This window comes from Pecten maximus, chromosome 16, assembly GCF_902652985.1.
Source record: "Pecten maximus chromosome 16, xPecMax1.1, whole genome shotgun sequence".
Lineage (NCBI taxonomy): Eukaryota > Metazoa > Mollusca > Bivalvia > Pectinida > Pectinidae > Pecten > Pecten maximus.
In genome coordinates this window covers 11,044,784-11,114,156 of record NC_047030.1, presented here as the reverse complement: position 1 = coordinate 11,114,156, position 69,373 = coordinate 11,044,784, and the positions used below count along the sequence as shown (strand labels likewise).

The 69,373-nt window shown below is 37.1% G+C and overlaps 3 protein-coding genes across 3 annotated transcripts in view; 2 read left to right on the top strand and 1 right to left on the bottom strand.

Moving 5' to 3' along the window:
- LOC117345004 (26S proteasome regulatory subunit 7) overlaps positions 1 to 15,296 on the top strand; it is a 16,436-nt gene extending 1,140 nt beyond the window's left edge. Inside the window, exons 2-11 of the mRNA XM_033907924.1 lie at positions 1,884 to 1,921; positions 2,640 to 2,721; positions 3,811 to 3,885; positions 5,469 to 5,625; positions 7,169 to 7,337; positions 8,938 to 9,102; positions 10,659 to 10,746; positions 12,089 to 12,291; positions 12,557 to 12,653; positions 14,457 to 15,296. Coding sequence (XP_033763815.1) covers positions 1,884 to 1,921; positions 2,640 to 2,721; positions 3,811 to 3,885; positions 5,469 to 5,625; positions 7,169 to 7,337; positions 8,938 to 9,102; positions 10,659 to 10,746; positions 12,089 to 12,291; positions 12,557 to 12,653; positions 14,457 to 14,614 — 1,232 coding nt within the window. The 3' untranslated portion in view covers positions 14,615 to 15,296. The remainder of the gene's footprint in view (positions 1 to 1,883; positions 1,922 to 2,639; positions 2,722 to 3,810; positions 3,886 to 5,468; positions 5,626 to 7,168; positions 7,338 to 8,937; positions 9,103 to 10,658; positions 10,747 to 12,088; positions 12,292 to 12,556; positions 12,654 to 14,456) is intronic.
- A 22,995-nt stretch (positions 15,297 to 38,291) lies between these two features.
- Positions 38,292 to 49,118, top strand: LOC117345309 (mucin-5AC-like). The gene is made up of 4 exons (XM_033908378.1): positions 38,292 to 38,711; positions 46,471 to 46,745; positions 47,102 to 47,202; positions 47,553 to 49,118. The coding sequence occupies exons 1-4, from the start codon at positions 38,541 to 38,543 to the stop codon at positions 48,149 to 48,151; spliced, it is 1,146 nt and encodes a 381-aa protein (XP_033764269.1). The 5' UTR covers positions 38,292 to 38,540; the 3' UTR covers positions 48,152 to 49,118.
- A 102-nt stretch (positions 49,119 to 49,220) lies between these two features.
- LOC117344641 (potassium voltage-gated channel protein Shaw-like) lies at positions 49,221 to 59,431 on the bottom strand. Its single transcript, XM_033907468.1, has 2 exons — positions 58,946 to 59,431; positions 49,221 to 51,800 (listed from the first exon to the last, which is right to left on the bottom strand). Exons 1-2 carry the CDS (start codon positions 59,429 to 59,431, stop codon positions 50,706 to 50,708), a joined length of 1,581 nt encoding a protein of 526 aa, XP_033763359.1. The 3' UTR covers positions 49,221 to 50,705.
- Between the last annotated feature and the right edge of the window lie 9,942 nt (positions 59,432 to 69,373).

The window sequence follows — 69,373 nt, the reverse complement described above, 5'->3', positions numbered from 1 at the left end:
GTATGTGCTGTTGTGGTTATGTCCTTGAGCAAAACATGTATATATTGCTCTGGATGGCATGTGACAGGCCTTCCACATGTTGATCAGTGAAGTAGGTAGTCAACAACTACTACAAAGAGACCCCACATCAAAGTGGACCTGGCTGTTCATGGGGTTATAAACCCAGCAAGCAAACAAACCATGGCAACAATTATAAGTCCTGATGATCGTGGCTGTTGGTGTTGTATAAGTCACAAATTTTGTACCTATTTTTAGGTCACCTGAGACAAAGTCTCAAGTGACCTATTCTAATCCCCATTTGTCCGTCGTCGTCCGTCGTCCGTCGTGCGTCCGTAAACAATTTACATTTTCGACTTCTTCTCCAAAACCCACAAACCAAATTCTATGAAATTTAGCAGGAAGCTTCTATGGCTAAAGGTCAACCAAAATTGTAAATTATATGGTCCCCACCCCCCAGGGGCCTGAGGGGCGGGGCCAAAAAGGGTCAAATTGACTAAAACTTCAAAAATCTTCTTCTCTACTCTCAGATATGCTGGAATCAAACACTCTTCATAGATGGAAGGGCCTTAAGGTGCTTTACCAAAATTGTAAATTTCATGACCCAGGGGTTTCACGTTTGCCTCTGGGGAGGGGCTATACTTTACTATAGTTTATATAGGGAAATCACATTTTTGACTTTAATTTATTTTATTTCTATTGGAATTCATTCTAATTTTGTAAACATTGTCAGCATGGGATGACACTTTGATGACATGCACATGTTGGCCATGACTGACCCCCAGGGGCTGATGGGCGGGGCTAAAAAGGGCCAAATTGACTGAAATTTCAAAAATCTTCTTCTCTACTCTTAGATATGCTGGAATCAAACACTCTTCATAGATGGAAGGGTCTTAAGGTGCTTTACCAAAATTGTAAATTTCATGACCCAGGGGTTTCACATTTGCCCCTGGGGAGGGGCTAAACTTTACTATAGTTTATATAGGGAAATCACATTTTTGACTTTAATTTATTTTATTTCTATTGGAATTCATTCTAATTTTTGTAAACATTGTCAGCATGGGATGACAGTTTGATGGCATGCACATGTTGGCCCTGACTGACCCCCAGGGGCTGATGGGCGGGGCTAAAAAGGGCCAAATTGACTGAAATTTCACAAATCTTCTTCTCTACTCTCAGATATCATAGAATCAAATACACTTCATAGATGGCTCGGTTTGAAGGTTCTTTACCAAAATTGTGAATTTCATGACCCTGGGGTCTCAAGTTTGCCCCTGGGGCGGGGCTAAACTTTACTATAGTTTATATAGGGAAATAACATTTTTGACTTTTATTTGTTTTATTTCTATTGGAATTCATTCTAATTTTGTAAACATTGTCAGCATGGGATGACAGTTTGATGGCATGCACATGTTGGCCCTGACTGACCCCCAGGGGCTGATGGACGGGGGCTAAAACGGGTCAAATTGACTGAAATTTCAAAAATCTTCTTCTCAAGACTGAAATAAGGTGGAATCAAATACTCTTTATAGTTTGAAGGGTCTTATGGTGCTTTATTGAAATTTTAAATTTCATGACCCGGGGGTCACAAGTTTGCCCCTGGGGAGGGGGTAAATTTTACTATAGTTTATATATGGAAATCACATTTTTGACTGATTTGTTTTGATTTCTATTGGAATTCATTCTGGTTAACATTTTCAGCATGGAATGAAAGTTTGATAATATGCATATGTTGGCCCTGACTGACCCTAGGGGCTGATAGGTGGGGGGGGGGGGGGGGGGGGGGGGGGGGGGCAAAAGCAAAAAGGGTCAATTAAATAAACTGAAATATTTCAAATCTCAGGTGACCGTTAAGGCCCATGGGCCTCTTGTTTATTTCATTACAGCTTTGGATGAAGGTGATATAGCTCTCCTGAAGACCTATGTAAGTAAATTTAGGTAGTAATGGTAATTCTTTAGGAATTTACATTGTGGTAATCATAGGTTTTAAAGAAAAACTTGAAATGTATTTCCCTGCCAGAAATGCTAGATCTCTTTTATTCTTTTTGGAAAAATTTTCAAGTTTGAGTTTTTAGACAAGATCCTTAAAAAGCATATATATGGTTCAGTCGAAAAATATATTAAAATGTCATTTTTGCATGAAATGTTGTAATGTTTTATGAAGATAGTCCTTAAGTTTTAGAAAATTATTTTGAACTTTTTTTGGAAATGTTTTACATATTTGCATAATTGCATCTTCACTTTCTTTAGCGAAATGTTTAAGTTGGAATTGAATTTTATATTTTTCAAATTTTCACTATATATTAACTAACTAATAAGGATACCCATTGTCTTAAGTATCGGAGAGGCCCCAAAAGACATTTAATGGTTATGTTAATCTGTTGGGTTTGACTTGTACTGGAATTTATTTTTCTTGAATTGATAATGTTTTTTTCCAAGGTTAGTTGAATTCTAACCAAAACATCTTCAAAATAGTTTGTTCACAATATTATTGAATGCTCAAAATCTTTTCCAGTTTATAAAGAAAGAATGTCTTTTATTTCATGCATGATTGATTATTATAATTTTCACAGTTACTTCCTACACTGACTATTGGTTTCAGCTTTTCACAATCACAAGATTTGTACCATTTTGTTTGATAGGGTGTGGGGCAGTACAGTAAATCCATCAAGTCATGTGAGGAAGACATTCAAAACATTATGAAGAGGGTCAACGAGCTGTCAGGTATGTAATCAGGGTATCAGGTTCTTGGTATGTAACCATGGTAACAAGCTTTTTGGTATGTAAACAGGGTAACAATCGCTTGGGTATGTAACCAAGGTAACACGATCTTGGGTATGTAACATGTGTAACAAGCTCTTATGTACATAACCAGGGAAACAAGTTCTTTGGTGTGTAACCAGGGTCACGTGATAAGTTCTTGGTTGTGTAACTAGGGTATAGTAACTAGCTCTTGTGTATACATGTAATCATGGTAACATGCTCTTGGGTATGTATTCATGGTAACAACTGCTTGGGTATGTAACCAATGTAACAATCTGCTGGGTATCTAACCAGTGTAACAAGCTCTCATGTATGTAACTAGGGTAACAAGTTCTTGGGTGTGTAACCAACCAGGGTAACATACTATTAGATACGTAACCAGGGTAACAAGCTCAGGTACCAAACAAAGTGATGTTGTAAGCAAAGCATGTTGTCACCAAGATCAGAGGTGTTCTTGTCACTGTTTAGTGTGATTTTATATAGTGACAAAAGTTAAAAGTGAGCCTCCCGCGAGGCGTCCCACCCCTCTTCAAAGTTTTTGGGATCAGTTTTTGGAAAGCTTCTAAGTCCAAAAGTATACACCTCACACCCTTTTAATTTGGTTTATACATTCATTAGAGGTCTAGGATTAATGTTATGGCAAAATTATGCAAAAACAAAGTGATTTTTTTGGCATTTTACCATTTAGTGATGGACTTAATTTTGTGGGCACAAAAACCCTCTTTAAAGATTTTTGGGGTAAGTTTTGGAAAGCTTGTAAGTCTACACCCTTCTTATTTGGTTTATACATCCCTTAGAGGTCTAGGAGCGATATTATGTGATGTAAAATTTCAAAATGACATGCTTATACATACATAAAAAATGAATGCATAGTGTGATTGCTGCTGCCGGAGAGCTTTCGCAATCATTGATTGCACTTGTTATAATAGTCTACATATATAAGTTATAAAGAACAGTGGAAATATGTAATAATCGAAGTGGATGAATTTATCCCAAAATACTAAATTTGTCTTCAAATTTTATCATAAGATTGATATAATACTTTACCAGGTATCAAGGAGTCTGACACAGGATTAGCCCCTCCAGCACTGTGGGATCTGGCAGCTGACAAACAGACATTACAGAGTAGGTACAGCAGGATTACAGGATGCACCACCTATCTAATAAGATACGATTAAATGCTATGATATAATGGTCTGTATGTTCGGGCTTTTCTCCACTGGATTTCAATCTTTGGGTTGTAAATTGTTTTGGGGATTTCTGAGATCCCAAGTAACCATATACTGTTTGTGTCCTAGGCTCGGTTATAACCGGAACAAGGACGTTAAGCCCCATCAATCAATCAATCAACCATATACTGTGAAACCCCTCTATTAAGACCATGTGGGGGTCCCAGTAAAAGTGGTCTGAATAGCTGTATGATCTTAATACTGAAGTGGACCACATTAATATTTGACCACCAAGAACCTTAACTCTGTATGATACAAGTAGAGTAAACATGTGTTCTTCATATGTACCTTGACCATGGCTTTTATATATGGCTAAATTCAATAAAAATAAAACTCCATTTTATATTGAATAGATATTTTGGAATGCAATGCATGTATTTTTGTAATAATGTTCTAAATACATAGTAAATTATTTTATTTTAATATTGTCATTAAATAGCCGTCAAATGTCAAACATAATTCATAATGTATTCATATATCTATATGGCTTCTGGCAGTATGGTCATGAGAAAAAGCTTTGATAAACAAATAATATGCCTGAGAAAAAATATTGCTGTTATCACCTAAAAAAATAAGTTAACAGTGTTTTAACCTATTATCAATATGAAATTCCTGTTTTCTCTTCGTAAATCATGTTTAAATATCCCGCCTCAAGCAATGAATGGTCACATAACAATCCTTACAATCTTAGTCAGTAACATGTTTGAATAAGGTGACACTGCCTCACTGGTATCGAGGCACATTCTCAATACTGAATATATTAGACAAATTTTCAGTGACGTTAGATAGCGGCAAAAGAATGAGTCAGATTCTGAGTCTGGGCTACCGAAAGAAAGAAAATTTACAGGGTTTCAAAGTGATCATTAGGCAGAATTCTGACCAATCATTACCCTAATAAGTAAACAAAAGATCAATAATAACACCCTCCTTGCCAAGGTAGATAATCTGATAATTTGTTTGCTTGTCACCTGGGGGAAAGGGTTGCCATTGAGATGAACTAAAGATCAAACACTTGACATGAGCAGGCTGTTCATAGCTCGCTGCACTCGAAGTAAGTTTGACCGAAGCTGGTTGGTCGCAACCATGGGGTAAATTTACGTTAATTAGTGGTCTTTGGGACTGTCAAAACTGATTGTAATACAGAAAAGCGGGATGTTCATATTACTGAAGCAACCAATACTTTTTAAGACGTAAAGAGAAAAATAATGGGACTGAAGAATGTGCCCATAATAGTGGGGTGGTCGTAATTTTAAAGTGATCATTTAGTGAGGTTTCTCTGTATATGTCAACTACATTTTCTATGAAATATCCTGGATTGTTGAGACTGGGGAATTGTATTAAGAGGGCTTTCATTAACCTGAGACCATGGGTCAAATGTCTTTAGTATGCTACGGTTGTTAAACTTTCTTGTTGGTGTCCATGCTATATTTTGACAATCTTCAAACATTTGTGATAGATGCGACATATTTTGAATTATAGGTGAGCAGCCTTTACAGGTGGCTAGGTGTACCAAAATCATCAATGCAGACTCTGACGATCCAAAATACATAATAAACGTCAAACAGTTCGCTAAATTTGTTGTGGACTTGGGCGACCAGGTGGCACCTACAGATATTGAGGAGGGCATGAGAGTTGGGCAAGTATCTCTGAACATTGTCAGTTTTTCTGGTCACATATGGGGAAATATCCTGAATTTTAGTAGAGCTAAATCACTGTTGAGTGTGTCTATAGATGTGTAATTGCTGATAACATGTATAATAGTGTATTCTTTATGTGAAATCTTACAGTATACATATACAGTCAAACTTGTAATAGCGGACACCCTTATATAGCGGACACCTGTCCATAACGGACATTTCCAGGAATCCCCAATGAAAATCACTATATAAATATCATGTATATAGCGGACACCTTCCTAATGCGGACAGCGGACACTTATTTTTGTCCGTAAAGTTGTTAAAAAATCTGTATAACGGACACGTGAAACCATAGCCGTGTTGATATTTGTGTGTAAAACGTTTCTAAATAACAAGCAAAGCCTTAATTACTCAACTCCCCTGGCAGCAATGCTAACTTAGGAAGCCACTTCATCAGTCACTAATTGTCCTGTTACCTGTAAGTTGCTGTAACAATGGGCAGTAATTACAAGAGAGTGACCGATCGCCATCGGCAGAGGTGTTTGTTTACTCAACCCCACCGGTGACAGCGAAGCTTATAGCCTAGACAACAAGAATGGTCAGGGGGTAATTAAATCATTATCAAGACCAACAAAAGAGGGACAAAGCAATAGTGATGTCTGTCATAATTGTTTTACTTACAAAATCAACCGTATGCAAATCTGACAAGGCAGGCACATGGTTGTCAGCCGCCATTTTCTCACACTCGGAACTCCTCTGAATATGACTACGTAACATATTAAGAACAGCTGAAGAGTTCCGAGTGTCTTTGTATACACTATACTGTCTAATTGACTGAACCAGAAAACGGTATTTATTAAATTAAATCCCTACATGGATTTCAGAAAATATGTCTCAAAATAAATGCTTAGGGATTATAATCATCAGAGGAAAATGCACTTTCATTTATAAAGAGTTAATGTTGTAATAGAAAAGATATTTCAAACATATTTATTTTCCAAAATATTGAGGATTAACAAAAATTGTTTTACACTGATAAGAATTACCTTTACACTTTTGACTATGTTGAGTATTTGTCTGAATAGATATTCAGTATAGTATGATATTGTGAAGATTTGTTTTGAAACTATAGGCTTAATATAAATTATTAGAAATATCAACTTCAATTTTTGTGTCAGATGAATGATTGAAAATTAAGCATTTATCTTTAATTTTTTGTCTTTTATTCATTTGTTTAAGTGTTTAAATATAATAAATCAGGAGACATATAGTGTACTATAAACAGACTTTAGTTTGTTTCTTCGTTTATAAGGGACATAACTCGTTGAACCTCTATATAAAGGACACCTCTCTATAAAGGACACTTTTGTCTTGTCCCTTAGGTGTCCTTTATAGACAGGTTCGACTGTATAGGGTCATTCAAAGTGATATTGTGAAAACAACAGTGAACACACAGAGCAAAGAATTTTATAAAAGATCAAAAATGTGTGTTTGATAATATGTTTTTGTGTACCTACATACAACAATACATTTGTGTTACAGTGTCGACAGGAATAAGTACCAGATACACATACCACTGCCACCGAAGATCGATCCATCAGTGACCATGATGCAGGTCGAGGAGAAACCAGATGTTACATACAGTGACGTTGGAGGCTGTAAGGAACAGATAGACAAACTTCGCGAGGTTGTGGAAACTCCTCTTCTACATGTGAGTATAATTACTTATCTATGTTAGTTTAAGTGCATAACGGCCCATCAACACTATAAAGGTCATAAGGGCCACAAAAGTGATAAAAAATACGAGCAAAATTGGCAAGAGACGAAAGGACAACTTAGGCCAAATAAAATTAATTTCTTGTTTCTCAGGCCCGCCCGCATCCAATATGAACCCCCCGCACCACTCACTTTTTATTGAAATCAAAAAAATAAAAACGTCCGCGCCGAAAAATAAATTCCGGAAAAAAATCCGACGTTGGTTGCCGCAATATCCGGAACTTGCCCGATCCATGTTTTAGAATCTCCCAAATCAGATCATTGAAACGTTTGTTTATCTTTTAGAAGCTTGATTTTTCGATTGCACATGGTAGCAATGATTTCCATTCAAATATCTTTTTCTGGCAGTGTTATTTTACCCTGGACAATCATATCGAATTATAGCGACACTTGTTCGCTTGGCGAACTTTACAAGGGTCTGCGCGATGGATCGCTTGGTCCCGACGACTGGTCGTTTCCGCCAAAATTCACGGATCATGATGTGTCGGCCGCGATCGGCAAACGGAAAGCTGATGTTTTTGATAAAGTAATGATCGATGTCTTTGAAGGTAAACGAAGCAACAAAACTGTTTGGACATTATGTAAGAACCAAATCTTAAAACATAGGGAGTTCCTGATCACTTGTGTACATCTGGTGAACATTGAACATAAAATTGTATTTCAATTGTTTTTCAATTTAAATTGCAAGTTTAATACCAGAAAATAAAGACAAAAGTTTAAAATTAAGATTTCTTTATTCATTTTATGCATTTAACAATTGACACAATTTCAAATCACATGATTCATGTATATGTATCATTATGTGACTGAGAGAAAAAAATAAAAAAGTCCCTCCCTCGTCACATTTTTAGGTAGTAAAAAAAAAAAAAAAAGCCTCCCTCCCTCATCCTTTTTTGGAAAAATGTGCCTGAGAAACAAGACATTAATTTTGTTTGGCCTTATCCATGTTGACAAAATAAGGAGAAATAAATGATAGTTCAATTTTCAGACATAGATGAAATTAAAAACTGATAAGATAGAATTTCTTTAGCATTAATATTCTATTTGGTAAATAGTGGTTTTGGATGCTAAGTTATGATTCAAAAGATTTTTATGTTATTTCCATACTCCATTGAAACATATATGAATTATTTACTATGTCATGGGTATTATGATACTTTGACATTTGTATTACTGTCTGTTCAATATTTACTTTTTTTTTTCTCTCATAATGGCGTTCAAATAATATATTAGATACTGAACATCAAAATTCATGCTTTAAGGATAGGGCAATCTTAGAGAAAGCTGTCAATGTAGTTTTTGTTGTGCAAGGGAGATAACTCTTCAAAGCTAACTGCCGTTTTCAGTTGTTGTTTCATTTGCATTGTTATAGATGCAATTACCCAACAGGGTAGGATTTAATAAGCTTGATGTTCTTAAATTCTTTAAAACAAGACTTTCCATATAAAAACACAAACAACTGGAAAATAGTACATTTATACTTCTTGTTTTGATAAAAACTGAAACTGAAGTTACACACAAATCTGTCTTTTCAGCCTGAGAAGTTTGTGAACCTTGGTATTGAGCCCCCAAAAGGAGTGTTGCTATTTGGACCTCCTGGAACAGGAAAGACACTTTGTGCCCGAGCAGTTGCCAACAGGACAGATGCCTGTTTCATTAGGGTCATAGGATCAGAACTGGTTCAGAAATATGTTGGAGAAGTAAGTACACATTTATCTAGCATTACCCAGGCAGGCAATTCATTATGTATAGAATGTGATGCCTTGTTCTGCATAGCCGTCTAATTTTCTTTTGGCCCCGGATATGACGCGACAGGTGGCGTTCTGGTCAAGATGAAGTATGTGATTGGTCAATGTAGCGGTCAATGCAAAATGCAGCTATACAGTTAAAAACGAAACAAAGTTAAAGGGACCTCACGGTAAACCAATATTTCTTTTGTATTTTTTATCATATTATTGGGTATATCTTTAAAAAAAATAACCTTCTGAACAATGACCATTCAAATTTGATGATGTATGTACATAAAAACATCAATTATCAATTATTAAAATGTTATCACTCTGAATATGCAAATTTTGTGACATACAAATGTATACGATAAACGCATGCGCACAACAAACTAAAACACATGGAAACAAAAATGGCTTCCAATGTGAATCGACTGGGGTTGAAAACGATAACAGCTTCCGCAATGAAGAGAATAATAGGAAAATGGGTCAAACACAATCCTAGAATTAAACTGGGGAATCAATACAATAGATTGTAACAGTTAAAACATGAAAACAACAGTAATACGGACACCGCTCGTATTCTGCTTGATTGTTTGATAGTAGGTCATGATAAGCTCGGTAATATTTACACAAACTCGGTATTTACACATAAATATGTGTGCCGTAATATATACAGAACGTGTTGTTTAACATTTAAACCACTGTGTATAATATCGTTATCCAACTAACCCAGATGGAATATAGATATCGCCTTGTAAACTATCGTGTGTTTGTGTTGCCACGATTTCAAAACAGTCACGTAATGATCATAAAATAATTTCCGCGCTAAATTTAGACGGGGATTCCCAACTAAATCGAGTGGTCAAGCTGGACATAGGGATTGACTGTGAACATTGGAACAGCACAGAAACATAACTGGAAAGGAACAAAACGCGTACATTCAGTGAAAATTGCAACGTTTTTACCGTGATGTCCCTTTTAAATTGAATGCAAGCTGAATAAGTGGATGCGATGCATCTATTCAAATGACACATTTGTAGTCTTATTATCACCAAAATGATTTAAACTGATATAATTTGTTATCCGTGCTGAAACTGCGCATTTATTAATTACATCGTAGTTCGTTAATTTATTTCACCAGTAGTTTTACATTATAACCACTAGCATTAAAACTATGCCATTTATCTTTTTTAAAGATATTTCTTGTTTTTGTACTCCCTTGAGATGCTGAAACTATTTTACAGATTTTTATGTGTACACACAATATAAATATTATTGATGCAATTTACGAAACCATACCAATTAATATATTTAATTATTTATTGACAAACATTTGCGAGACAAGCTATGCTGTTCTTCAACATCTCTTGTATTATATTCTGATAATAATTATAGAAACAAGTGAGTATGTAAGAGTTGAAACTATTGCAGCGAAAGGTGGACAATGTCTCTACAGGCAAATATAGTGATAAAGGGAGTGTAGAAACTTCATTTCATTTAAATTCATACATTTCTTTTATCAACAGGGGGCAAGAATGGTTCGTGAATTATTTGAGATGGCCAGATCTAAGAAAGCATGCATCATCTTTTTTGATGAAATTGATGCCATTGGAGGTAAGTGATAATGTTACCATAATATGTATATGTGGAAATTGAAATGATATAAATATGAGACTTTTCCTTTACCAAACTTGATAACTTAGTTACTGGTTTACGGCCTACACGGTGCAAGGGGGTTAGTTTTGTAAGACAGCTTATGTCCTAATATTATCTCATTCTACTTAAATTGGTACAAGTTTACTTGCCTTATTGTTTCATGGTGATCCAACCAATTCAGCTCTGACAATTGAATTTGGTTAAATAAAGAATTTTTGGATGTCCAGTCGAAAATTTCCTAATGAATAGATTCTTAGTGTAGCCTTTTCATCTGGGCCAGAGGTTATCACGCCAGCTCTTGACCGAAAAAAAAAACACTGAGGGGTGGGGTCTTTTTTGAGCAAGGGGGAGAAGTCTCATAGGGCCACCACTTTAAATCCCCTCTGATGGACTGAGTGTTAGCTATTATTGTTAGTTAAAATCATTCAGGTGTAATAACTTTATAAACTTATTAACAGTTCGGTACTTATTAACAGTTTGGTATTCCTACAGTGTACTGTCCTCCTCTCCCCATTAGTTTAATTGTATAGATTTGTGTATTACTAGTAACAAATCTTGTTTTTCCTCGTGGTATCAAGTTTATCACAGACCCCCATAATGGGAAAGGATACCTTTCTTATTTTGAGGTCTGCCCTTCCCATTAGTTCTCAGAGAGTTGTAAACGGATCAGCTGTTACATCTGTTGGTATACATGAATTCATTATCATATATATATATCTCCAAGTTTTAGTGCAGTTGATGACATTTTCATTATACAGTTCATTTGGAGTTTAACTTTTTTGTCTTTTTGTCGAAAAGTCAATTTAACATGAATTTATTTGCCTATATCAAGTTAGCCCTAGTGCAGTTGATATTATTTCCATTATACAGTTCATTTGGAGTTTAACTTCTTTGTCATAAAATCAATTTAACAAAGCTGGACATTAAATACAAATAAGTGATATATCAGGTCGCAGATTAAAAATAATTTAACAAAGCTGGACGTTAAATACAAATCAGTGATATATGAGGTCGCAGATTAAAATCAATTTAACAAAGCTGGACGTTAAATACAAATCGGTGATATATGAGGTCGCAGATTAAAATCAATTTAACAAAGCTGGACGTTAAATACAAATCGGTGATATATGAGGTCGCAGATTAAAATCAATTTAACAAAGCTGGACGTTAAATACAAATCGGTGATATATGAGGTCGCAGATTAAAATCAATTTAACAAAGCTGGACGTTAAATACAAATCGGAGATATATGAGGTAGCAGATTCTGTGAGGCTTCACAAACTTACTGCTGTATTGACAGGGGCCCGGTTTGACGATGGTGCTGGTGGAGACAATGAGGTACAGAGGACCATGTTGGAACTGATCAACCAGCTTGATGGGTTTGACCCACGTGGAAACATTAAAGTTCTTATGGCAACAAACAGACCTGACACACTTGATCCCGCCCTGATGAGACCTGGTCGTCTCGACCGTAAAATTGAGTTTGGCCTTCCAGATCTTGAGGTAGGTGTATTGATATTTGGCATCAAAGTGACTGATTTTTATGTTTATTTATCTTGCACACTTTAAATTGTTAAGGAAAAAAACAGCAAGTTTTTTTAAGCTAAAAATATTGAGAATTACACAAACAGATGCAGTATTGATTTCCATTTAGCATCCATAACATTCATACATATCAAGTTATTTGCATTGCTGTCGCAGATTATTGAAGAATTTTTTATATAGGTTTTCTACATTCCTACTATAAAAGTGTCTTTTTCTGTTTCAGGGAAGGTCACATATCTTCAAAATCCATGCCCGATCTATGAGTGTAGAAAAAGATATACGATATGAGCTTTTAGCAAGACTTTGTCCAAACAGCACAGGTGAGGAAAAAGTTACATATATGTCTAATCCAGGTTTATTTAAAGATGTTAAATCCATATGGTTTAAGAGATTGGTGATCATATCACTAATATGAGTGCATTACAGTTAATTTAGTTTATCACGGGTCCGCCATGATTCTGTTTTAAGTAACATATGCTTACAGGTCCATGTTGTAATACAGTTGATCCTGTCTCTGATGGAGCAATTCATACTTTATTGGTATCTTAGAGATTTTTTCCACCTAGAGATTACATGGGAGATTGTATGGGAGAGCTTGTAATATCTCAAGACTGGGAGATTTGTATGAGAGAGCTTGTAATATCTCAAGACTGGGAGATTTATATGGGAGAGCTTGTAATATCTCAGGACTGGGAGATCGATGGGAGAGCTTGTAATATCTCAAGACTGGGAGATCGATGGGAGAGCTTGTAATATCTCAAGACTGGGAGATCGATGGGAGAGCTTGTAATATCTCAAGACTGGGAGATTGAAGGGAGAGCTTGTAATATCTCAAGACTGGGAGATTGATGGGAGAGCTTGTAATATCCCAAGACTGGGAGATTTGTATGAGAGAGCTTGTAATATCTCAAGACTGGGAGATCGATGGGAGAGCTTGTAATATCTCAAGACTGGGAGATTGAAGGGAGAGCTTGTAATATCTCAAGACTGGGAGATTGATGGGAGAGCTTGTAATATCCCAAGACTGGGAGATTTGTATGAGAGAGATTGTAACATCTCAAGACTGGGAGATTTGTATGGGAGAGCTTGTAATATCTCAAGACTGGGAGATTTGTATGGGATAGCTTGTAATATCTCAAGACTGGGAGATTTGTATGGGAGAGCTTGTAATATCTCAAGACTGGGAGATTTGTATGAGAGAGCTTGTAATATCTCAAGACTGGGAGATCGATGGGAGAGCTTGTAATATCTCAAGACTGGGAGATTTGTATGGGAGAGCTTGTAATATCTCAAGACTGGGAGATTTGTATGAGAGAGCTTGTAATATCTCAAGACTGGGAGATCGATGGGAGAGCTTGTAATATCTCAAGACTGGGAGATTTGTATGAGAGAGCTTGTAATATCTCAAGACTGGGAGATTGAAGGGAGAGCTTATAATTTTTCAAGACTATGAGATTCGTATGGGAGAGCTTGTAATATCTCAAGACTGGGAGATTGAAGGGAGAGCTTGTAATATCTCAAGACTGGGAGATTGAAGGGAGAGCTTGTAATATCTCAAGACTGGGAGATTTGTATGAGAGAGCTTGTAATATCTCAAGACTGGGAGATCGATGGGAGAGCTTGTAATATCTCAAGACTGGGAGATTTGTATGAGAGAGCTTGTAATATCTCAAGACTGGGAGAACGATGGGAGAGCTTGTAATATCTCAAGACTGGGAGATTTGTATGGGAGAGCTTGTAATATCTCAAGACTGGGCGATTGAAGGGAGAGCTTGTAATATCTCAAGACTGGGAGATTGAAGGGAGAGCTTGTAATATCTCAAGACTGTGAGATTGAAGGGAGAGCTTGTAATATCTCAAGACTGTGAGATTTGTATGGGAGAGCTTGTAATATCTCAAGACTGGGAGATAAGTATGGGAGAGCTTGTAATATCTCAAGACTGGGAGATTTGTATGGGAGAGCTTGTAATATCTCAAGACTGGGAGATTTGTATGAGAGAGCTGAAGATTTCCATATTCAATAGTGCTTTGTGTGTATAAATTAGATGTTAGCACAATGTGTGAAATTTATCATGTTATCAGAGACAAGAAAAATTATAAATACTTTTTCTCATTATGTACAGGAGCTGAGATTCGCAGTGTTTGCACAGAAGCTGGTATGTTTGCCATCAGAGCACGAAGAAAAATGGCGACGGAAAAAGATTTCTTGGAAGCTGTAAACAAAGTAATCAAAGCATACGCCAAGTTCAGTGCCACACCAAGGTACATGACATACAATTAGACACAGAATTCAGTGTCAGCTTGAGAAACAGGATGGTCAAGGCATAGATTTACAGCTGAGAATCCTTCTCAAAAAGCTGTTTGATCTGTGATGGAATCTCCTTCAAATCTTCATGGGTCATTTGGAAGTACCTAGAACGACAATTTTCTTATTGTCAAGGAATAGTGCTGGAACATTTGTTGTATAAGACTAACTTTAAGAAAATTATTATTAAAAAATTTCATAATAGGGATATGAAATCATCAGAAATGTCTCCCTTGTGGGTCAAACAAAATGTGAACAACAGATCAATCATACCTATGTATTGAGAGCATGCCTTGTGTTATAGATGAGATCAGGGATGTATATTGTATGTTTTGATTCTAATCTGTGTCTATTGTTTAAAGGATACTACAAATTGCGACCCAAAGAAACTTCTGGTGTTAATTTAATGTGTAACAACCTACATTGAAGAGATTACATTAAGATAGGAATGACAAGATGAGAGATGCACAATTTGATGTAGATCATTTCCAGATTATTTACATTTATGTGAGATGCAGACTGAGTGTGACTGTGAGGCAGGATTGAACTTATTTAGATATTTTGTGATTTCATTGAATAAGTTATTCATGACAGATGTGTGAAAGAATTGCTACGTGTTCAACTAGTACATGTAATAAATAATGTTTTGCAAAACAAATCATAGATTTTGTTTTCTAAATTGAATTACTTCCCTTGAGATAATTTGGGAATGTCTGTAAATCACATGAATTGCCTTCACGTCCCTGTGTCATTGGATCATAACAACCTTGACCTTGAGGATATCCTGATATAAATTATGATTGCATTATTTAAAGCTGATATGCACTGCGATGTGCACTGCACTACCATATGGTCACTTTGACCTTATTCTCAAGGTCATTTAAGCCTTTAAGATATCCTAATGAAAGTTGCTGTATACCATCATCACCCCACTGATGAAATGCAGTACTCTGTCATTGGATCATTGCAATCATGACCTCAAAGGTCAATTGAGTGCAAAATAATCAAAGCTTAGGAAAGGAGAAGGGGAGACATGTATTTTTGTTCTAGTTGAGAACTGTATAATATACCTTATTTTTAGCTCACCTGGACCGAAGGTCCGGTGAGCTTATGCCATGGTGCAGCGTCCGTCGTCCGTCGTCCGTCCGTCAACATTTGCTTCAAATCGCTACTAGTCAAAAAGTTCTTATTGGATTTTGACCAAATTTGGTCAGAAACATCCTTGGCAGAAGGGGATCAGATTTTGCATAAATGGTGACTCTGACCCCCAAGGGGCCTGAGGGGCGGGGCCCAATATGGAAAATTGAGGCAATTCCTTTAAATCGCTACTTGTCATAAAGTTATGAATGGATTTGAACCCAATTTGGTCAGAAACATCCTTTGTGGAAGGGGAACAGATTTTGCATAAATGGTGACTCTGACCCCCAAGGGGCCAAAGGGGCTGGGCCTAATGGGGAAATAGAGGTAATTCCTTTAAATCGCTACTAGTCATAAAGTTATGAATGGATTTGAACCCAATTTGGTCAGAAACATCCTTCGGGGAAGGGGATCAGATTTTGCATAAATGGTGACTCTGACCCCCAAGGGGCCTGAGGGGCAGGGCCCAATAGGGGAAATTAAGGCAATTCCTTTAAATCGCTACTAGTCATAAAGGTATGATTGGATTTGAACCCAATTTGGTCAGAAACATCCTTTGGGGAAGGGGAACAGATTTTGCATAAATGGTGGCTCTGACCCCCAAGGGGCCAAAGGGGCGGGGCCTAATGGGGAAATAGAGGTAATTCCTTCAAATCGCTACTAGTCATAAAGTTATGAATGGATTTGAACCCAATTTGGTCAGAAACATCCTTCAGGGAAGGGGAACAGATTTTGCATAAATGGTTACTCTGACCCCCAAAGGGCCAAAGGGGCGGGGCCTAATGGGGGAATAAGGGAATTCCTTCAAATCGCTACTAGTCATAAAGTTATGAATGGATTTGAACCCAATTTGGTAAGAAACATTCTTGGGGGAAGGGGAACAGATTTTGCATAAATGGTGACTCTGACCCCCAAGGGGCCTGAAGGGCGGGGCCCAATAATGGAAATTGAGGCAATTCCTTTAAATCGCTACTAGTCATAAAGTTATGAATGGATTTGAACCCAATTTGGTCAGAAACATCCTTTGGGGATCGGGAATAGATTTTGCATAAATGGTGACTCTGACCCCCAAGGGGCCAAAGGGGCGGGGCCTAATGGGGAAATAGAGATAATTCCTTCAAATCACTACTTGTCATAAAGTTATGAATGGATTTGAACCCAATTTAGTCAGAAGCATTCTTGGGGGAAGGGGAACAGATTTTGCATAAATGGTGACTTTGACCCCCAAGGGGCCAAAGGGGCGGGGCCCCATATGGGAAATAGAGGTAATTCCTTTAAATCGCTACTTGTCATAAAGTTATGAATGGATTTGAACCCAATTTAGTAAGAAACATCCTTTGGGGAAGGGGAACAGATTTTGCATAAATGGTGACTCTGACCCCTAAGGGGCCAAAGGGGCGGGGCCTAATGGGGAAATAGAGGTAATTCCTTCAAATCGCTACTAGTCATAAAGGTATGAATGGATTTGAACCCAATTTGGTCAGAAACATTCTTATGTGAAGGGGAACAGATTTTGCTTAAATGGTTACTCTGACCCCCAAGGGACCAAAGGGGCGGGGCCTAATGGGGAAACAGAGGTAATATCTTTAAATCGCTACTAGTCATAAAGTTATGAAAGGATTTGAACCGAATTTGGTCAAAAACATCATTGGGGGAAGGGGAACAGATTTTGCATAAATGGTGACTCTGACCTGAGGGGCCAAAGGGGCGGGGCCTAATGGGGAAATAGAGGTAATTCCTTCAAATCGCTACTAGTCATAAAGTTATGAATGGATTTATACCCAAATTGGTCAGAAACATTCTTATGTGAAGGGGAACAGATTTTGCATAAATGGTGACTCTGACCCCGAGGGGCCAAAGGGGCGGGGCCCCATATGGGAAATAGAGGTAATTCCTTTAAATCACTACTAGTCATAAATTTATGAATGGATTTGAACCCAATTTAGTAAGAAACATTCTTTGGGGAAGGGGAACAGATTTTGCATAAATGGTGACTCTGACCCCCAAGGGGCCAAAGGGCGGGGCCTAATGGGGAAATAAAGGTAATTCCTTAAAATCGCTACTAGTCATAAAGTTATGAATGGATTTGAACCCAATTTGGTAAGAAACATTCTTGCGGGAAGGGGAACAGATTTTGCATAAATGGTGACTCTGACCCCCGAGGGGCAAAAGGGTCCCATATGGGAAATAGAGGTAATTCCTTTAAATCACTACTAGTCATAAAGTTATAAATGCATGTTGTAAACTCAGAGAGTCTGGACTTCATTATTTCTTTAAAGCAGTTGGGATCCCCACGCTATAACCATAAATAGCATTGTTTGAGGTTAACAAACAAAAGGAATTGAACATGAACATTATTTTGACATTTGGTCAAATCCAACCAGGTGAGCGATACAGGCCCCATGGGCCTCTTGTTATATTTATTCATAGTGGGTGGGACTGTAACAGGCTTGAAGGGAAAATGTGCTTCCACATACCTGTAGCCATGGCACTGTTTCAGTCATACCCTTACTCAACTTTAAGGCTGTTAGGGTCAAACGTCAAAATTTTGAATCTGAAATCTTGCAAGTATGCTGTCGGGGTCAAACGTCAAAATTTTGAATCTGAAATCTTGCCAGTATGCTGTCAGGGTCAAACGTCAAAATTTTGAATCTGAAATCTTACCAGTATGCGCAAAATAAAAAAAATAAAAAAATGCGCTTTGATAACTCATTAATACAGGAGGGCAGTACTCTCGCCCTAATAAACATTTGATTGTTAAAACGGGAATGGGGTGGAAGTGACCTGCTTTTGGTACATGACAATTCCTCATTAAGTTGACCCATCCCCCAATTATAAAGTAGTTGAGACACAGAGTCCACACATTGTTTAGGTCAAAGGGACTCACTTTTGTTATATATGAGTTGGGTCGTAAATATATGTATATGTATCCTTACTCCATCTTTTATACGATATCATTTGTAAAGAACCCATGTGAATGACTAGTAATGTAAGTATTTGAGTCTGGATAAAAAATGTAGGTCAAAGTCTTTGATACAGGCCACACCGGCATACCTAGATGAACTCGTATCCCAAGTATGAAGGACCAATGACAAGCAGTGTAGGAGAGAGAACCTGGAAAGAATACCTATAGCACCCCCTTTCCTGGTGAGGGACCTATAGTGCCCCCTTTCCCGCTGAGGGACCTAAAGCACCCCTTTCCCGATGAGGGACCTTTAGTGCCCCCTTTCCTGGTGAGGGACCTATAGCACCCCCTTTCCTTGTGATGGACCTATAACGCCCCCTTTCCCGCTGAGGGACCTATAGCGCCCCCTTTCCCGATGAGGGACCTTTAGTGCCCCCTTTCCTGGTGATGGACCTATAGCACCCCTTTCCCGATGAGGGACCTTTAGTGCCCCCTGTCCCGGTGAGGGACCTATAGCACCCCCTTTCCTGGTGAGGGACCTATATTACCCCCTTTCCTGGTGAGGGACCTATAGCGCCCTCTTTCCTGGTGAGGGACCTATAGCACCCCCTTTCCTGGTGAGGGACCTAAAGCACCCCCATTCCTGGTGAGGGACCTATAGCACCCCCTTTCCTGGTGATGGACATATAGTGCCCCCTTTCCCGGTGAGGGACCTATAGCGCCCCCTGTCCCGGTGAGAGAACTATAGCGCCCCCTTTCCTGGTGAGGGACCTATAGCGCCCCCTGTCCCGGTGAGGGACCTATAGTGCCCCCTTTCCCGCTGAGGGACCTATAACACCCCTTTCCCGCTGAGGGACCTATAGCGCCCCCTTTCCCGCTGAGGGACCTATAGCGCCCCTTTCCTGGTGAGGGACCTTTAGCGCCCCCTTTCCTGGTGATGGACCTATAGCACCCCCTTTCCTGGTGAGGGAGCTATATCACCCCCTTTCCTGGTGATGGACCTATAGTGCCCCCTTTCCTGGTGAGGGACCTATAGCGCCCTCTTTCCTGGTGAGGGACCTATAGCACCCCCTTTCCTGGTGAGGGACCTAAAGCACCCCCATTCCTGGTGAGGGACCTATAGCACCCCCTTTCCTGGTGATGGACATATAGTGCCCCCTTTCCCGGTGAGGGACCTATAGCGCCCCCTGTCCCGGTGAGAGAACTATAGCGCCCCCTTTCCTGGTGAGGGACCTATAGCGCCCCCTGTCCCGGTGAGGGACCTATAACACCCCTTTCCCGCTGAGGGACCTATAGCGCCCCCTTTCCCGCTGAGGGACCTATAGCGCCCCTTTCCTGGTGAGGGACCTTTAGCGCCCCCTTTCCTGGTGATGGACCTATAGCAACCCCTTTCCTGGTGAGGGAGCTATATCACCCCCTTTCCTGGTGATGGACCTATAGTGCCCCCTTTCCCGGTGAGGGACCTATAGCGCCCCCTTTCCCGATGAGGGACCTTTAGTGCCCCCTTTCCCGGTGAGGGACCTATAGCACCCCCTTTCCCGGTGAGGGACCTATAGCGCCCCCTTTCCCGCTGAGGGACCTATAGCGCCCCCTTCCCGGTGTGGGACCTATAGCGCCCCCTTTCCCGCTGAGGGACCTATAGCGCCCCTTTCCCGCTGAGGGACCTATATCACCCACTTTCCCGGTGAGGGACCTATAGCGCCCCCTTTCCCGGTGAGGGACCTATAGTGCCCCCTTTCCTGGTGAGGGACCTATAGTGTCCCCTTTCCTGGTGAGGGACCTATAGCTTCCCCTTCCCCGGTGAGGGACCTATAGCTTCCCTTTCCCCGGTGTGGGACCTATAGCTCCCCCTTCCCCGGTGAGGGACCTATAGTGCCCCCTTCCCGGTGAGGGACCTATAGCGCCCCCTTTCCTGGTGAGGGACCTATAGCGCCCCTTTCCCGGTGAGGGACCTATAGCTCCCCCTTCCCCGGTGAGGGACATATAGTGCCCCCTTTCCCTGTGATGGACCTATAGCACCCCCTTTCCCGGTGAGAGAACTATAGCGCCCCCTTTCCTGGTGAGGGACCTATAGCACCCCCGTTCCCGGTGAGGGACCTATAGTGCCCCCTTTCCTGGTGAGGGACCTATATTACCCCCTTTCCTGGTGAGGGACCTATAGCGCCCTCTTTCCTGGTGAGGGACCTATAGCACCCCCTTTCCTGGTGAGGGACCTAAAGCACCCCCATTCCTGGTGAGGGACCTATAGCACCCCCTTTCCTGGTGATGGACATATAGTGCCCCCTTTCCCGGTGAGGGACCTATAGCGCCCCCTGTCCCGGTGAGAGAACTATAGCGCCCCCTTTCCTGGTGAGGGACCTATAGCGCCCCCTGTCCCGGTGAGGGACCTATAGTGCCCCCTTTCCCGCTGAGGGACCTATAACACCCCTTTCCCGCTGAGGGACCTATAGCGCCCCCTTTCCCGCTGAGGGACCTATAGCGCCCCTTTCCTGGTGAGGGACCTTTAGCGCCCCCTTTCCTGGTGATGGACCTATAGCACCCCCTTTCCTGGTGAGGGAGCTATATCACCCCCTTTCCTGGTGATGGACCTATAGTGCCCCCTTTCCTGGTGAGGGACCTATAGCGCCCCCTTTCCTGGTGAGGGACCTATAGCACCCCCTTTCCTGGTGAGGGACCTAAAGCACCCCCATTCCTGGTGAGGGACCTATAGCACCCCCTTTCCTGGTGATGGACATATAGTGCCCCCTTTCCCGGTGAGGGACCTATAGCGCCCCCTGTCCCGGTGAGAGAACTATAGCGCCCCCTTTCCTGGTGAGGGACCTATAGCGCCCCCTGTCCCGGTGAGGGACCTATAACACCCCTTTCCCGCTGAGGGACCTATAGCGCCCCCTTTCCCGCTGAGGGACCTATAGCGCCCCTTTCCTGGTGAGGGACCTTTAGCGCCCCCTTTCCTGGTGATGGACCTATAGCACCCCCTTTCCTGGTGAGGGAGCTATATCACCCCCTTTCCTGGTGATGGACCTATAGTGCCCCCTTTCCCGGTGAGGGACCTATAGCGCCCCCTTTCCCGATGAGGGACCTTTAGTGCCCCCTTTCCCGGTGAGGGACCTATAGCACCCCCTTTCCCGGTGAGGGACCTATAGCGCCCCCTTTCCCGCTGAGGGACCTATAGCGCCCCCTTCCCGGTGTGGGACCTATAGCGCCCCCTTTCCCGCTGAGGGACCTATAGCGCCCCTTTCCCGCTGAGGGACCTATATCACCCACTTTCCCGGTGAGGGACCTATAGCGCCCCCTTTCCCGGTGAGGGACCTATAGTGCCCCCTTTCCTGGTGAGGGACCTATAGTGTCCCCTTTCCTGGTGAGGGACCTATAGCTTCCCCTTCCCCGGTGAGGGACCTATAGCTTCCCTTTCCCCGGTGTGGGACCTATAGCTCCCCCTTCCCCGGTGAGGGACCTATAGTGCCCCCTTCCCGGTGAGGGACCTATAGCGCCCCCTTTCCTGGTGAGGGACCTATAGCGCCCCTTTCCCGGTGAGGGACCTATAGCTCCCCCTTCCCCGGTGAGGGACATATAGTGCCCCCTTTCCCTGTGATGGACCTATAGCACCCCCTTTCCCGGTGAGAGAACTATAGCGCCCCCTTTCCTGGTGAGGGACCTATAGCACCCCCGTTCCCGGTGAGGGACCTATAGTGCCCCCTTTCCTGGTGAGGGACCTATAGTGCCCCCTGTCCCTGTGAGGGACCTATAGCACACCCTTTCCATGTGAGGGACCTATAGCACCCCCTTTCCTGGTGAGGGACCTAAAGTGCCCCCTTTCCCGCTGAGGGACCTATAGCACCCCTTTCCCGCTGAGGGACCTATAGCACCCCCTTCCCGGTGTGGGACCTATAGCGCCCCCTTTCCCGGTGAGGGACCTATAGCACCCCCTTTCCTGGTGATGGACCTATAGCACCCCCTTTCCTGGTGAGGGACCTATAGTGCCCCCTTTCCCGGTGAGGGACCTATAGCGCCCCCTGTCCCGGTGAGGGACATATAGTGCCCCCTTTCCCTGTGAGGGACCTATAGCACCCCCTGTCCCAGTGAGGGACATATAGTGCCCCCCTTTCCATGTGAGGGACCTATCGCACCCCCTTTCCTGGTGAGGGACCTATAGTGCCCCCTTTCCCGTTGAGGGACCTATAGCACCCCTTTCCCGCTAAGGGACCTATAGCGCCCCCTTCCGGGTGTGGGACATATAGCGCCCCCTTTCCCGCTGAGGGACCTATAGCGCCCCCTTTTCCGGTGAGGGACCTATAGCGCCCCCTTTCCCGATGAGGGACCTTTAGTGCCCCCTTTCCCGGTGAGGGACCTATAGCACCCCCTTTCCCGGTGAGGGACCTATAGCGCCCCCTTTCCCGCTGAGGGACCTATAGCGCCCCCTTCCCGGTGTGGGACCTATAGCGCCCCCTTTCCCGCTGAGGGACCTATAGCGCCCCTTTCCCGCTGAGGGACCTATAGCACCCCCTTTCCGGTGAGGGACCTATAGCGCCCCCTTTCCCGGTGAGGGACCTATAGCTTCCCCTTCCCCGGTGAGGGACCTATAGCTTCCCTTTCCCCGGTGTGGGACCTATAGCTCCCCCTTCCCCGGTGAGGGACCTATAGTGCCCCCTTCCCGGTGAGGGACCTATAGCGGCCCCTTTCCTGGTGAGGGACCTATAGCGCCCCTTTCCCGGTGAGGGACCTATAGCTCCCCCTTCCCCGGTGAGGGACATATAGTGCCCCCTTTCCCTGTGATGGACCTATAGCACCCCCTTTCCCGGTGAGAGAACTATAGTGTCCCCTTTCCTGGTGAGGGACCTATAGCTTCCCCTTCCCCGGTGAGGGACCTATAGCTTCCCTTTCCCCGGTGTGGGACCTATAGCTCCCCCTTCCCCGGTGAGGGACCTATAGTGCCCCCTTCCCGGTGAGGGACCTATAGCGGCCCCTTTCCTGGTGAGGGACCTATAGCGCCCCTTTCCCGGTGAGGGACCTATAGCTCCCCCTTCCCCGGTGAGGGACATATAGTGCCCCCTTTCCCTGTGATGGACCTATAGCACCCCCTTTCCCGGTGAGAGAACTATAGCGCCCCCTTTCCTGGTGAGGGACCTATAGCACCCCCGTTCCCGGTGAGGGACCTATAGTGCCCCCTTTCCTGGTGAGGGACCTATAGTGCCCCCTGTCCCTGTGAGGGACCTATAGCACACCCTTTCCATGTGAGGGACCTATAGCACCCCCTTTCCTGGTGAGGGACCTATAGTGCCCCCTTTCCCGCTGAGGGACCTATAGCACCCCTTTCCCGCTGAGGGACCTATAGCACCCCCTTCCCGGTGTGGGACCTATAGCGCCCCCTTTCCCGGTGAGGGACCTATAGCACCCCCTTTCCTGGTGATGGACCTATAGCACCCCCTTTCCTGGTGAGGGACCTATAGTGCCCCCTTTCCCGGTGAGGGACCTATAGCGCCCCCTGTCCCAGTGAGGGACCTATAGTGCCCCCTTTCCTGGTGAGGGACCTATAGTGTCCCCTTTCCTGGTGAGGGACCTATAGCTTCCCCTTCCCCGGTGAGGGACCTATAGCTTCCCCTTTCCCTGGTGAGGGACCTATAGTTCCCCCTTCCCCGGTGAGGGACCTATAGTGCCCCCTTCCCGGTGTGGGACCTATAGCGCCCCCTTTCCCGCTGAGGGACCTATAGCGCCCCTTTCCCGCTGAGGGACCTATAGCGCCCCCTTCCCTGTGCGGGACCTATAGCGCCCCCTTTCCCGGTGCAGACCTATAGCGCCCCCTTTCTCGGTTAGGGACCTATAGCGCCCCCTTTTCTGGCGAGGGGCCTATAGCGCCCCCTTTCCCGGTAAGGGACCTATAGCTCCCCCTTCCCCGGTGAGGGACCTATAGTGCCCCCTTCCCGGTGTGGGACCTATAGCGCCCCCTTTCCCGCTGAGGGACCTATAGCCCCCCTTTCCCGCTGAGGGACCTATAGCGCCCCCTTCCCGGTGCGGGACCTATATCGCCCCCTTTCCTGGTGAGGGACCTATAGCGCCCCCTTCCCCGGTGCGGGACCTATAGCGCCCCCTTTCCCGGTGCAGGACCTATAGCACCCCCTTTCCTGGTGAGGGACCTTTAGCGCCCCCTTTCCCGGTGAGGGACCTATAGCTTCCCCTTCCCCGGTGAGGTACCTATAGCTTCCCCTTCCCCGGTGCGGAACCTATAGCGCCCCCTTTTCCGGTGCATGACCTATAGCGCCCCCTTTCCTGGTGAGGGACATATAGCGCCCCTTTTCCTTTTGTGGGACCTATAGCGCCCCCTTTTCCGGTGAGGGACCTATAGTGTCCCCTTTCCTGGTGAGGGACCTATAGCTTCCCCTTCCCCGATGAGGGACCTATAGCTTCCCCTTCCCCGGTGAGGGACCTATAGCGCCCCCTTTCCCGGTGAGGGACCTATAGCCTAATTAATAGTTTTTGAGAAATCAAGCAAGAAAGGCTAATGATTATCAAACGTATAAAGAGCGCAATGAAAATTTTGCATGGCTTTTTTTTTTTTTTTTTTAAAGTCATACTTCAGTGCATGGAAGGGAAGACTATCAATACTAATTCGATAGGGGTTAAGTGCTTAATTACAGGGTTGGGGATTAAGTAATCAAAATGTAAATACTGGCATTGAAGGTAGGCGGTTTGCGTTAGGAAAACAATGTCAAACTTATTTGAATCATATTGGCATATATGATAGCCCTTTATACATGTATAGGTAGCACACCACAGTAAGACAGCCTGGCCATTTTTTTGTTAAGCAAATAACTCCTGTATTATGATATGCATAAAAAATGAAAAAATAAATGTACACTATAATTGGTATATTCAGTATGGAGTAGTACATACAGGCTTCACATTTATTAAAACAAAAATCAATAAATTGGTTCCGGATTTTAAATATCCGGATTTTCCGAACATGTGTTTACACAGGAAATTTAGTTTTGCCTACAGCGCAAAATGGAAGCCCACAGAAAAGGTAAGATAGCGGAAAAACTTAATTTACAACATATGTCCAAACAAGATTAATTCTGTCTTTGGGATAGAGATATTTAATTTTAAATAGGTTTCAGAAAAAAATGTGTAGAGAATTGTGCCATTTTGGGTCAAATATCATAATATTTTGCAATTTTTGAGAATTTTTTAAGCTGTTACCATGGTATTCACAGCTCTAAAAATCACAGAAAATATCAATTTACTTATCCTTCAGAGCTCTATTAAAATTGCAAATGTTGTATAGATTTCAAATATATATACTTTATCAGAGGTTATATGTAAGGTTAACTGGCAATGTTTACATATCTAAAACATGTGCCATATTTTCCAGAATTTGGCATTTTTACTGTACACTGCTACCATATATAAAAGTACTGATAAAACATCACCATAAGTGCTTTCATGAAATTCACAATTTAAGTAAAGCACCATAAGACCCTTCCATCTATGAAAAGTATTTGATTCTATCTTATATGGGTATTGAGAAGAAGAGTTTTTTGAAATTTCACTCAATTTGACCCTTTTTAGCCCCGCCCATCAGCCCCTGGAGGTCAGTCAGGGCCAACATGTGCCTACCATCAAACTGTTATCCCATGCTTAAAATGTTAACCAGGTTAGAATGAATTCAAATACAAATCCAACAAATGATGGTCAAAAATGTGATTTTCCTATATAAACTATAGTAAAGTTTACCTCCTCCCATGGGCAAATCCAGGGTCATGAAATTCACAATTTTGGTAAAGCAACATAAGACCCTTCCATCTATGAAGATTGTTCGAGTCTACCACATCTGGGAGTAGAGAAGAAGATTTTTGAAATTTCAGTCAATTTGACACTTTTTAGCCCCACCCCTCAGGCCCCTGGGGGGTGGGGACCATATAATTCACAATTTTGGTTGACCTTCAGCCATAGAAGGTTTCTGCTAAATTTCATGGAGAAGAAGTCGAAAATGTAAATTGTTTACGGACGGACGACAGACGAAGGACGACGAACAACGACGGACAAAAGGCGATTAGAATAGGTCAACTGATTATCATTTATCATATAAGATATTTTATTTCTTTATAAAATATCTTTTATGTTTATAAAATATATCATTTAAAGTTTATGTGATATCTTACATCTTTTAAAAAATATCTCGTAAACTCTTCTTTATATCTTATTTATCATATAAGTTATCCCATTTAATTTTCTTTATAATGTATCATATATATTTATGAGATATATCTTACATAATATACAATATATCTTATAATGAAAGTGTAAATAAGATATCGTATAAAGTATCTAAGATATTGAATTCAAATCAATTATATGGCATAAACAATACACAAATGATTGGACGCAAGTTATCACAATTAATCAATGTCCTCTGCATAATACAATTATACACATGCAAAACTTAATTATTATCTCTCATGTATTATATAACATATCTTATATCGTTTATAAAATTAATTATAAAGTATATAAGATATCTCATAAAGTAAAAATGTTATCTCATGAAGTATGTAAGGTATCTCGTAAAGTATATAAGATATCTCATGAAGTAAAAAGTTTATCTCAGGAAGTATATTAGATATATCTTAAAGTATATCAGATATTTCATAAAGTATATAAGATATCTAACAAAATATATAAGATATAAAGTTTATAAGGTATATCATAAAGTATACAAAATATCTCATTAAGAATACAAGATGTCTCATGAAGTATATAAGATATATTTTAAAATATATAAGATATATTTTAAAATATATAAGATATGAAGTATATAAAATATCTCATAAAGTTTAACAGATATCATAAAGTATATAAAATATCTCATAAAGTATATAAGATATCTCATAAAGTATATAAAATATCTCATAAAGTATATAATATATCTCATAAAGTATATAAAATATCTCATAAATTATATAAGATATGAAGTATATAAAATATCTCATAAAGTTTAACAGATATCATAAAGTATATAAAATATCTCATAAAGTATATAAGAAATCTCATAAAGTAAAAAATGTTATCTCATAAAGTATATAAAATATCTCATAAAGTATATAAGAAATCTCATAAAGTATATAAAATATCTCATAAATTATATAAGATATAAAGTATATAAAATATCTCATAAAGTATATAAAATATCTCAAAGTAAAAATGTTATCTCATAAAGTATATAAGAAATCTCATAAAGTATATAAAATATCTCATAAATTATATAAGATATAAAGTATATAAGATATCTCATAAAGAATATAAAATATCTCATAAAGTATATAATATATCTCATAAAGTATATAAAATATCTCATAAATTATATAAGATATAAAGTATATAAAATATCTCATAAAGTATATAAAATATCTCATAAAGTATATAAGATATCTCATAAAGTATATAAAATATCTCATAAATTATATAAGATATAAAGTATATAAAATATCTCATAAAGTATATAAAATATCTCATAAAGTAAAAATGTTATCTCATAAAGTATATAAGATATATTTTAAAGTATATAAAATATCTCATAAATTATATAAGATATCTCATAAAGTATATAAAATATCTCATAAATTATATAAGATATAAAGTAGATAAGATATCTTATTAAGTTTTAAAAAATATCTCAAAAAGCATCTCATAATGTTTATAAGATATCTCATGAAATTTGTAAGTTTGGTTGATTATTGGATCAACATTGCCACATGAATGAATGATAACTTGGCTTGCCATAGTCGTCACATAAATAACTATTTGATACTCAATAGTAGGGCGGATGTCAAAGTTGTCATAAAAAATACTGTCTAATTATGAATACTAGGGCCGATGCCGAATTCGCTACCACGGATATCATTTTGAAAGCCTGACATTACTGATATTTGATTTGGACTTTCATAGCGTTGTCATTGATAAAGTAGGACTAGGGAACACTGATCATTTTGGAAAATAGTCGATGTATTTTTAGAGGTCTCCATAAAAATCTTTTATCGATAATGAGTTATAATTATTCATGGGTGTTTTACATCGCGGCATTACCCGTTCGTGTTTTGTGATTAATTACATATTTTAGTTTGAACAGTTGCGTTCTGTTTTTTCAGTTACATTTGCATGCTGAGAAGAAGAATTTGTTTTTCATCTAACATCATGACTTTAATGGATGACGGTTATCGAAAAATTGATGATTCTCAGCTTGTGTTTTTCATATTGATCTGCTGCTCCTTATTCAACATATGGGGTTCCTGTTCTTTGTTCCCCGGCGTTTCTTTGCAACTTGTCTGTTTTCAGAATATTTTGACCGGGCGGAGTCTCATTCTACGCTGCTGGGTCAAATGACTTTACGCATAATCTAATTCTGCTATATAATCTTACCATTTAAACGTGTTTTTTTTTTCTTTCAAAGAATTTCCCTGAATTTGTTGATTGTCCGATTTTAAGAAGTTGGCTTCAAGTTCATTTTCATCATAATTCTATTTATTTCCGTTGCCGTTTACATGAAAATTTAAAAGTTATTTACAACATGAATTTTCGCAACATCATTTTGATGATATTTTGGTAAGTGTATAAATGACGACGATGCAACGGGTAATTTAATTTTGTTGCTAATTTCTTCTTAGATACGAGATATTGTGCATCGGTATTTTGCATGGGGAGTTTCTATATATCTCTATATTAACACAACAAATGTCAATGATATACAACCATGAATAAAGTCAGGGCGAGTGATTGAAAAAAGTTAAATATACAGAGAAATTACAGTAAAATTTAATTTTGCGGAAAGACTTTTGACCGAAAGTGTATATTCAAAACACTTAACACGCGGACCGGCAAGTGTGTCAACAACAGGAAGAATCACACACAGTCGTCATACTTATGTGATTTATAGAGTTTTCAATGATACGTTATCTTCGACGCCTCCCTTAGATATCATTATCCGGGTTTGTGTAGATAAAGAGTAGAAATAAATGACGTCACAGGAAACAATTCTGCGGTTAGTCATACCAGTACGGTATCTAGGATTTATTACAGCTGTTTGGTCTTAATGTGGACACTCCAAACCAAAACTGTGCCGATAATTTTACAGTCTAGCCATTGTTTTGTTATCATAGATTCAAAAGTTTCAAATAATGCTTTTGTATACGAACGTTCAATAAATCTCCCCAGGAGAGGAGTGGATACCGTTTCAAGGTACATTATTGTAGTTCGCAAAGTTCACCAAGGTCCTATATCTCATCTTTTATCGCTGGCGGTGTTTTGATAGTGAATGAGATTCAACAAAACAAGAAATTGTCAGTAAATTCTAACGTTGCAACTATCATCTAAAAGTTAAAAATCTAACGCTCTCACTGGTGTAGCATACTTCATACTTAAATATAGATTTTGAGGTCAATTAACAGCCCCCCCCCCCCCCCCCCCCACACACACACACACACACACACACACACACACTTATTTATCAAAAAGGGTTCGGTACGGAATAGACCATGAGTGACTTGTGAGAATGTCATTCACTAACTTTTAAAATGTCGTTGTCGTCTTTTTATAAATGAAAGGGATACTCTCATTCAAAAATGTTAACTCTTTAAATGTTGAATTCAATTTGGAAACAATTTTGTTTGGAAATCCGCATCTTAACGTGGACCTAAATTCAAATGTTTTGATTTGAAATATGTCCAAACTTTTGTTAAATCCATATTTTGATTTTGATTGTGTGTGTGTGTGAAAACATTTACATTAAGATGACTAGGCCAACAAAAAAAAAACAAAAAAAAAAAACAACCCATGCAACAGTGTCAAATAATCATTATCTGTGTTGTATAGACTCATCTTCCTCGTTCCTTGTTAGTTACGTATAAACAAGTGTAATGATGCTTCTGAGATAACACCATATCAACATGTAAACGGATGAGTTTGTTTACCGATACCTAACTGAAGTTGTAGCCATTTATGTTGTTATCTCATCTCAATGGTTTTTTTTTATTTATTTAATCGATTCCATACCAGGAAGTTTATATTTTGGTAATTTCTGTTGAAGAAGTGTTAAATATCCATTGTTATACTATCCATTGTTATAATATCAATTGTTATAATATCCATTGTTATAATATTCATTGTTATTATATCCATTGTTATAATATCCATTGTTATAATATCAATTGTTATAATATCCATTGTTATAATATCCATTGTTATAATATCCATTGTTATAATATCCATTGTTATAATATCAATTGTTATAATATCCATTGTTATAATATCCATTGTTATAATATCCATTGTTATAATATCTTCAACATACTAGGTTACCTCTCCTTCAGACGTTACAGTCCTTTTGTGTATCCTGTTTTAGTACAAACTGATTGATGACATAAAAAAAGGACAAAAACAAAACAAAAACGGAAACGTTATTTTTTAAAGACATTTTATTCAGTTTTCAAATGCATACACATGGCAATATTTGGCTATCTCGCATACTAAAAACGTAGAATGTGCTTAATTGCGTGCTGCTCATTATCCTGAACATTTCAAATATCAGACATTTCATGCACACCATATATTTGTATATTTTTAGCATTCCATATACAGGACACCTTCATATAAAATGTTTCATAGATACCATACACATGAAGAAAAAAATGATATTGAAAACGTCATACATGGAATACTCAATTTCCTTTCATATCAAACATTTCATACACACAATACAATTGCATTGACCATTCATATATAACAATTTACATAAGCATACCTCCATATTAGATCTTTCATAGACACCATACATCTGTATTGAACATTCATAATGAACATTTCATGCACTTCCATTTACATTAGATATTTTATACACATCATAACTCTGTAGAGTTCATTTATATTAAACATTTTATACACACTCTAATCTGTATAGAAACATCCATGTCCAATAATTCACAAAACCATAAAACTATAAAGACCATGAACATTGAACATTTTGTACATCATATCGTTGACATTTCACACCATACGTCTGTATGGAAACGTCCATATCCAACATTTCATACACACTATAATCTGTTATGACCATTCATATTAGGCACACACTATACTCATTATATAACTTTCATATCCGACACATTTAAAAATAAAACCTTAAACTACTAGTCATGTGTAGTTTTTTTTATGAAAGAAAGAAATAGAGACAGGACTATTATAGGCTGAGCCTGTTGTCCAATCCCTTTTGCCAACACCAAATCTTGATGATATTCTATGTAAAAATACCTTGTTATTATACTTGTTGTGTTGGCAATAAAATATTTTGAAATTGAAAGAAATAGAGACAGTTAGGTAAACCAATTACGACAAATAAAGACATGACAAAAAGAGTAACAGACACAAGGACAAGAGAGACAAGAGCTGCCAGATAGACATGCAGGCACAAAAAGATGCAGACGCACAGACGGACGAAAACAAAAACAAACACGTTAATCTAACTTAATATCAAAGGGGGAAATATCCAAACAACAGATTTGCCGGGAGACATTTGAAAATTGAGTACAAGGAAAATAGGACCAGGTGTTTCGAGAGGGTAAACGTCTTCCGCGAAATCAATTGTCATTAAAGAAATACAAATTTAAGGATGAAAACTAAGACGAAGCAAAAGCAAACAATAAATAAATAGGTAAATAAATGATTAGATACAAATAGATAAATGAATAGATAAACAACAGTATGAAATTTTCTCTTACGGGTATCTTTTGCAATGAGATAAACGTTTGAATTATCTTGTGTGACGTTAGTTATATCAACATGTTTTCTGATGAAATGTTATTCATTATTTCCCTGATTTATGATATATTGTATTCGTATATTGTTTTGTATATTGAGCAGCATTGATAGAGTTGAACGGTGACAACCGTGAAATACTAGTCCTGTGGAATTTAACAAATATGCAGTATTCGTATGCTCGTGTTGTGAAGATCGATTTCGAGTTTTTCATTAAGTGTTTGAATAGGTGCCTACGTGAATGTTATTTCTCGATTTGCTTTTTGCTTATATCAATAAAATTACATTTAGTAATATTAGTGTTTTCAAGTACGTTTTGCGAGTAAAATTAAAAAAAAATAGATCACGTTTTTGCTATTTTATCGATATGCTGAATAGCGAACATTATATGCCAGTGGCGAACGCAGAAATACATACTTTGATTACAATTACGTTATCAATCTCTTATAGAGACTGCAGTTTGATATACAATTTGTACCTGAATTGGCATAGCACCACAATTTTGTGATAATTACGTTAGGGTTCAAGGTAGCCCCATTTCATTACCACACAATCTACAGTTTAAAAATCCCAGGATCCGACCCCTTGGTCATGTATAATTGACATCAACAACAGGTGGTCATAGGAACGTGTCAAGCCCTTGTGGCTTTTCCCCTATATAATAAAAACAATTATCCACCCCCTGTCCTGTCATGTCTTGATCCCTGTTTTGTTTTGATTTTGATTATCTCTTCCAAGAGTTAGTATTAGTATTGTATCTTTAAAAATCTTATGGCGGTATCTACATAAGTCTAACATAAGCAGGATACACCAAAGGAATGTAATTTTGAAATGCACCCTTCTGATATATAAATACACCCGTACGTGTCTAATCATTGTAAATTATGTGACACAGTTTAAACCATTTTGATAAATTTGACACTGGACTCCAGCCGTATGCAGGTGGTCATCGGTATAAGGCCCAATAAATCATAACCTTTATTTACCCGTGTAATGTTTTGGCGTCATGATCTGTCGAATGTCATATTGTGAAATAGATGGTGAATCTGTCATATATATATATATGCTTGTTAGCTTAATAAAGGAAAGTTAAAACAACGAATCTCTTTAAAAAAACAATGTCATAAGCTAACAAGGCGATGACTTCCTTGATAGGTATCTCAATATACATTTTGTAATCAATAATTCTTTCTGATACGATAGTGCACATTCTAATGTTACCAAGCATATTTAATGAAGTAAGGCTTGGCCTGGAAATTACCGCGATTTTACATGAATGCTTCATATAATGATATAAGATGATTTCAATAAAACTGGAGGTAGAGTCAGAGGACCTTATCTTTGTTCTGGTGGGGACCTGTTTAAAAGTTAGTTTGTAGTAAGATACATAAAAAGTCACTTCTTTTTAGGTCAGGACCTTGATTAACATTCATTTTTCACGGATTTTCGTTTTAGTTTCAGGATCTTATGTAATGATAAACATTAATTTTGATAGATTTTGATAGATTTTTCTTTTATTTAGTGCCAGGATCCTGTGAAATGATTAAAATTTGTTTTTACGGATTTTCTTCTTTTTTTATATTCAGGCCAAGCTATTTTTAACTGGCATTATTCTTTATTATTCTATTCCTAAATTTAACAATATTCTGATAGTATCGTCTTGGGTTATTCTTACAGTGATAAACACAAGACGATATTTTCAGTATTAAGAATAACTGTAGTTAACATTAACTTGTATGAAGTCTACTCAATGCTTCTCAAATTAAACAATGGAAAATATAAAAAGAATAGGTTGAGGTTATCAATTTATTCACGACATCAACTATCACAAATGTCGCCCACAAGCAAAATGTCAACAAACATAATACTCACCACTTAATTGTAGGAACTACTATAGCTTTTCAATGATATAAAAATACAAAATTCTGATAAAGCGCTTGAATTAATTTTATATTGAAGCATTTCCTATTTGTCAGACATTTCATACATCCCCACCACATTATATATATATATATATATATTATTTTATCATTATTTACCTTCACATGGACACTTTAACTTTATTCTATATATATAATAAACAATTGAAATGATATGTATTGGATGCGTTTTTGTATAAATATTTACGGAAGGTAACTACGACTACATCATACAGCTGCTGATACTAGGGGCCAGCAGAGTAGAAATTCAGAATTGAACAAATGTTAATTGCAGCAGAGGCAGTTTATCCATTTCAAATTTTTGGATTATTGGATAATTAAGCTCGTACTTATATACTCAGGCCATACATTATATAGGGAACTTTTTCATTATTTATATGTATACTCATTCTAGCTTGATGATATTGTATATGTTAGTATTGTTAATAAAATCTTTTGACCAAAAATGACGCATTTTTCGTTATCATTTTATCAATAACATACGAGAAAAATAGATTGATAACAAAGAAACATGTTTTAGATTATGATATTATATAATATTGATATGATTGTCTTGGATTGGCACGTACGTTATCATTTGAGTAAATATGATTCACGTGGCATCTATGTCAAAAGTGTTGGGCTCGTGTTTGTATTGTTTGTTAATTGTCAATAAAGTAAGGATAAGTTAAACAGCATACTACATTTATATCGACACTGATAATGATACTTGGCGTTAAGTAAAACCAATTTTTTTTTTGTAACAGAGAAGAATTGTCAAGTTTTGTTATTAGTTACATATATACCTTGTCGAAGTTTTTGTTTTCAAATTAATGTAAGCAATATACATGTATATAACTAATTTTAAGTCCAACGTCATGACGTGTTCGAAGCCACAATGTGTTACCATTAGTCCGCCCGTCCTTTACAAATTGGTCAAATATCAATATTTTTTCATTTTGACATGTTATGGACTTAAATTTTGTGGTCACACATATCAGTCGGAGGAGGTGGGAACATTCACATTTTACACATAGTTTTATTACTGAACATGTTCATACACCACTCTACCAGAATGATAATTAAAAAAAGAGGTTAAGCATATTCATATTAGTCTCTTCATGTAATTGAAATGAGTTACCACTGGGATAATTTGGGTAACATGAACAACTAATTCATTGTGGTAAATTTGTGTACTTAAAGACTTTCAATTTCTCTATTAACTGTGGACCATATTGCCTATTAGTACATATTATAAACACAATTGTAAAATACGTAAACAACAGCAATGCAAAATACAAAGTGGAGAACGAGTTAAGAATCTGTACATATAGCCTGGATCTTATTGGCTTCGAAAATAAATGTGCATGGTATGATTTGATTCACTGACTTGAGTTACACTCAATAACTTATACATAACAGTCTATACTTAATATCAAGTCATGTACTACCGTTTACATATGAAAATGATATAATAACACTATATTAAAAGCTATATATTTTATTCAAATGGAATACTGAGATCCAACGGTGAGGGAGATGCGAGAGTGGTTGGGGATACCCCTACCAGAGACCAGAGACATCCTCCGTTGAAGTCTTTACCTTCAAAACGGTAGAATAATTAATGAAATAAACTATGTCATATAGCTGTTTTGTCTTAACTCTTCAGTGATGCTTAAGGCCAGATATGTGGAAATAAGACAAAAGACGGTAAGAACAATTGAAACTTGATAAAGACAATGCAGAGGGCAAGCTTCACTTACCGCACGGTTTTATCAACTTTGTATAAATGTTTGGTTTTCGAAAAAAAGAAAGAGAAAAGAGAAATCAAATATATATATTCTGGACTAGTACACCTCTTCTTCAAAATAAGAAGTTTCATGTCTAAGGTGGTTTCTTTGTTATCATAAACTTTTGTATAAAAACATGAATCACTCTCGAATATAAAATACAGTCATAGCGACGCATACAAATACTTAAAATGTACGAATGGACATAGTGATAGTATTTGAAACATGGAATGTGTGGATTTTGTTTCGACGGAATAGGTGAAAGGGACCTGCGCACCAATTTAGTATTTATATATACACTACGCATTTTGCGTCGTCGTCGTCGCAGTCTCGTGACGACAACAACGATGATTTTGATAATGATTGTTATGCTTTGGTTCTTTAACACGTTTCATAAAATTAAAGTTTGAACAACTAAGATATTGTTTCTATATTTAATATGTGTCATTGTTGAAATACCTTTAAAATGGTAAGACTGCAGTCCTCCATACTCCTATCAAGAACATATTTTACTGGTTACGTCGTGTTTTTTTATGCAATGCTTTGTATCACTGTTATTTTTTAGCATGCATTTTAAATGGAAACGACGTTGATTTTATGAAATACTCTGCATCATGATTAAGTTTTAACATATAATTTCAATGTGATTACGCACTTAATTGGAAGCCTCACGGCTAACCCTTTTGTTATTTTAGTAAAACTTACCAATGGCTGGATCGGCACCAATGATGAAAGGAAATCTTAATAAAGTTTGGCCAGTCACCTATTAAGCTACAACTATGGGTGATATCGTCATATGTTAGACTAGTAATCGTATCACTCGCATGGTGTCTTTCGCACTCTTTGTAATATAACACGTTCTAATGATGTAAAGAAGGTTCGTGTATAGAAAGCGATTTCGATTACGGATACATACTACTATACTACTTGTAAATATATATTTTAATGTAAGCTTAAAATTAAGATAAAAAATGTCAAAACCAGAAAAGTTTTCCGTCATTTTTTCTGGGAAAGAGATACAAACAAGTCTCAGAAGTAGGCATCCTTGATCTTAGTGTCCAATTAATGTTCCATACAATCCTATGTCCAGCAGTATGTCCCATGAGTGTACTATGCAATCCTATGTCCAGCTATATGTCCCATTTACGTACCATGCAATTCTATGTCTAGCAATATGTCCAATTAACGTAACATACAATCATATATCCAGTAATGTGTCCCATTAACGTACCATGCAATCCTATGTCCAGCAATATGTCCCATGAGTGTACTATGCAATCCTATGTCCAGCTATATATCCCATTCCCATAAACGTACCATACAATTTTATGTTCAGCTATATGTCCCATGAACGCACCATACAATCATATATCCAGTAATGTGTCCCATTAACGTACCATGCAATCCTATGTCCAGCTACATGTCCCATGAGTGTACTATGCAATCCTATGTCCAGCTACATGTCCCATGAACGCACTATACAATCCTATGTCCAGCTACATGTCCCATGAACGCACTATACAATCCTATGTCCAGCTATATGTCCCATGAACGCACTATACAATCCTATGTCCAGCTATATGTCCAATTATCATACCATACAACCCTATGTCCAGCTATATGTCCAATTATCATACCATACAACCCTATGTCCAGCTATATGTCCAATTATCGTACCATACAATCATATGTCCAGTAATTTGTCACATTAACGTACCATAAATCCTACATCCAGCTATATGTCCAATTAACGTACCATACAACCCTATGCCCAGCTATATGCTCATAGGAAACAAACAAGTTAAAATGTATCTGATGCTTTCCATTAATTTTCAATAGAATCCTTCTAAATCAAGTATGACTAGGCCTCCCGTATGAGCACACCCTACCCGTCATGGAGTGTTTGCTTCCTTATCGAGACCTACAAACAACTATTTGCTCAACACTATATTGAGATTTAAAGCCACTCCTTTCAATATTGATAATCCTCGCATATCTCAAATATCATGTTTGTTTTCTATAAACATGTCTTCAGACCCGTCTACATTTTACGTGTAAGAATGTATGACAAGTTTCCTGCGTGTAATAGATTGCTTTGTTTATATAACAATATACCCTTAAATGATTGTGTCGGGAGGGAGGATCTTGGGAGGAGGTCGCAGAGGTCTAGCCTGCACCTTACGTGTTCGGGCATTAAAAGGGGTTAATTCACCAACAGCGCTCATAACACAGAAAGACTCTGACACATTCCACACCCGTAAAACAAGTATCGGACCAAGTTTATCGGTATCAAAACAACGCTTAAAAGTGTAAAGTAACACATTAAACGCACCGGGTATCACCAGTCCGGACGTATGGAGATGAATTGTAATATGAAGGTGCTGTGCCTGCTATTCGCAACAGTGGTGACCGTTAGAGGCCATGGTCGACTATGGGAACCACCCTCTCGTTCGTCGATGTTCAGGCGAGGGTACACCACCCCTCCTAACTACAACGACAATCAACTCAACTGTGGTGGTTTTGCGGTAAGATTGGAATGTAGATTAATTTTTTATACATTATTATGTGTGGCTTATAATCGAAATACTTTTTTAAAATATCAACTTTTTGATAGTCATATTTTTTCATATTCAAATTTTACCAATATCGCAATCGCAATCATCGTATTCTGTACTGCTTGCAACACTTATAGGTTAAACTAGCTTTTCCTTTTACAAATGAATGTACGCCACCTAATTCATTACAAGTAGTGTACTCATTTATTAATACAGGGCGGAAAGCTACGTTGTCGGGTTATCTATAGATTTACCGTTTATTCCCTTTCAATATACGGTTGCTGCATGTCATTGTCTACTTTATATTTTCTTGTGTATATTATATATTCGCAAAGCTTTTCGTCTATTGCTACAAAAACATAATATCTCAATAGATATGAAACTGATTACATATTGGAATGCTCATCTCATATATCTTTCTTTACCTTGGCATAACTGAACGTTATAGTAATGACGATAAATCTGAACAGCATTTATCAATAAAAGGCATATGATGTGGTGATAGTCACTTTTGTTTCACGTGGGATTTATTTTCGCGTTTAATACGCGAGGAGATTAAATCACGAATTCAAATCCTTCGCGACTATTTGTACGAAAAAACACATTGAGCTAGCGGTCAAGCTATCGGTTACCAATACAGGAACCTTGTAGAGTATATGCCTCTAAAGCTAGCGATCAAGCTATCGGTTACCAATATTGGAACCTTGTAGAGTATATGCCTCTAAAGCTAGCGATCAAGCTATCGGTTACCAATATAGGAACCTTGTAGAGTATATGCCTCTAAAGCTAGCGGTCAAGGTATCGGTTACCAATATAGGAACCTTGTAGAGTATATGCCTCTAAAGCTAGCCATCAAGGTATCGGTTACCAATATAGGAACCTTGTAGAGTATATGCCTCTAAAGCTAGCGGTCAAGGTATCGGTTACCAATATAGGAACCTTGTAGAGTATATGCCTCTAAAGCTAGCGATCAAGGTATCGGTTACCAATATAGGAACCTTGTAGAGTATATGCCTCTAAAGCTAGCCATCAAGGTATCGGTTACCAATATAGGAACCTTGTAGAGTATATGCCTCTAATAGCTCATTATTCGCGAATTAAAATGCATCTTTAAATCAGCTTTCGCGAAATCATATGTGAAGTGTTAAGTTCGCGAAATAAAGTATTCGTGAAATCTAAGTGATTTACAGTATTACGAAATATATATTTAGAAAGATTGTACACACATATATATATAACATTTACTGTGCATATAATCATAAATAAGTTTGAGTCTATTAATGAATATATAACTGAATTGTACAGCTGTTTCGTCCGTCCTGGGACAGGTATGATAAACACTATTAATGAGTATAGAACTAAATTGTACAGCTGTTCCGTCCGTCCTGGGACAGGTATGATAAACACTATTAATGAATATAGAACTGAATTGTACAGCTGTTTCGTCCGTCCTGGGACAGGTATGATAAACACTATTAATGAATATAGAACTGAATTGTACAGCTGTTTCGTCCGTCCTGGGGCAGGTATGATAAACACTATTAATGAATATAGAACTGAATTGTACAGCTGTTTCGTCCGTCTTGGGACAGGTATGATAAACACTATTAATGAATATAGAGCTGAATTGTACAGCTGTTTCGTCCGTCCTGGGACAGGTATGATAAACACTATTAATGAATATAGAGCTGAATTGTACAGCTGTTTCGTCCGTCTTGGGACAGGTATGATAAACACTATTAATGAATATAGAACTGAATTGTACAGCTGTTTCGTCCGTCTTGGGACAGGTATGATAAACACTATTAATGAATATAGAACTGAATTGTACAGCTGTTTCGTCCGTCCTGGGACAGGTATGATAAACACTATTAATGAATATAGAACTGAATTGTACAGCTGTTTCGTCCGTCCTAGGACAGGTATGATAAACACTATTAATGAATATAGAACTGAATTGTACAGCTGTTTCGTCCGTCTTGGGACAGGTATGATAAACACTATTAATGAATATAGAACTGAATTGTAAAGCTGTTTCGTCCGTCCTGGGACAGGTATGATAAACACTATTAATGAATATGGAACTGAATTTTACAGCTGTTTCGTCCGTCTTGGGACAGGTATGATAAACACTATTAATGAATATAGAACTGAATTGTACAGCTGTTTCGTCCGTCTTGGGACAGGTATGATAAACAAATCCAGTATGGTAGTCCTGATAATCAATATATGCCTAAACCAATGTTAAAATAAAGAATTGCATTGTCCCAAATAATTTTATCAATTACCCATGTTTTATGGGCATAGATGTTTGGTTTTATTAGCTGAACAAAACAATGATCTATGTTACTTATGAAATGTATTATCATCAACCAAATTTAATCTCTGTATATGGTGGATAGTGTTATCGAGACAAAGTGAAATAAGAACATATTGTTATGTTACTAAATTCGGCGATTTAACTAGGTTATCAATTACACGTGTGTTTGCTTCATAGGGCTTGATTATATACTTAAATTTTAAGTAGGAATTGGTTTGGTTTATTTATCAAAACAATGCCTTCCTATTCTTGATATCGATCTCTGCTAATTCTTTAATGATGAATGCGAAATCAGTGTTACATTCTGTACCTGGAAGGTCCTACATAATTTTGATGTAATATGAGGTTTATTAATCAAGCTCAATAATTTAATCTATCATTTAACGAGTTTAATAAATTCCAATACTGGCACCAGTGTAGGGTTTTATTTATTACAAAACCCAAATACCGTAAATGTACTTACTTTAGCGCATTGCCAAATTTTATTAGATTAACGCAATGATGAACTGGCGCACTCACATGATATGCTTTGAGATACACGCATATACTGGTGTAATCATAATTTAGCGCGAAGCTTCAAGGGCGAAAAACACTAAAATAAGATTATAGCTATAACATGTATGATTACAGTATTACTAATCATGTACAATGTAGCCCCACTCTCGAAACAGACTCAAAGTATACGTTTTTCATTAGATTTTGTGTTCGTGACTGATTTCCACCTTATTTCTATCAAACTTAGTTCCAGTTCCTGTTTTTTTCATATACGTGTTTCCCTAAGTCCCAATTTGTATATGTCCATTTTTGAGACTGATCAGAAAGAAAATTACCAACAGGCCGCCATCTAACGATTTTGACAGATGAAATTTGTTACACAATTACTCTTAACTTTCGATACGTCCTCGATTTCTGTTGTTGTCTTTCTTCTGGTTGCTCATGGTTTCAGTTGAGTTGTTGTTTGGGGTCTGGGTTCACTTGGTGACTCCTCGAATTGTTTTTGACGTCTTAACCGCGCTGACCTTGATTAGTATCAATGCGTACTTTTATAATTACCTTATGCCGTTTATTTTCAATTACTGTATCTAATCAATTTCAAGTTATCTTTCGGTTTTTGTGTTTATTTTCAGGGATTTGTTATTATTGTTTTGTTTCGTTTTTTATTCTTCTTTGTTCTATTTAATATCATTTCGAGGCGTTTTTGTATCCGATTCTCGGATGGCTGTAGCTGTTGCATTAATTCTCCCTTCAAGTTTTGCTTGTTTCTTCTTGCTGAATATTTGATTTAATAATATTTAGCCTTACGAACTAATACGAACACTGATGAAGGAGTAAGTTGATAGTTTCTGCGGTGCACCATGAACTTAAAACACTATCACGAACTTCTATGACTAATGTCTTTATTCTTAATAAAAGTGAATATTTCTACGAATAGGATATGTTCAATTTATAAGTACCCATGAATAATTGGCAATTATGTTTTTTTGTGTGGTTTTGTTATTTTTGTGTTGTTTTTTTTAATTTTTATTTTTTTTTTTTTTTTCATTATTTAAATCAAAATTTTGACCTATAAATGAAGTCGATTAAAATAATGATACATTTAAAAGGTTTGCACTGAAGCATCGCTATATTGGGTTTATCAGATTTAAATGATCTACCATAAGACGTATACTGTATATATGGTATGGAATGGTACGGCAGTAAATATATAATATACTGATACTATAAAACAACACGTAGTACGTGGCCACTGGTGTACACTATGATGTTTGCTGTGTAAACGAAGTATAGCGGATTGTTTTAGCGAGGAGCACATTTCAGCTATTTTGAAACACTAATTGAGAAATATTGTCGACATTAAAATGACGTCGCTTAATATTCTCACAGAATTGAGGATCGACTCAAGTGGTCTGAACATACACATTTACGCGTTTGTAAACATCCCTATATAAACCACTACCCCCGGTACAATAAGCGGACGGTTTTATCGTCTTATTTAAATAATTAATACATTAAGATTTCGATCAATAGTTAATGCTGTTAATGCAGTAGATTTGGATTAAGGTGCTAAAAATCTTAATTGCTGAATTCTACGCTCGCTAAAATAACCCGCTATGTGGTATATTGTTTATTGTGATGTATAAATTAAATTGTATATCTTGATTATTAATAAATATGACGTTACAGCATGTAAGTATTCCAATTTGCTGGTGATGTTGGTCAATTGTTTCTGGTGTGTTGTATAAACATTCCTATAAACAAACCCTTATTCCGGTGCACAAAACATACACAATGACATGTAAACAAAGGCATTTACTTGCTGTTTGGTCATACATGGATTATGCTTTATGGGCGTCCTGCATCTGTGTCATAGTTAGCCAGATGACTACCTGACGGAAATGTAGCATAGGGATGGATGACGTGGCTTCTTTTTCAGTTGTGGCACGTTTATAAGCACATCTACTTGTACAATTAAACAGTGAAATAGACTGACTGGAGTCAAAGCTTTTATTGATGAAAATTTAAGCCGTACCTTTATAGTAACAAAACATATGTTATTTTAAGAAAGGAAATGCTACCTATATACAATCGTTTCACCCATTTCCCTTTCAATTTCAAAGTCGACGTTAAAATAATATATATGATACTACAAAACGTATTATTATTCTCCAGACATATGGCAAACCTTGTCCAGATGATGGTAACATCTGGTGAAGCCGTTATTAATACCGTTACTATAGCCATAGGGTACTGTTCTAAGTTAACTATCGATTTTCTTAGTATATATAGCCGTCTAATATAATCTGGTGAAAGATGTATTGATATGCGGAAAATAAAATTGTTTCATGTCAGATTTAATATAGATGGATGATTATGTGGCACAGTAGTAAACCACTTGCCTTTCACTTATGCGGCTTGGGTTCGATTCCTCATTCAGACGTGAAAAGCGATGTTCTGCGGGTACTAGAGATCTAGTTTCCTCTCACAACACCCCTCGTGTACGTTCATTTGTGTCAATAAACGTAATTAATTAAGTTGATGTAAATAAACAATATACAAGCTGATTATTTTTGTCTATTAACTTATTTTGATGAAACAGCGAATTACCAGCAAATCCTGCCTTGTTATATCAGCAATCAGCACCTATTACATGAAACATGTACTACATGTGTAGAAATAATGGGACTTGGGATTGCACTAATAAATATTCATATTTTTCTCAAATTAAGTATTGAAAAATCCTACTTTAGATACATCCTTCTAGTTTAATCGATTATTAAGATCAGACACATTTATTCAAGAGAAAATACTCGATACTTAATATTCATGCCGCCTTCAGAAGTAACCATTTCAACCAATGATTATATGTAAAATGATTTTAGACTCACCAGTCACTTAATACAATATGCGAAATACTTTAGCGTTAGTAATGAATTGGAAAGATAAGTAGAGCGATATATTACACTAATAATCAAGTCTGTTCAATTCTCCTCCGTAGTTGGTATTGATTTGATTTTAAATATCGAATGTTGTATTGTGTTTAAATGCAAACTTTCATAAGAAGCATGTAAAACTCAGAAAAAAGTCCAAAAGCAATAAAATACCGACATGCAAACGAAACAGCTATACTAGCTCAAGATCCATAAAACGAAGTCAAAACGAGAACAAAAGTTAGATTTTATACAGACCCTTGAAAACAAATGAAGTGATGATAAAGCAGGTGTTTCGGAACATTAAGCGTCTTCTGCGTCATCGTCAACATTCGCCATGTAGATGAAAATATGGGTCCCATTCTCATAATGCTAACTAGGGTGGTGACAATGGAGCCGCCAGTTATATGAAGATGAGGTTTATAGCCCCATTGCAGTGTTACTACATATATAAGGTTACGTTAAACACATTAACATGCTAATCCTATAATTTCATAGGGTACTGATAAAAACAATTTCCTTCTTTGACTCAGCAATTTATTCAAGTGTATTTTTACATCTGTCATCTAAAGGGCTATCTCTGACACTTCTAAGGTGATATATAAATCCCTGTTGTTTCACCATCTCCGTCTATCAATATCGTTTGTTTTTAGGTGTGCATAATTATTGTCATCGGTTTACAAGAAGTGTTGTGTGCGTTAGTTAGTGTCGAATATATACACATGGTACATTCCATACTGTGGGTAACGTTGCTCCTACAGGGGAATCCAGGAAGAACTGATAACCTGACTCATGACGCATAGTTAGCTTATGATGGACCATAAAATCTACTATTTAATGCATCTAATTAAAGTTCTATATTTTTCTATTACAAAGCAAAAATTTTGTTTGCGTTCATGATTTAATTGATTTTAAAGGGGGGGGGGGGGGGGGGGGGATGAATTGTTATTACCATATCAGAGAAAATCATTTCTAGAGGAAAAAGATATTATTAATCAAATATGAAGTAATTCATAAATTAACCAGGAAATCGAAATATCGACTAACAAGCATTTCAATAATAGATTCACAGAATCGGCTGATATCTTGTGATATCTTTGGCACAGATTTTACAATACATTTAAGTGAATAGTACTTAAAATACGGATTTATTAATATGGTATACATTGAAAATGAATATCAAATTGCATTACACAGCTGTATCGTTCATCTATGACTCGTCAGTAATGTGCATATGTCCAAAATTGTGGAATTCCGGGAGTGAAATCGGAATGAATTGGACTGAACAATTTTGTAATCTATCAGCGTAAGGGTATACTAACCACCTAATAATGATTGATGTGACCAGGTAAAGTGATATCATGTACATAGTGTATGCGGACAGTATTTCAAGAATAATTTAACAAACCAATATGGCTCAAAATAAACTTTTCATTTATCTATTTTTTTTTAATTTGACTAATATCGCTATTATACAGTTATATACTTATGTTTATAAGATAATGAAATGAAGTTACAGTAATTGAAAATTTTTTAAAATTTTTATCAAAGAATGTTATACATTTTTGTACCTATGTTGTCTATGTTAAAAACGAACTAAGGATATTTTCGGGTGACGATATGACTTCACATTTATGAAGTATTTCAGTTACCCCAATTATCCAATAATGTATGATTTACAAACTTTTCTGGCGTGTGTGTTTGCCACATGTGTTAAAACTTTTTGTGTATCATGGTGTCAATGAGGACAATGGGACATTAGAATTATTGTTTCATTTGAACGTTGGTATTATCTGTCGTTCCTGAACACCTGACTGGGAAGGATTTGCAGCCATTTAGCAGGTGTTTCTTTTCATTTTGATGTATTCATATTCCCAGTAGCATTTAAGAAATTGGCTTTTCATAATTATTCATTATGTCCACTCGGATTAACGTTTCGCAAAGGTTTAATAATCAACAAACAAATCTATTCCAATTTCAGAATCAATGGAGTGCCCCGAACAGAGGTAAATGTGGTATATGTGGCGATCCATACAACGGTGACCGTCTGAACGAGGCTGGCGGCAAATACGCCACTGGGCTGATAACCCGGAAGTATTTGGAGGGTCAGACCATCGACATTGATGTGCAAGTAACTGCTAATCACTTGGGATGGTTCGAATTTCGTATTTGTCCAAATAACAACGTCAAGAAAGCCGCAACACAAAAATGCCTTGATCAGCATGTCCTGCAGTTGGCTGATAGAAGTGGCACCAAGTAAGTTGACAATATTATAAGAATCATAACTGAAAGAATACGTTTTAGAAACGAAAAAAAACAACAACAAACAAACAAAAAGAAAAGCAAAAAAAAAAAAAAAAAAAAAACCCAACAGTAAATAGCTAAAGTTGGTTTGTGATTTTAATATTTAACGGTTTTACCAAAATATTTCCTTTCATTAGTTTTGCAGGGCCATCAAAATGTCCACACTCAATGAAAACAAATAATCATGGACGGCTGTCACTTTAGCAACTTACTTGCATAATGTCGTATGATAAATTTTGATGTTTAATTATGTTTTTTTTTTAAATATAATTTGTATCTGATGTAGGGTTTACTTTTGAATATTACAGGTATTATATATCCAGCGACGTTGGCCATTACAAAATGAAATACACACTTCCGACCGGCCTAGCCTGCACGCAGTGCGTGTTGCAATGGAAATGGCATGTTGGTAAGGGGGACAACTCTATATTGACCGAATCAAATTATGCATAGGGTATTCAAAATTTCGAAGTGAATTCATCAATATTCAAATATTGCTATACTGTACATCTTATGACTAATATCGTAAAACCTGTGATTAATATTTTGTGATTTGTGTTCAATAACTTTTTTTTGATAGTTAAACAGTTTATGTGGTGTTGTTCTTGAATGAATGGTTTTACAAATATGAATCGCAGTATTTTAAATCAAAATATCTAATTTAACACAATTACAACAGCTATGATATCTTATTTAACGAAACCATTGAACACGTTTTATATACGTTTTAATATCAAGTTGTTATTCATCGTTCCCTAGGCAACAGTTGGGGGACGGACCCAGACGGCCGAAGTGGGATCGGATTTGGGCCACAAGAGGAGTTTTATGGGTGTTCTGATGTGGCTATACAGGGGTCAGATACCGTGAAGCCAATGACCACATCAAATGTACATAAACCCACAACTACCACTGATAAAATCACAACTACTACTCCTAGACCAACTACTACCACTGCTAAACCAACTACTACCACTACCAAACCCACAACTACTACTCCTAAGCCAACAACAACTACTCCTACACCAACTACTACCACTGCTAAACCAACAACTACCACTGCTAAACCAACAACTACCACTGCTAAACCAACAACTACCACTGCTAAACCAACGACTACCACTGCTAAATCAACGACTACCACTCATGGACCGACAACTACTCCGAAACCGACAACGACAAATCCCATGCTGACTTCAAAACAAGAAACAAACAAAGGAGATCCGGCTGCGGCTGCGCAAAGTAGTACCTGCATAGTAGTTGTGTCGCCTGTGTACTCTCAAGTTCCTGGGATGTTGAAGTGGTGTCGAATGAACTGCGCTAGAGGCTATTGTCCCCGGACCCACTGCAGATGCGTGTAGCACAGCATATTAGTTCAAACAAGGGCAGGCTCTTTATTAACATTTCATTCTGAGTGCATTTCCTTATGCGTGATATATTTATATCGATACCCTAGGTTTGCATGTTGTTATATGATATTGTGAACCTTTTACGATTGAAAGATATTTCATCTCAAGGGACGCATTTACATACCAAGGCTTATATATTATTCTTTCTATTCAAATCATGATTGTTTCTGGTAAAACATGATTACGTATAAAACGAGGCCATATTGAAACATTGGAAAGAGTGTGGTTTACATCAAAGAAGCATGCAAGACCTTAATGAGAATCTTGTGCAATAGTTTTTGTAGTAAAATGGTGATCTCTTTGAGGATTGGAGTAGAAGCCAAATGGTGCTTTGATTGGGTTTCGATTATGACGTCATAATGCAATTCTTCATCTGATTGTGACATTAGGATAACCAAGACCACTTTTAGTAATGTCGAATAAATAGAATTTTCAATTTTCATGGGAGAGAGAAAGTGGGAGTTCAATTCCAAGAGTTCTGATTTGACAAAAGCAAAGGGCTTGTTAATTGCTTTGTATATAAGAATCATTACGCCAAGTTTGAGACCATCCTAGGGAATGAATTATTTTCCCTGTTGGACCTCATATGACAACAATGGTAATACAATGGTGATGAATTTTCCATCAATGAAATTAAAAAAACAACTTGATGTATATTATTCTGAATGCTTTATTTAACAATAAATGGCGAATGTTCACTTTCATTTCTGTAAAATCACAAAATCACTTATATCAATAGCAAACAATACATGTACATGTACTTCTATTTAGATTTGCGTCTAGAGGCGGTAGTAATTTTGTTGCGAAAATCGTGAATTATCTCTATAACTTTTTTTCGGAAAAATATGTTTTATTCTTAAAATGAATATTAATTATGTTAAACGTATCTGTGTAATAAATGTTATGCTGCAGAAATTAATTTTGATTTTATAATTTTTTTATTTTGAAATTTTGAAATGACACATATATACATGAAGTCAATTTGAGAATTTTTTTTTTGGGGGGGGGGGGGGGGGGGGGGGGGGCGGATGTCATAGTGTTTCCTTGGTTATAGTATCCTTTTGTGCTGATTTTTATTTCGAGATCATCGTCCTTTTTTGTGTGGGTGTGTTTTTTATCAATTAACTTTCTTAATCATTGTTTCTTACAGTAATGCTTTACAAAAATCATATGCTGCAGCGTTAGAACGGTTGTGCAGAAAACACACAAGGTATTAACACTATTCAGTATAAATTGTATTGGTATAAACACATACTAGAGCGTAAATGATTATACAAAGACAAGTTTCAATACATATTGAGATGAATTCAATACAGTAGAATCAAAAACTAAATTCCGTCATAGAAATGTTTAACGACCTGTCACTGAAGCTAAGTGTATAAAGTGTTGATACATTGGAGACCATAGGTACATGGCCGAAAAAACAATAAAAGAAAAAAATATTTAAATAATATTCGTGATAATTAATTTTCCATTGTTTGTAATGCAGCTTTCTGATTGGTTGAGCTTTTTTTCATACCTCTTTATAGAAATATATTGATATCAATGCTGTATTCCCATGGGGAAATAGACTATTTCCAAATGAGATCATGATATCCATGGTGATGCAAAAACACTTCCTCATGGACTCCATCAACCTACTTCAATCGAAATCTTGTGTTGTTATTTTTTTCCGCCAGTAGCCGACATCTGTCAAGGAAATCGTGATATTGGAAACAAACCCTATCGAATCAACTAGGACATGTGAACGCCATAGGTAGGTGAAGTAGGGATGTTAGAATAGCTTGGAAAATTAAAATCAACACGCATATTGATATACATATATGTAATTAAGTTCAGCATTAAATAACAAGAAAATGGGTGTATTATAAGAACGCTACTGAGGCGAAATAAGATTTATACTTCTGATTCCAATGACTTGGTACACTATCATTACCAACTGCAGCAGACCACACCACGGGGCGTTTGCATAGCAATACATAATATGGGCACAAATCACAAATAAATAAGGAAATGGATAAAAATTGCAAAAGGAATTAATCAAAAAAAGAAAATCGAACTAATAACGGAAATATAACAAAATCCGCGTGAGTACAACTTGTATAGGTAATGCCATGATAACCAATCTTCAAAATAGAGAAAATGTAAGTTATGTGGACAAAATTTATTATTAATATATATATATTTATAATATGAGAAAATGTGGATATGAATTGGTAGTGATAAAGAGGACATGAGAGTATTTCGAATAAGATTTCTAAAAAATATTCAAAAAAGGGACATAACTGCAAAAAAAAAAAAATCTGCGGGGTAGAAGATGAAAAAATACAATGTTATACACAGGTTTCAATGACATAAAGCTAAGAAAACAGAAATTGACTTGATATACACGAGTAGGAATTAAATTGAGATTAAAGTTTACACTAAAATCATAGGTACCGACGTTTTACATAGTAAACAGTAACCAAATGTAAGTCATGCTTTAGACTTTAACGGCTTTTTTCCCTTATACACATTGTCTTTTGACGCAATCGGCGTTTCTTAAGACCTCTTCATCTGAATCTAGCTTCTGACCTACTAAATGCTTGTTCTCACCAGCATTATTGTTACGACGCACGTCTGCAAACTGGTATAATGAGAGAAATGTGTTAACAAAAATAGGTATGATAAGGGAAAACATGAACACTCCAGAAAGAGCACATATGGTGCCAATGATTTTACCGAAAGCTGTTTTAGGAATCATGTCACCGTAACCAACAGTTGTCATGGTGATCACACTCCACCACCAAGTGTCTGGAATACTAGGAAAATCGTCCCTCTTCTCAACGACATACATCACATTTGAGAAAAAGAGAACACCAATAAGCACATAGAGAAACATTATAAACATGTCCCTTTTCCCCACCCTCAGTGTGTAGCATAGGACTCGATAAGCAGTCACGTTCTCAAGAAGACGGAGAAGGCGAAGAACTCTCAACATTTGGAGGTAGAGAAGGACGTCGATATCACTATGGTAATCTTCAGTTAGAATAAAGGACAACAGACCCCGTATGTATACTGCAGATAGCACGATCATTTCTATGATATGTTGGAAGCAAAAGGCATTTCGCAGAGTACAAGGGAAACTGAGGAGTCTTAAGAACAATTCCACAGTGAAGAATGCATTAGAGGCGTACTCCATGTAAATATATACAAGTTGTTCGGTGTTGTTTGCTGTTGACAACGTCAATAGCTTGCTTTTGGCAGTTTCTGGTATAATATCATCGAACGCTCCGGCAAACATTTGACGTACAGACCCTTTTCTCGAAGAATTGGTAAATATATTAAATGTGTCATTCCATACATGCCATTCTTTATCCGAAGAATGTTTTTCTTTCAATTGCTCCCATTCAGAAATCGAGATATTTCCTGCATCAATTGAAACTCTTTTTGCAGGTAAATCAGGCATTGGTGGTGTATCAGTAGGAGGCATCATTGATTTTGTTGTGGTAGTCATGACGTCATCTAATGACGTATCTGTATACGGTGTCCCTGGGAGTGTTCCGAGAGCTGTAGCTAATACGGACAGGAGGATAACGGCGACAGATAAGACGAAATAAGCCTGTGGAAAGTCAAATAGCATTTGTCAATTAGTACAGGCACATTAAATCATCGCATTCACCCTTCTTAAAATGATTCTAAGTTAATTAACTCTTGAAAGGATATTTCCCCAACATGTAGATTTGGCAATGTATATACTACGCTTCACTGGTCAATTGTCTGAGAAAGGGGAGAGTGTAGTCAATCACACATGGAAGTCATTGCATTACGATATCCGAATGTTTATTCACACACATGCAAACAACAACGAGAACATGTTTATGATATTCATAAAAGAGATTGTTTGATAAATACGGAAGAGCATTAGGGCCATGAAGCAAAAAAATTAAATTCATTTTTTCATGTTAATAACTCGAAATTTCGACTTACTAACTCGAAATTTCGACTTAATAACTCGAAATTTGAAATTTTGAGATAATAACTCGAAATTTCTACTTAATAACTCGAAATTTACTAACTCGAAATTTCGACTTACTAACTCGAAATTTCGAGTTATTAAGTCGAAATTTCGAGGATAATAACTCGAAATTTCGACTTACTATCTCGAAATTTCGAGTTATTAAGTCGAAATTTCGAGTTATCATCTCGAAATTTCGAGTTATTAAGTCGAAATTTCGAGTTATTAACATGAAAAAATGAATTTATTTTTTTTGCTTCATGGCCCTAATGCTCTTCCGGATAAAAGATAAATTCTTCTAAAAAAAAGTCATGTTCGGAACATCAATTATTTCGTAGCCCGCTGAGGAGACTTTATTTTGTTTCTTTTTCAATGCTGTTAGACAGTGTTGTGTGATTTTAGGATGAGACCGTATTTTTAGCTAGGAATTATTGCTTAAGCATGACAAAGTTTCAAGAGTATTTTCAAACCTCATTGACGTTGCATCAAGCCTGACAGGGTATGATTTATACACATTTCTACATTTCATTTTAACATAAACGATATACTTTTATAATGATGATTGATATTCTATAGAATGAGACGCGGACATAAAGTAATGGGAATTACGTTATCTACAATGTAGATGACGTATGTATATTTAAAGCGTAAACAGTATGTCACAGCGTCAAACCAACGAAAAACACGATCTTATTCTTTAACATATAACAGATTTTCGTTTGGTACCTAATTTATCCAGCGTTATGCTTAAATCGGCATTTTAGTGCATGATTTGCTGGACGAAGTACTCGGACAGTGATTAATTAACGTGTTTAAGACAAGAAACACGACTTAGAAGAGTCAGAATCAAAAATAGGCTGCCAAAGGGGATTGCCAACGATAACATCGTCTTCGCTATACGTTTATGTTATTGACTTGATGGGCCACCACTAAGACTGAACTACGTTTACATTAGTTTCATCAGACAAGTGCCCGCTATCCACTTGTTTACAAATTAGGCTGCGATCTCTGACATAAACTGTAAGGTCGAACACTATACAGTTGCTCATCACTTAGACGTTCATATCTAACCTCAGAAAATGTTATAGTAGACTCGAAGTAGATCTGTGCCACCTGGTATAGATATCTAGATGTGGTAAATATCAGCAAATGCTTCACTTAAGTAAAATTAATGTCATATAAATGTGTATGAATAATTTTACTCTTTACTTTCAGAGTTTTCTTTTATTGCAATTATCAAGTTTACAACATGAAATTGAGATTTTTTTCGTAAACATTTTGTCCAATTATGAGACAATGGTTTTGTATCATATAATCATTTAAGACATTCACTTAATAGTATTAACTTGTCAAAATACTAATGATAATATAGGACATGACATACATTATCAGTGATTAATAAATCGAAAACATTTAATAGAAATTAAGCCTGACTTTTTCACTATACAGATTTTGAATTTCTACAAGTTTTTTTTTATACCTTTTCATTATACTGGTATTTACTATTTACAAGATCTTCACTACACTAAGTTTACATAGAGCTTACACAACGAGTGGTTTTTGTATATGGTATTTTTTTCACTCCATTTAGTTATTTTTCAAAAGTTACAAAAAACCCAGCTTTAGCGAGTGTTTGTGTGACCTGTTTCTACCACAATAGAAAAGCCTTTCTGAGGATGAATTGACCTTTTTTTTTTTTTTTTTCAAAATATCAGGTGTAATGTAAGGATATGACCTAATTTGAAATGCCGCTTATTAATATGCAAAACTGATAAATTCGGAAACATATGGAAATATTTCAATTGATTACAAATCAAACAAAATAATAGTAGGTACAATGTGTATATTCTTTCAAAGCAAATAAATTGATAAAATCTATGTATATTTTCAAGAATATAACAAAACAACTGCGAACTACTTCTCGTGCGTTATCATTTCCAGGACATCGTGAACGGCCTTCAAGTGTTAGCCAATGAAATTGTATTGAATCACGTGATTTTAAAAATGGTCCAGGTCAAAGACCACCGTGTCAACCAATCAAAACGCATTTAGAGTTTATTCCACGTGTGGTATAAACTAAATGTTATTCAACATTTGTAAAGATTATTTCATGCCTTGGGAGTTGAATAACACTCACCTGTTGTGGTAGAACCTATTTTTTCACTATACTTATACCTCACTACATGAGCTTTTCACTACACTAGCTTTTCACTTAACTAGTTTTTCACTCTACTGATTTTTCACTGTACGAGTACAAATTGTACTAGTTTTTCATCTTTCCTTTTTACTAGTTATTCACTATACTAAGTTTAAACTCTACTAATTCTTCACTATATCAATTTTTCACTATTAATACTTATTTTCGCTTTACAATTCAATGTCCTTGGTTTTTTTATTCTTCTGTTTACTATACTATTTTTTTCACTATACTAATTTTTACTATTTATTATTTTTCACTATGCTGAGTTTACATTCCACTCATTTTTCATTATACTAGCATTTTTTACTATCCTGATTTTTACTATTTACTAGTTTTTCACTTTACTGATTTTTACTATTTACTAGTATTTCGCTATGGTGGTTTTTACTATTAAGGAGGCATTGACGATTGTAATTACCTACCGATTTTCAACATTTTTTCAAAAATCCCATTTCTCGAGCTAATCATTCAAGGTGAAAATTGCACACATTTTTTTCATTTTTCATTGCATATTACATAGTTATATCAATTCAGAGACGATGTTTCTGTGAGGAAACATAGATCCTATTTGTTTAATGAATGTATTTAATGTAACTTTTTTTCGAACACATATCCATCAAATAAATTATTAATCTATATACAGTTTATATTCCAAGAGATGCTATAATCAAACAAATATTTTGGAATTTGATCTCAATCCATATACTGGAGTTGTTCGAAGCTTTCTGTTTGTTGTTACAAGACAGACGAAAATGGACTCTAACGATTAAAGCAAATTTTGAGTAGTAGCTTTTTGTTCCATTGTATAGAACCTGTCAGGTCAGTAGTAGATTTTTGTTTCATTGTACAGAACCTGTCTGTTCAGATGGACATTTTCGTTTCATTGTACAGAACCTCTCAGGTCAAAAGTACAGTTTTGTTTCATTGTACAGAACCTGTCTGGTCAGTAGGACATGTTTTCTCTCATTGTACAGAACCTGCCTGGTCAGTAGTACATTTTCCGTTTGTGAGTTGTTTAATCTATAACGCTTCGCCCGTGCACTAATAGATATAATTTGGTAGGAGTTATAATGAGACATTTTGTTTCCCATAGATCAATTCTATTTAATACATTACCACGAACGATATTACAAAATTGACAACGTTTAGCCAAAAAAAAAAAAAAATATATAAAAAAATCCCTTTGTTCATTGGCGTGTAGCGCAATAATAGGTCAATTAACGGAATAACAATTGTCAATTACTCAGTAAACACTATACATCATGTCTCCTCATATTTGGTATTTCGAATGCCGGGAACAGAAGATTTAACCCCACACATTTCTCTCTTGAAAAGGAGACAATTTACAGACTATTGTCCATGTTTTGATTATGAAATATAGAAGTCTATATTTTTCGAAAATAAAAACCCAGAAAATAAAAAATAAATAAAAATAAGCTCCATGATTTTTTTTTTATATTCGTTTCACTCTGACGACACTTGTAACTACAGCCATGTTTTATCTGGGACAACTTAACCCTGACTCGACATGACTTCATTTAACTAATCTGATGATCTGTATTAAGTTGTCACCGAAACAGACACGTCCGTTTATAGGAAGGCCACTGCTAGTGGAGTATTACATATTTAACTCTTAATTCAAAATTCTTTGAAAATAACTATTTAATGTTTAAGCGACCTTCATTGACCATTTTCTCAATGTTACATATCATTAAATACACTTAATAGTAGCAACATAGAGTACCAAAACAATAGTGAAACAGTATATCTAACTCAAATTGGATCAAACCAGTCAAAAATAATGTTGTTAAACGACAGGGTTCACTTTTTTATCCAAAGAAAATGCCGTTAAATGATCTTATATCTTAATTGTATGATTTACTGAAAAGTATGAGCTCAAATATGTAGGGAAATATTGTACAATGAATATGTTTTACAATATTTAAGACAGATTATGTTCAAATTTTGAAGCACATTTTTAGCTGTGTCGATATTTAATGGAACTACACGTGTATTACACTCTAATCAGGTTCTGGTACACTAGAAATATTTTGTCATTATTTGGCATAATATGTTGAGTAAATGAGGGTCAAAATTTCATAAATTTGGTGTTAAATAATGAAACACAAAAGCCACAGTAATTTATCTTCAAATCTGTTCATATGGTCATCAGTTAAGCCTGATGTTAATTGAGCTCAACTATAGAAAGATTTTGTTGTTCCTGTAAGAGATTCTTTGCATGGATACCATTGAAAAACCAAACTCGAAAATATAGAAATTTACCGGGAAGATATCGTGGTGTTAACAATTTGCCGAGGAAAATATCGTGATATTTACAATTTACCGGGAAGATATCCAAATATCAACAGTTTACCGGGAACCATACCGTGGTGCTATACAATTTGCCGAGGAAAATATCGTGGTGTTAACAGTTTACCGGGAACATTTCGTGGTGTTAACAGTTTACCGGGAACATTTCGTGGTGTTAACAGTTTACCGGGAACATATCGTGGTGTTAACAGTTTACCGGGAACATTTCGTGGTGTTAACAGTTTACCGGGAACATTTCGTGGTGTTAACAGTTTACCGGGAACATTTCGTGGTGTGAACAGTTTACCGGGAACATTTCGTGGTGTGAACCGTTTACCGGGAACATATCATGGTGTTAACAGTTTACCGGGAACATATCGTGGTGTTAACAGTTTACCGGGAACATATCGTGGTGTTAACAGTTTACTGGGAACATTTCGTGGTGTTAACAGTTTACTGGGAACATTTCGTGGTGTTAACAGTTTACCGGGAACATTTCGTGGTGTGAACAGTTTACCGGGAACATATCATGGTGTTAACAGTTTACCGGGAACATTTCGTGGTGTTAACAGTATACCGGGAACATATCGTGGTGTTAACAGTTTACCGGGAACATTTCATGGTGTTAACAGTTTACCGGGAACATATCGTGGTGTTAACAGTTTACCGGGAACATATCGTGGTGTTAACAGTTTACCGGGAACATTTCGTGGTGTTAACAGTTTACCGGGAACATTTCGTGGTGTTAACAGTTTACCGGGAACATATCGTGGTGTTAACAGTTTACCGGGAACATATCATGGTGTAACAATTTACCGGAAACATTTCATGGTGTTAACAGTTTACCGGGAACATTTCATGGTGTTAACAATTTACCGGAAACATTTGATGGTGTTAACAGTTTACCGGGAACATATCGTGGTGTTAACAGTTTACTGGGAACATATCGTGGTGTAAACAGTTTACCGGGAACATTTCGTGGTGTTAACAGTTTACCGGGAACATTTCGTGGTGTTAACAGTTTACCGGGAACATTTCGTGGTGTTAACAGTTTACCGGGAACATTTCATGGTGTTAACAGTTTACTGGGAATATTTCGTGGTGTTAACAGTTTACCGGGAACATATCGTGGTGTTAACAGTTTACTGGGAACATTTCGTGGTGTTAACAGTTTACTGGGAACATTTCGTGGTGTTAACAGTTTACCGGGAACATTTCGTGGTGTTAACAGTTTACTGGGAACATTTCGTGGTGTTAACAGTTTACCGGGAACATATCGTGGTGTTAACAGTTTACCGGGAACATATCATGGTGTTAACAGTTTACCAGGAACATTTCATGCTGTTAACAGTTCACCGGGAACATATCGTGGTGTTAACAGTTTACCAGGAACATTTCATGGTGTTAACAGTTCACCGGGAACATTTCGTGGTGTTAACAGTTTACCGGAAACATTTCGTGGTGTGAACAGTTTACCGGGAACATATCATGGTGTTAACAGTTTACCGGGAACATATCGTGGTGTTAACAGTTTACTGGGAACATTTCGTGGTGTTAACAGTTTACCGGGAACATTTCGTGGTGTGAACAGTTTACCGGGAACATTTCGTGGTGTTAACAGTTCACCGGGAACATATCTTGGTGTTAACAGTTTACCAGGAACATATCATGGTGTTAACAGTTTACCAGGAACATATCGTGGTGTTAACAGTTTACCAGGAACATATCATGGTGTTAACAGTTTACCAGGAACATTTCATGGTGTTAACAGTTCACCGGGAACATATCGTGGTGTTAACAGTTTACCGGGAACATATCGTGGTGTTAACAGTTTACCGAGAAGATATCGTGATATTAACATTTTTTCTGGAGTTGTTCTAGCTATATTTCGCTAACTTGAGAGTTTCTCGTTCCGGCAAGATTAATTAATTTTGTTCAAAATTGTTTAGAATGAAAATGTTCAGTACATGAATATAAAACAATTTTTCAATACTAAAGCATCAATTTGAAGCCATTTTCAAACTAAAGAATGTAAGTTTAAATTTCAAACATGGAGTTTTTTTTTATTATTGTAAAAATGTCCAATTTAATGAAAAATCAAATATAACAGCCTCTATATAATATTACACAACCGACCAAGGCTTCTAGCAGAAGTTCTTTGTAAGGTGTCAAATCATTGGATATGCAAATAAATCATTAATATATGATCATTGGGCATTAATTGCATGTTTTTACTTACCTGTGTAACTAGAGAGTCATCCTTGTTGTCTAGAACCGACCTCATACGTGATCTGATCCTAGTCCAGTATGGTGACGTTTTATCACAGCTCTCTTCATTAGAAATCTCGTCCGTCTGAACCATGAATCCCGCCATTACAGCCTGCTCTCGCGAAAATGTCAAATAACGATGATAACAACAAGTCTCCAAGTCATCGGGACTAATGTCCCAGAATTCAAGTTCCTGTTTAAAAGCTGCTGGGCACATATCTCCGGGAATATGTAGTCTTCCAGTTTGGTGGTAGGCTAATATCGCCTCGAAAGGTCCCCCTGGCCGTTCGAAAAAGAAATCCATGTTGATCGGTGTATCTTCAGATTCATATACGAGGCGCTGAAGTCGTGAACCGTCGACCGATTCCATGACATGCCGACTGATCTCAAACTGCCGACCACCGACATTGACACGGTACATATTAGAAAGATTATCTTTCTTTCCTGACACAGCCATGTTGCCATGTGTGAATTGAGGTTCCACTTCCTGCGGATGCTTCACGTTGGATATATTTAGTGGGTCACGTGATTACTCCTCCTCCTCCTCCTCCTCCTCCTCCTCCGCCCCGTAACAGATATTGTGGGGTGGTATTCAGTAATAGTTTTCATTATCAGATCTCGCTTGACTCTAATTGTACCCTGTATATTATTGCATGCGCAATATTAGATCGTATTAAACCAGTGTTATACAATTATAGACAATCTTCAAATATTTCTGCTGACTACGCTATTATAGTTCCATGAGTTATCATTAAATGATTTCCGTGTGGTCAAGTGATCATGTCAGGAAATACTAAAAAGTATCTCGTTTAACAGTCCGAAAACAAAGCTTGTCGATCAAATTGTTCGTAGTAAAATGAATCTCGTTAAAATAGCCCGAAACATATACAATATTGATGGCAATAAATGTATTGGATATACATGTATAGTTTTCACGTTTATTCCTGTGATTTATTATTTAAACATATATCCTATGTCTGTCTGTCTTCTTTACTACCGTATTCTCTCTATCTATACATATTTAATGAATGTGTATGATGTATGGTTGTATGATAAAATGATATGGACAAGGCTATTATTAACTTGCGATAACTCCTGTCCGTTGAAATCTAAACTGTACCTACGGGAACGAATCCCATATCATTCATTCGATACCCATTACTCGCCGTCAGCAGCAGATGCGTTCAGTGTACTGGACTTGATGACCGGTGAATTTTTGTTAAACTGTTCTATCAGCTCATACACTGATACTGTATTAACTAGTACGAATAATTAAATGTGAAATCACACCCTAGAGGGTGACAAAGGAATATTGGACTTGTAAAGTTGGAGACAAATCTGTGAATGTTGGGAGAAAACAATGATCTTGAAGGAAAAATAATCATAATCCAAAGAGTGATTGATTGGGTAGCAATGGATGGATAATTATAAGCGCCATAATAATAGAGATAGATACCCAGTCAACGTATTATTTTCGTTTTGCATTAATAGTAACATGAACTATTTTTCTTTTGCGGGGTTCTTTGCTTGTTATTGTAGATATAATGGATATGATCGAACTGGAATAAAATAAATCTCCCCAAAATTGCATGGTTACACTTAACAACTGGGCATGCATTCATAGGAAAAGTCTAGCTTCTTGAAAATATCAAGTATTTCTTTTAATTTGGAATTTAAAGAAAAGTCGCTTCAAGCTAACACTACTCTATAACATAGACTTACTATTGTAGGCCATCGTAAACATATTTGAGAATCAGATCAGACGCAGAAACGATACAGAGATGGGATGGTAATGTAAGCAATTAGAATACGTGATACGATATATAAACACAATTTATCATCTGAAAACCGTAGTATCCCTTCTTATTCACTGTCGTGTTAGCAATTACCGTAAAGGTTAGAGCGCTTACCACAGAGATCAGAGATGTTACTAGATATATTTGATCTTTGCTTTGTTTTTTGTGCTTACTAACAATGCATTCTTGACTTCTTTAGATTGTATGGTGTGATAGTGTTGTCGGGATTGGCATTGTACCCAAGCCCGAGGCGAGACAACACAATCGGAACACAGTCCCCTCTGAAGAAGGCAATACTATTTTTTTAGTTCACCATACTTTAATACTACTTGGCTAATTTCAATATGAAACTTCAAGTTCAAATTCAACAAATTTTATTGACATCAATAATAGTCGATAGGATTGCATATGAGGCATAGCCTAATAGCCTATTTACGTCCTCTTAAGACAGACATACACTAACGTGTTGTAATGAGATAATAGGAAGTAACTCCTTGTGCCTCAACAGACATGTTCAATATTCAGGAATATGCAGATGGGATATTTATGTTTAGGACTCACACAACTAAATCAGCCAATCAGCAAGTGCTTTTACCAGTTTGTAGTTCCTATGTAAAAGTGAGTTCTGGTTAATTACTGAGCACAGAGGAAGTTTAATGAGGAAAAGATGACAAATTTTGGCATGATTGGAATGTGAAGGTACTTAACTTTTGAAAAATGTATACTTTTGATATATTTGCATGCCTTGTGTGCGGATTTACACAAGGGCAAAAAGTCCGGGGTCAGGTCTGTTTTGGGTCACCAGTTTTAGTTGTAAACTTCCGGCTGTCATCTTCTAGAGACTGTGACACGGACATATGCCATTAAACTTATCAAAAAAGTCATTTTGTAGCCTCGGCAAGGTATGTATCTGTGAATGTAGGCAGTTGTCACAGGTGTTGAACTTCAAATATTAAAGTTATTAGCTAAAATGTTAAGTAATAACATATAGTAAATGATTTAATTGTGTGAGTCCTTTAGTAAATGATTTCAAATATTGGTCAGCGCATAATTGATATTCATATAAGTCAAGATATTGATATTCAAAAGTCATTAAAATGTGGTTGAAATTGTGCTTTTTCAAGTGATAATGTCATTCAGCTATTGACTGCGACTGGTTTTCATTTTGTAAGTGTAACAAAGATACGTCAAAAACAAATTAGCCAAATGGTGACATGACTGGCATCTTGAATTTTCAAACACATATTATATTTACATCTCTCCCTTCTTCAGCTAAGTAAACTGAGACTGCGTTAAAATTAGCGTAAAGCATTGAAAAATAGGTTCAGCGGATTAATAAGCGCTGGAATCGGTATCATCAAAATGACTTTGTCTCTTTGTGGGGTTACTGGAATGTCAACTAGATGGCGGCATTTTCAAAGGTCTGATCTACGCAATGTTAGCGTTTTCTCCTGTTACCCGATGACCTCTGTATAAAAATCTATCGTCAAGTGAGTGTTTTGTCGAAAACTAAATTGAAGATTGTGGAAATGAGTGAATATTTAACTTCTCTAAGAGGTTAGCTAACAACAAATGGCTGAAGCGTAGTTTGTATCGAACTAAAAAGTATATCTTCATCCTACTTTTAGGTTATCAAAATCTGCTTCTTTATTTATATGGGGAACATTTTGATTATATATCTTTTATGTCTATTTCTATGTATGTATTATCAAACTGTAAACTTGAGAATTTCTACTATTCTATTTATGATAATTACTACATACCATAACCTTTATACCAAGTCCTTTACATGGAATACAAGAAGTTATAACTTTTAATATTATCCTATGATAAAGTAGCCTATATCACTGATTAATTAAGTCCAATAGTCTTTTAAAGATACCCATACCCAGCTATAAGATACACTCGAAACTAGTGATTACATATTGCCATCGAACCTGATGGCACCATGTAATCGACGATTATTAATAAAATATTACTTGTATTATAACATAACTATTTGCTATTATGTTACTATTTATACTTTGAAGTTTGTTGACAGTTTGTTTACGATGCAATGAAATACAATGTCACAATGCTAACTTGAAAAGTGTAAAATATTCACTTCTATCGTGGGTTGTATCATTGTATTATATGCATATACGTGTACAACTGTCGCTGACTAATTGTCTTTATCTGCTAAACTATTGTGTTATCAAAGATAAATATAACATTTAGGCACTAAAACACATAAAGCATTGTGATATATACGTCTATGATTATATGTATATGTTTCAATATAACAGTTTGTGCTCCATTTTTCGGCATAGCCGTATAATATTCTTTTGGTCCCGGATATGACGCGACAGGTGGCGTTACTGGTCAAGATGAAGTGTGTGATTGGTCAATGTAGCGGTAAATGCAAAATGCAGATATCAAGTTAAAAACGAAACAAAATTAAGATTGAATGCAAGCTGAATAAGTGCATGTATCTTTTCAAATGACACATTAATGAAATTAAATTCCTGATTCAAATGCAGTTCTATTATCACCAAAAATGATTCAAACTGATATAATTCTAGTTATCCTTGCTGAAACGCATTAGTTCGTTGATTTATTTCACCAGTAGTTTTACATTATAACCACCAGCATTAAAACTATGTCGTTTATCTTTTTTAAAGACATTTTCTGTTCTGAATAAATCCTTTAATTGATGAAATGTTCATCAGCCTTTTGGGTAGTCCTTAATCAATAATAAAAGCGTGTAACGTCCAGCTCATTGAAATTAATGGACCCAGGTCAAATTTGACACATTTGATTGACAGGTTGTGTACACTGCGATAGCCTGGTAGGTAGCTGTTTTGTCCTACGATGTTTTTACACACAAGATAATTACTCCTACCTTTTGTAGACAAATGGTTTGTTGTGATTTTCACAAATTTAATATATTGTGATACCTGTACACGATGTATCTGTGAATGTAGGCAGTTGTCACAGGTGTTGAACTTCAAATGTTAAAGTTATTAGCTAAAATGTCAAGAAATAACATATAGTAAAGGATTTAATTGTGCGAGTCCTTTAGTTAATGATTTAAAATATTGGAGAGCTCATAATTGATATACATATTTGTTGATATAGGATTTATCCCCAAACATATATATATGTGTTGCTGTGTAATTAAAAAAAATTGTTGCATAATTTAGCATTTCTCCGAGTAATATTCAAGGTAAAGAAACTTTCATACGTTTTTTCATTACAAGTTATAAATTAAAACGGACAATGTTGTGAGAAGAACTATCGTAAATCCTTTTGCATTTAACTCTTTTACTGGCGATTACTAAAACAGACAATCTGAGGGGTGATTATCACCCTGCTTTGATTTGTCAGCTAATGCGTTATGTCCGTAAGTTTTATTTCCTGTAAACCTCGGTGATTTTTATATTCATTCCAAATAGCAGAACACGAATATAACACAACAACGTGAATGGATTTCAGTCCTGCGAAAAATATCGTACGAATGGATTTTGTGCTTGTGTAACACATTTAAAAAATATAGAGAAATCAATTTGTTCATAAATAGATTTAACAAAAACATGAAAGGTTGTCAGAGCATAGCTATGAACACTGTGCGTGTTAGTGAATGGAAACCACGGGTTTTCTTGTTTAGTTTTAGCTTCATTAAATGACACCAGATAATTAACTAGACAATAACAACATTTAGCTCTATGGAAATTTTAATACACATACATATCAACCGTAATCAAAAGCAAGATAAACTCCGATCAAAGTAAAAATATCACCAACAGAAGCGAGACGACAAGAAAACGGATGTAAAATAAACATTAGAATCCATTAAGTCAACAATACGTGGTCGCCAACACAAGTGAAAGGAGAGATAATGTGGAGAAAACTAAACGGAAGCTGCTTCTTGCTACCTTTTATCGATATATGACAAGTCCTCACTTTGATATCCAAGAGTTGTCCTAATATCACGATATTCACGTTTCCCAATTGTTAATTTTCATTTCTAGATAGTAACATTCCACGGTGTTTTCATATCCAATTTAATTTGACTCAACGTGTTTCCCAATATCACAATTTCGGTAACAAATGTCAACTACTTAATCAAGTATAAACAACACAAGGTTTCTAGAAAGATCCCGGTTAATGAAGACCATAGTGAAATTTAATGGTCGATATGAAGAGACTATCTGGAAATATTACATTTCCTTGTGAGATATGAAGTCAGAAGTGTCCAATGCTTGTTAATGTGTTAATAGTTATTCTGTTGTCTTAACCATAGTTCTTATTTTGAGAATGTGACTTAACCCGGATTTGCTCTGGCTTTGTATGGCGGGAGAGACGCTTGCTCTTTCTGAGCACGTCGTCTTAGTCTCCTTGTACTTTTCAGGGGCTTGCATGTTAATCTAGATTTTTTTATCATAACTTGTCGTCGTTTAATCGATTTTGAGTTAGATTTACGGTTTCGTTATTATATCAATATTCTCTTAGAATGAAAGTCCAGCTGTGTTGGTAGTAGAATCCTAGTAAATCTACCTAGCTAGTCTCAGTCCTACTTAGGAAGATCACAGATGTGGTCAAAGTCGTGGGGGCACGCGAGTGGCCACTATCATTTTCCTACTCCAGTTAGTGGCGTTTTAAGTATATTTACACAACCTTTTATGTGGATTGTTTATTTATTAACTGACATTTGATAAATGCCCAATTTCCTACAACATGGGGATTTGCGTTTTTTGTTAGATAACATATGCATTAATGTAGAGGTAATGCAAGGCATCACACAATGGCAGGATACTTCAACAAGCAGTTTTTGTATCTTCGCAGAGATTTCATTATCACAGTGACAGTTTTACATCAAAGTGTTTGATCTCGGTATTGGTAAACATTGTAGAATAAAGTAACGTTTTGGGAGGTGATGTGTCATAACAGACGTGAAAATTTAATTTAAAAAACGTAGCGATTAGTGTACGTATATTAAAAGCAAACTATATTCATCTAAATTTGTACGAGATATTTAATAAAAGGCAAAAATTATCACGTTTTCTTTGATGCATGCAATATTGCAAAGTGTAGAACCTTATATATAGATGAAATTACTTTCTTAATACGCTATATACATAAATATATATTTCATTCACGTTATTGATATCTATGTATATTGCCGAGTTGCTAAATACGTGTCACTGCAGATGAATAAATTAACTTGTGTAGCATGGTTATAAATCAGTCAACATCTAAAAAAAACATAAAATACAAACACCTCAGCATATTAAATCCTAAATACAATTTTACAGTTTAGGTTGTATCCCCCCCCCCCCCCTCTCTCTCTCTCTCTCTCTCTCTCTCTCTCTCCGTTGCTATTGCTATGGGGATTGGACGGTTTCACTCAACACATTTCTTATATAGCTGCCAATAAATGAAGTACTGTGTGTGTGCTAATTATCCAGTCAGTATGTGTCAGAGTATTGGACGAAAAACATTTAAATTCTAAATTTTGGCGGGAAAAGAATAAACTTATCGGCCAATGAGGTGGTGTTTCACCTCAACCAAGTTCCTTAAAGTTATAATTTGCTGATGTTTGTGTGGATTTATTTGAGGAATTAACGTTTGAATTAGGTACTTCATTGATAGCAGAATGAAGAGTTATAGCTAAAGATTCGGAAAACAAATACATACGTTCCTATTAAAAATAGAATGTGTAGTAATTAATGCGCGAGGTGCAAACATGAAGGAATTCCTCATCTGGGGTTTCCCAGCCCACTGTTCAGGTCAAGATCGCTGCTCGAAGGGAGAGAACGACCCGCCTCCCAGCCCGGCATATTCACATTCTTGTGAGTGTGTATGTTAGGGTGTGGGTGGAGGTTGGGTGGGGGGTGGGGGGGGGGGGGGGGGGATGATGGGGATTGGGGGTGATGGGGTTGGGGTGGGGGTGATGATATGTTAAATATTCTCATTCTTTGCTTGAATGGGGATGTATACTTAGGTTTCTCTCTTAATATGCCTATTTATGGGGAATAATTATCACTGTTCTTAGGTGTGCGGGGAAGTCGTAATTATCTCTCTATAAAGTCGTCTTGTGGGGAATATTACCCATAATTCTTCAAGCCGACTTCTACGGCAGTGTGAGAGAATGGAATTTGCTAGTTGTTCTAAAAATAGCACATTTTCAACTTTTGGCGGCAACTTACAAATTTTCGCATCCGGATTCTTTTCAAATAGTGCTTGGATTTTTGGGGAATCAGAGGAATCCCCTTAAAACCGATTATTCTCCACAATGTTGGTCAAAAGTCTAATCATATTCCTCATAGACATGGTATTGCGAGTGCAAGGAAAATAAAAAGTCATTCATAAGTGCACCCTTAAGATACATTTTGTACATTGAATCGTTTCTATGACGTCTTAATTGTTCAGAACATTATAAAAACGTTTCTCTGTTGTTATTTTCACTACTTTTCTTCGAAATTTCATTTTATACTTTTTTTTCTCTCGAAAATAGCGATAATTACAAACCTTAAAGATAAGAACCACTACAGTAGTTGCTTTGCCTTCAGTATGAAGCGGTAAGGCATGATACAAGTGCATCTGGAAATTGTGAGCAAACTCATGTGGTCTTGGGCACCTCCCCATCCAGATTTTGACATTTCTTGACCATTTTGTCCCTGTGGTTCGACGTGACCTACCCGTGATAGGTTCTGTTTCTCAGGAAGCTAAGTAAACAGATCGGTCTGTCATTGGGCAGGACATTTTACCATAATTGCTTTGGGTGGCATGTGACGGGCTAGCCTGAATCAAGGACACCCACCTCTAAATGACAGTGGCTATTCATGGCATCACTAATGAGTCCACTATCTAAACCAGTAAAATGATTCCCTCCCTAATAATTTCTTCGTTATCTATAAAAGTGTAACTCTGTCTAATCCGGACTGTATTCTGTATTCCGGCCATACTTTTAAATCCCGTTCACTCTTTACACTGGTACACGTTATAAACCGGCATCAGCTTCATACTGGTCCAGTGTGCAGCAGTGGGCGCCCGGTGGGTGGTTAAATTGATCATGCATTGTCACTTTCAAGGCATATAAATAGTCGGCCAAACAAATAAACTCCTTTCAGGTATAATATAGAATGCTGCCTTGTTAATCAAAACATATTACAATGTCCGTAATTGTGTCAGATACAATAACAATCTACTTAAATATCCAAGCGAGGCTTCCTCTCGAGGGCCCCGCGATTATGGAATACCCGGATGAGGAAACAGAGGCACATGATATCTCGTTCAAGTTCATAATAACTCTGTCACTACCGATATAGAAGATTAACTTAAAGTTGAGAGTATTTCTTCTGAATGGGAAACTACACTCCTTTGCAATGTCCGACCAGTTTATTTTGGTACGGGCACAGGTCTATGTCTTTTGTACAGTCCCTGGAGGGCATATTAGACAATATTCCCTGAACAACTGAACATTGATAAAATGCGCAAAAAGTACAGAAATATGGATATGAAATTAGCATTTTAATAAACAGTTTTTGCATTATTTTTGTTTACAAGAGGCCCAATAGGCCTGCATTGCATCCACCTGATTCTATAGCAACTTTGAAGTTGATATAGCTCATTTCTGCAGATGCTAAGCTTGGACTCTTGGCTAATTAGATAAAAGACATCAAGAATTATCATAATAATTTCCAGTACTTATTCATGTCAACAATTCTATTTCTGCTTTGATAAACCTGCTACTGTAGTTTTTCGGAACATATGAACCAATCATTCCTGTACTTTTCCAATGGTCTCGATGCAACTCTATATTGTTTTGTTTGCCTTTTGACCCCATTGATCGAATCTTAATTAGATAACGGGTTCGCGTTCTGTTGGTTTTGCACTGTTAACAGTTTATTTTGTGTACTCGAATGCTGTAATCTCCCACAATCACACTTTTTTTATCTTCATCACTTTGCGATTGAGCTGGTTACTAGTATAGACTCTTGAATAAGTTTTTAGTTATACTTTTGTGAATTTTTGATTACCACGATCAATTGCACCCATATTTCAATATGCCTTATGTAAAAATCAGTTCCAGTAATATGTGAGAGGGGGAGAATACCGTATAGCGGGAAATTTTAGCGGGGCTTTAATTTGGCGATTTGGCGGGTCCGTATAAAGATCGCCAAAATCTAACCCGTCAAATTTTAACACCGCCAAATAAAAAGACGCGAAAATTTCAATTTCCCAAATAGTTTCCGTTCCGACCGCCATTTACCTTTGATAACTCAAGAGAGTAACGACATATATCGCATCATAATTATTTTTTGTGAAAACAAAGCCATCTACCCATACCATTCAATGAACTGATGTTAACACTTTACCTGTAGACTCATTGTTTAACTTACCTGTATACGTATGCACATCATACAATAGATGACCATGGCAATATCTTACGGTTGATTAAATTCTCTTTGTCTGTTGCTTGTACACATACTCATATGTATGTTTTCGTCTGAAATTTTTTGGTAATAGTTTCCGGTTTCGAGAAAGAGGATCGATAATACACAACACACTTAATCAACATGAATTGAATGTATGGACATAACATAATTAGATTCTATCTC

Excerpts from the sequence above, each read along its gene's own strand:
- LOC117345309 (XM_033908378.1), top strand. The coding sequence starts at position 38,541 with ATGGAGATGAATTGTAATATGAAGGTGCTGTGCCTGCTATTCGCAACA. Across the intron at positions 38,712-46,470 it reads TCAACTGTGGTGGTTTTGCG|AATCAATGGAGTGCCCCGAA; the intron begins GTAAGATTGGAA and ends TTCCAATTTCAG. Across the intron at positions 47,203-47,552 it reads GCAATGGAAATGGCATGTTG|GCAACAGTTGGGGGACGGAC; the intron begins GTAAGGGGGACA and ends ATCGTTCCCTAG.
- LOC117344641 (XM_033907468.1), bottom strand. The coding sequence starts at position 59,431 with ATGGCTGTGTCAGGAAAGAAAGATAATCTTTCTAATATGTACCGTGTC. Across the intron at positions 51,801-58,945 it reads ATGACTCTCTAGTTACACAG|GCTTATTTCGTCTTATCTGT; the intron begins GTAAGTAAAAAC and ends GACTTTCCACAG.